Source organism: Erigeron canadensis, chromosome 1, assembly GCF_010389155.1.
Source record: "Erigeron canadensis isolate Cc75 chromosome 1, C_canadensis_v1, whole genome shotgun sequence".
Lineage (NCBI taxonomy): Eukaryota > Viridiplantae > Streptophyta > Magnoliopsida > Asterales > Asteraceae > Erigeron > Erigeron canadensis.
In genome coordinates, this window is record NC_057761.1 from 11,066,509 (window position 1) to 11,138,597 (window position 72,089).

The 72,089-nt window shown below is 33.5% G+C and overlaps 2 protein-coding genes and 1 long non-coding RNA gene across 4 annotated transcripts; 1 reads left to right on the forward strand and 2 right to left on the reverse strand.

Moving 5' to 3' along the window:
• The first annotated feature begins 26,917 nt into the window (after window positions 1–26,917).
• Window positions 26,918–29,123, forward strand: LOC122611332. Of its 2 annotated transcripts, none has more exons than XM_043784351.1 (3): window positions 26,918–27,175; window positions 28,018–28,080; window positions 28,750–29,123. In XM_043784351.1, the coding sequence occupies exons 1-3, from the start codon at window positions 27,016–27,018 to the stop codon at window positions 29,037–29,039; spliced, it is 513 nt and encodes a 170-aa protein (XP_043640286.1). In that variant the 5' UTR covers window positions 26,918–27,015; the 3' UTR covers window positions 29,040–29,123. The 2 variants fall into 2 exon arrangements, with proteins under 2 accessions (XP_043640286.1, XP_043640294.1); XM_043784359.1 differs by having other exon boundaries at window positions 26,920–27,175; window positions 28,021–28,080.
• A 3,015-nt stretch (window positions 29,124–32,138) lies between these two features.
• Window positions 32,139–32,699, reverse strand: LOC122611019 (putative F-box protein At3g16210). The gene has a single exon (XM_043783994.1). It carries the CDS (start codon window positions 32,697–32,699, stop codon window positions 32,139–32,141), a length of 561 nt encoding a protein of 186 aa, XP_043639929.1.
• Window positions 32,700–65,331: 32,632 nt separating this feature from the next.
• Window positions 65,332–66,006, reverse strand: LOC122586099. The gene is made up of 2 exons (XR_006321874.1): window positions 65,682–66,006; window positions 65,332–65,602 (listed from the first exon to the last, which is right to left on the reverse strand). It is a non-coding gene; the product is annotated as an uncharacterized LOC122586099 (long non-coding RNA).
• Window positions 66,007–72,089: the final 6,083 nt, after the last annotated feature.

The following is a 72,089-nucleotide window of genomic DNA, read 5'->3' on the forward strand; positions in this document are numbered from 1 at the left end:
AGTTGCGATATTTAAATTAGTGAATAAAATACGAGAATTAATTAAACCATTAAAGGTATAATGGTTATATGGAGATTTTTTGACATTTTGTTTTGTAGTGGTGGAAAACTTTTATATAGTAATATTGATATATATATATATATATATATATATATGAAATATAATACTGAACTAATTTCACTTAAATGAGCTGACCAGAGGTATCTTTTAAATCCATTTTGTGGGCCACAGAGGTGAGTTTGACCCAAGGTCTCAGGTTCAAATCTTGGGTTTTTCATCTTAAGGTATTTCATGAAGAGAGGGTCAGAGATCTAATAAATCGCTGGTTAAAATTATCTTCAGCATGTCTGAATCGAAACTAACTTTACAATATATATATATATATAGAGAAAAGTGAATAAAAGGTTGTCCGATACCTAAGCTTAGATGTAGAACCCCTCACATACTAATTTTTTAATATTTGTTGAATTTTAATTAAATCATACGGCCCCTTGATTTTTATAAATTAAAAAAATAATATGTAAGTATTTCACAACTAAGTTTAGGTAATTTGTACATACAAATATAATATTGATTAGTTTGCATTTTCAGAATAAAATTAGTTATTGGTAAAGTCCTACTCAGATGTATATCTATTTGTACATGCAAATAATAGTTGTGCACTACAATTTTATGTTGTAAATATGAATTGCAGATGCAGACGATGTTGTCAGTTTTTCAGTTTTAAGTTTAGTAAGCATCGATTACTAACGTAGGTAAATATCGACGAAGCTTCGCGCAAGGAGACAATGATTTTGTGACTGACGTGTCATCTTGTCACGACATCTGTATATACTTTTATCGGGGGTACCACGTGTCAACACCTTAAACAGTAAATAGTCATAAATGCATTGTCCTGCTAAACATCGAGGAATGTTTCAAAAAATGCCAATGTTAATTTTAGACGCCTGGTATCCCGACCATGATTTTGGTAACCCGACTAGATTATTAATGATAGGAGGCTCGCTTTTTATTCTATCATATATACCATTACTAGATTATTGTCCCGCGTAATATGCGAGATAACGTATTTAATTAGTGACAAATTATCGTTTCACAATATCATACATTGACAACTACAAAAAAAAAGGTTGAAAATAAATTAATTAGTATCATGATGTCAAAGATGTAAATTAATTAGTATCTTGCTGTAATGAGTTAATATGCATATAAGCAAATTTTTATTGAAAACTATCGCATTTACGATCAAAGTTAATGTATGTTTGTATAAACAATTAGTAACACTTCAAATTATTGTATCAAGTGATAGTTTGAAATTCAATATAAATAAATTTGTTTAGCGGAATATAAATAAGAGCTCTATATGGATTTGACTTCTCTTTAATTAGTGTAACTATATTAGTCATTTTTTACAATTTTCACATAGTTTAATGTTTATATAAATACACATATAAATAAAATTTAACAAAACAAAAGTAGTTAGCATTTGAACTACGTATGTTTGGGTTATAACCCAGTAATATCGAAAACCCTCTTAATTATCCACTCCTACAAATTTTGAAAGTGTGATTTATACCCTGATGGATTTCCCAAAAGTTTAAGATCTTGTCAATTACTCACCTTCTGAAAGTTTACTTTTTATGTTTATAGTTAACCTTTAGAATTTTTAAAATTAATTTTACATTAATATATTAAGAGTTTCGGATTATGTAATTATAGTTTTTTTTAGAATTTTTCAAAGTATTTTTGTAAAATCATGGTTGAATTTTGTTATTAATATTAATAATATTTGAAACAAATATTGGGTTTATGTAAGAAATTTAAAAAACTCAAATATTTAGGAAATTAAAATTTTAAACTTTTAATATTTACTTTAATTAACATCACTTATGTAAAAGCAAATTATAATACAATAATCAAGATTTGAAAGTTCATAATATAATCTTATAACAGACCCTAAATTTCAACATTTAAATTTATTAAGAAAAACATATAATAAATAACTTATTAAAAAGTGTTAAGTAATAAGTTTTCAATTTAATAGGATCAACAACATAGACAAATGTTCATTAAGTGAAATAAAATATTTCAATTGGTTAATAATTATTTAAGAAAATCGTATTTTTGTATATATAAAAGTTAAATTATATTTTCCCACATATTACGTGAGACAATATAAATACGCGAGACAAACATATAATAAGTTTTAATTGCTTTTATATATACTTGGCGTATATCATATATTCATAAAATATAATTTAATTGTTTCCATCAGTTGTAATCTGACAGTTTTTTATATTACCATAACTATGAATAATAATGTAACTATCAATTATTGTTTTCATATTTATATTCTCAATTATCTCGTACAACGTACGGGTTTAATCTAGTATCAATTATTCTTTAATTAATAAATTAATAGTTTTCTATATTGGTTAAATAATAATCAGATAATCTAAAAGACTTTAATGTATATAATACAATTGTAAACAATTTGATAACTTAATAGTACAGTTACAATAAAAATTCATACATGCATGAATATATATATATATGAGAAAAGTGAGTATGGGGTTGTCCCCCATCTAAGCTTAGATGGGGAACCCCTCACATACAAATATTAAATATTTGTATGAATTTTAAATAAATACATGGCCCTCATGATTTTTATGATTATAAAAACCAAATATGAGGGGTTATCCATCTAAGCTTAGATGGGAGACAACCTCATACTCACTTTCCCATATATATATATATTAGTTTATTATGTTTACACATTACACTGATCGATCAATGGCTTCCTACGTATATATATACTTTATTAAGTATACAATATTCAAGTATTTAAAATACAAGGACTAATATTATGTTTTCTTAATATTAGTGATTGAATATTAATGGTGGAAAGTGTAAATTAGTGATGGAAAACAAAAAAGTGTAAATTATTTAAATTAAATGGACTAATGTTGTGTTTACTTAACATTAAATTTGGTAATGGTACTATTATTTAGATCTAAGGGTTGTAATTAAAATTTGGAACTCATCTAACGGTCCTTGTTTCTCCATAAAAGAATTTAGGACCTTGTTATATATATATTGGTAGATAGACATGGGGGCCCACACTTTTTGGTGGCCCACACTTTTTGGTTGGGATACCAAAAAGTGTGGTTGGGATACAAGAGGTGTAATTTTAAATCATCTGCTCTCTTTTTATGTTTGAGAAAATTAAACAATAATAAGAAGAAACGTATCAAAGTTGAAAATCAAATTAAAAAATATATTTATTGTAATCCAAATATAGTATGGATATTCACCTTCCATATTATAGTCCTTGTAAATATCTATAATGTTCTATATATTGCCTATAAATATAAGGCATATTGTAATCCCTCATTAATAAGATGAACCTCTCTTTTCTCTCTCAATTCTTCTTCTCTTCTATCTTAATATTATAACACGTTATCAGCACGATACCGTTATTCAAACAAATTGTTCTTTTGTTATTCACTAAAGTGAATCATTCATAACGTGATACCGTTATGCATAAGAAACTTAAGGTTCCATTTATTGATATATAATATTGCTTAAAGCAATTGATTTCATAACCTTGGTTATGCAATAAAAGAACTAATTGTTCTTAATTTTTCATTCACTAAAGTGAATAATAACGTGATACCGTTATGCATAAGAAATTTAAGGTTTCCTTTTTCTTAAATTTTAAGATTGCTCGAAGCAATTCATGGTTTCATAACATGAGTTATGCATAAAAGAACCATATGTGTTCTCGATATTCACTAAGGTGAATCATAACTATGGTTATGCATTAGAAACTTAAAGGTTTCCCCACTAATTGTTTTTTTTTCCGATATTCACTTAGATGAATCATAACTACGGTTATGCATTAGAAACTTCAAGGTTTCCTCACAAATTGTACTTTCGTTATTCACTTAGGTGAATCATAACTACGGTTATGCATAAGAAACTTAAAAGTTTTATCTTTTTGGATTGAATCAAAAATAACATGATCAAAGTTATGTTAAAAGATCATGTAGTTCTTTGTTACTCTATGAATTTATTCAAAGCATAAATAATTGTAGCTCATAAAAGTAAATAACAACGGGTATTTACAATGACAATTGAATTCAATATGAGGCTAATAAACTAAGGTTTATTATGCAAGAGCTACAAGTAACTACATATTCTCGTATTTTGTAGTTACAATGAAAAATATTGTAAAGGTGGAAATAATTATTATTGATATATCGAATTCATCAATCTCCAAATAATATTGGAGACACAATTAAAGTTGGATAAAACCACTTTGCAAAAGCATGAAAAACCAATGATTTTTCTCCAACATCACCTCCATGAGGATTTTAAAAGCATATACATAACGATGAAAGACTCGTTGGAATCATGTCAACACTTGAATATTTAACGGTGAAATACCCGTTGCAATTATGAGAACTCTCAATGGTGAGTTGACAACTATTACAAATCAAAAGCTCTTAATGATTCTTTGTATAGAATCATAACTACACGTTATGTCCAATGGACTAAAATTATTTTTGATTTTGTTGGATCAAAAATCGTATGATTTGCTAATAACGCCAGTTTATTACGCAACATGGTTATCAAAACCATGCAATTATGTGAAATACTTGAAAGCAATATCATAACTAGAGTTATGTTTATTTGACATGAAGTTGTTTCAAAATTCTCCGTAGAGAATAATATGGATATGCCATTGATTACTACCACTTTTAGTTCGTATTTAATAAAGAACATGAAGTTCTTTGATGATCTTTTTGCTTATATGCAATGAAGAGTAACAATAAGTTATTGATTAAACTACATCATGTAGTTCAAAAGTTCTTAATGATTCTTCGTTGGGAATCATAACTATAAATTGTTGTACAACTTTGATTTTGTTAGATCAAAGTTTGGTTTAATTATAAATATTCATGTGATTATGTCGAAAAATTGACATAAAATACTATGATGAATTGGCATATGCAAACTTCAAGTTTTGAAACACTTCCATATTTTTGAAGAAAAGGATCACTAAATTGGTGTGATATAATCACGAAGATCCATTATAAGAGCTCGATATGAGAGCACATCAAAATTTGTGACAATGGTCGCTCTAGTTAGTTGCACATGAAGTTGCAAAATTGTAAAATATAAGAGAGCACAACATCACATGGATGCTTATATGAAAGCAATTTGATAAACTCCTAAATACATCTAGTGGTGTTGTATTCATTCACTAAAGTGAATGCAATTACATGCGATTAGAATGCTTAATATATGTCATGGTCATGGAAATTCAAATATTAAGGTGTTTCTTTTAAGAACACGAGATGACACTAGCAATGATCAACTTTTATATGATCAAATGAACATGAGAGTTCACTTATCATAGTGTTTCTATTATGAACACGAGTTGTCACAATGAGTGACCAAATTATTAGTGATTATAGAAAAACGACAATATACATTATGTCGTGATTTCACTTCAAAGACATTTATATATGTATTCAAGATTGTCGTATTATTGACATATTGTTGGTTCCTAAAAAGCTACTTCGGTAGCTAATAGAATTTGATCAAAAAGGAACAATATATAAGAGTAAATGATACAGTTTGGTATCATCGTTGTATATGTACTATACAATGCAAAATGCACTTGAATCACATATGGTCATAACTAAAAGTTTATGAACCATGATTTTGTTATTATTGTTGTGCATGATCGGTTAGATCATCCCGAGTCATTATGATGTAAAAGAGAATCCGTAGATTCTTCAAAGTAATGAGTTCATAAGCTCTCAGAAAATATCAATTATTCACCAATTGCTAGCCAAGTGGGACGAATTCCCTTATATATCTAAAGATGATACAAGAGGATGTATGTGGCCTATACATCTAGTATACCATTTAGTTAATTCAAAAGCGATGCATCGTCTAAATGGTCATATATCATGAATAACGCAACATGAAGTTTGCGTCAAAAATGGCTTAGCTAATAAGATTGCGAGTATTCGTAAATGGTGGTGAATTATATGTTTGGGCAAAGTCATTATACAATGTGTTCTTGCATCATGCCAACAAAATAAAATAGTTCATCCCCGTTATCTTGGATATGGTATATATCCTATGAAAATGCAAAAAGATGTATTTCAAAAGAAAAATATATTCAGGGGGAGAGATCAAAGAATTTATAATGATTATTGTGTGAGCTTACTAACATAGACATAAGGCTCATATAGTGATTGATTCACTTGAGTTGGCAATTGACTTACATGCTCACTAAATCAAATAAAGCCATATACATTGATTTTCAATGCTCTAATGGTGATCGTATCTCAAAATGATGACTTATATGAGTCTATGGCACTCGCATAAAAAGATATTGATTCCAAATAAAAAGCCTCGAAGAAAAAAAAACGAAAGGAGCAATAACTGTGATGGTCATATAGAGGTAAAAAGATCCAAACATGTGTCTTAAGAAGACAATAGACATGATGGTTCATGAAGAAACAATGATATTTGTATAATGAAGAGATCTCTTACAAATGTATAATGTCGAGTATGGAATCGAATCGAAATAATGGAATCAGAATAAGATTGATGTCGACAACAATTATATGTGTTACATGAAGCTCAATACTATGCGTGCGAAATTCTTAAGAGCATATATGCTATGAGGTGCAAAAACTGAGATACGATGGCTAAAATAGCAAGATAAGTAATGCTACCGAATATTTAAAGCCTCTTATCGTGCACGGAATTATGCCATGAAATCCATGCATAAGAATGTGTAGCATACTTTATATAAATCGGTCTTTGTGCTAAAGTGAAATGAGAAATTGATATATTGACATATATGGCGCAAATGATACTACGATAGATTTTCGCAAAGACCTAATGTATTTCTCCCATGGTTGATCATATTATCGGTAGATTTGAATACCATGATATACAAATAGTTATTTGTATCTCCTTGCTATCATTAGAGCCTGGAAATGGCTAAAATTTCATATAGATATAAAATGCTTGGAGCATGAATCATAATTCCGATGATCAACATATTTGCATGGCAAAATTTCCCGCATGGAATATCATCAATTACATATTGATATCGTTATGTTTTAACAAGGCATAATTTTGCAAATTGGACATACAAGGGGGAGATTCATAGATTATTAAAGAATGGATGATCCAAATTCATATAAGTGAATCTCATGAAAAGATGGATATAATACAACTTAGTGTTGTATTATCTCGAAAATCGAGCAATTATTGAATGAGGCTTTTGTCTACTTATGAAACTATATTGCCTAAAGATCAAAGAGATTCAATATTGACAAAGCTTAATTGGAAGAAACTCACGGCATATTTCAGTACATGATATCAAAAGAGTTCAATGTCAAAGATGCTTGAATATATTTGCTTGATCCACTCAAAGGATAGTCACAAACAATTTAAGTTATTTTCACAAATGGTGAAGCTACAAATCTATGGCGGTTTAGCAATCATCGACAAATACATCATCAAGCTATGAAGATGATCATGGTCAAAGATCAATGATGAAGAATGCGCAAGAAGAATGTGTTCGTGATATTGGTAAGAAATATTCAATAGTATCATTTGAAGATAATGTGGTGTATACAGATCAAGATCAAATAATGATAGATTCAATCTCAACACATGATCAACAAGACGGTGACACAATCAAAACTGATCGAACAATAATTTGGCAGATTATTGAGTCATTTGTATACAAGATCGACATTTGATATTTTTGAAGACGGATATTCAAATGAGGGGGAGTATTATACGCGCTGCACTCTTTTTCCCTTCACTGAGTTTTTATTCCACTGGTTTTTCTTGGTAAGGTTTTTAATGAGGCAGCATACATCATATTGCGTATGATATAGTGTGAATATCCAAGGGGGAGTATTGTAATACAAATATAGTATGGATATTCACCTTCCATATTATAGCCCTTGTAAATCTCTATAATGTTCTATATATTGCCTATAAATATAATGCATATTGTAATCCCTCATTAATAAGATGAACCTCTCTTTTCTCTCTCAATTCTTCTTCTCTTCTATCTTAATATTATAACAATATTTAAATATAAATGATATATCTGTTTGTATTTCAACTCCTAATAACTCCGTTTGGCATTACTCAAACACCAACTACCTATTAGCAATCCAGAGCCAAAACTCTTATCTTCGAAATCCCAAAAAGACAAGAGGTCGTTTGGTTGTAAAAAAATGTTTTTAACTTTTTCATTTTTAATTTTTTAAAAAATGAAAAGGATTTATATTTTCTAGAAAGCAAATAAAAATTTTAAATAAGCGTTCTAATTAGAATACTTGAAAATAAGTTAGAGTTGTTAGAGGAGGCGGCGTAATGAAGTAGAAAATGAAAATGAAAAATGGGAAACAAGTAAAAGTTGTTTTCAAGCTTTTTATTGAAAAGTGGAAAACATTGTTTTTTAGTTTCTTGGAAAAAATTCTTAAAAAACTATGATTAAAACGCGTTTTATGTTTTTCAGGTTTTTACAGAAAAAAAAATTTAAAAAACAAAGGTTATTTTCCGCAACCAAACACACCCAAATTCCTTACTTGAATGATTCAATCTAAATTTGAATGATTCAATCTTGTTGGAATTGTTATCTCAATAATATCTCAACATAATATCTAGCAATATTTGATATATTGTATTGTAATATCATTAACGGTGGTGCTAATGAACAGTGTCACCACCACGTGACACTGTTCTATTAGCCCACGTATACTCCGCGTTAATATTCGGATTTTGTCATATCGGATCCTATTTGATTTTTTTTCTTTTCGATATTTTTTGGATTCTTGCAAAAAAATTTTTTGCTTTTGTATTCTTTTCTATTGGTTCGTCTTATAACCCCACATCATCATTTGGATTTTGCCATATCAGATCCTGTTTGTAGTTTTTTCCTTTCGGTTTCGGATTGATATTTTTTCTTTTCAGTTTTTCTTGGTTTCTTGCCAAAATTTTTTTTTGCTTTTGTGAGCTTCTCTATTGGTTCTTATAACGCTACATTATTATTTAGATTTTGCCATATCAGACTCCATTTAGATTTTTTCTTTCGGTTCCGAACTTTGTCATATCGGATCCCGTTCGGGGTTTTTTTCCTTGTTTTTCTTGGTTTCATGCATAAATTTTTTGTCTTTTGTGTTCTCTTTTATTGAGTTATTTTATATCCTGCATCACTATTTGGATTTTGCTATATCGGATTTCATTTAGGGTTTCTTTTTCCTTTTTGTTTTTTCTTCATTTTTTTCATAGTTTTTTTTTTTGTTCTCAACCACCGCCACGTCACACTTTTCTACACACTCCGCGTTACTACTCAAATTTTGCCATATCAGATCCCGTTCATTTTTTTTCTTTCGGTTTTGCTTAATTTGTTATACAATATTTTTTGCTTTTGTGTTCTATTCTGTTGGTTTATCATATATTTCACATCACTTTGTCATATCGGATCCCATTTGGGGTTTTTTCTTTCGGTTTTTTATTGGTTTTTTCCATAATTTTCTTGCTTTTATGTTCTCAGGTTGACTATAATAATAAACTCGCATTAACACGACAATTAAAGCCCCGCAAAGCGGGGCAAACCTTACTAGTAATACCTTATGATCGCACATTTAAAAGCAATGAAACACTAGTTTAGCTTGACTCGAAAAGCTAACAAAAGATTAAACGCACCAAATGAGCCAAACCAGATCGAGCGGGTCAAAATGGAGCGGACTTAGCCGCATAATGGGTCAACCCATTCGATGATGGGTTAAGAAAGTTGACCCATGGGTCATGGTGGTGATCGACGAGCCAAGGGAAAAAGGGAGAAAAAAATTAAGGAAATTTATTTTCTCTATCCTACCGTGATCAAAATAAAAAAGCTAATGTTTTTTATTTACTATAAATAGAGGATTTTCTTGTTTTTAAGTTTCACCAAATCTCTTTTTCTCCCATTAGTTGTTCCAATCCCCCACCCTTTCGGTATGAAAAATTTGTTTCGAAAGACTTTCAAATATAATCATTTTCCGCCCTTTTAATTAATAAACTTTTATCAAAGTACTTAGTGCTAATATATACATAGATAATGTGGGTGAATTCCTCCTGTGTACGAGACTATTGAGGGATTTTGTTTTGAATTCTGATAAGTGTTTCTTTTATTTTAATTTTAGTATATTGCATGCATGCATGATTTTGGTTTGGAAATTAAATAGTTGTCTTATTTCGTTAACTTTTCCGCACTTACATTTACTATTACTTGTTAATTAGACTAATTTATTTTGCTTGTTTATTAATTAGTTAAAAAGTTAGGGAAAAGTTATTTTGAACCCAGTCTTAGTTTGAGTCTAAAGGGTCCATTGATTTTCTTCTTTTTTTTTTTCTCAAATCCAACCACCACCATAATATCCGACCACCACCATAATATCCGACCACCACCATGATCCTCCAGTAACGGCGACCACCGCAACCACCGCAACCACAACTTAAACATGTGTAATGAAAGTTGTAAAACCTAATGATCCTCATTCCTAATGTTTAATTATTAATTTTTTTTTTTTGTATTTTTTTTTGGGAAAGTTGAATTTGGCTTGAAACTTCGTGTTGCAATATGTCTAACATATGTTGTCTTTTTTTAACGATAAATTATGCTAGATTTCCTGCTGTTGAATAGTGTCACGAAGCTTAAAAAGATGTTTTAAATGCCGGGCGGTATTTCTGGTATTTTCAAAAAAGAAAATTTGAAATTTTTTAAAACTTATATTTTGTTATGAAATATTTATTTGATATTATTTTTTTAGTGGATTATAAGTACATTTTGACTATTTTGTTAAATTGTAACAAGTTCTGGAGAATCTTTATAAAATAAAAATTAAAAATAGTCGTACCGGACGGTATTTCCGGTATGACTAAAATACCGGTTTTTGGCATAAAGCAATATTTACCTTCCAATATAAAAACAAATTAATAACTAAAAATTAGGTATGAAACCAACGGTATCGTGCAAACATTAGGTACTATTTAAGTAAATAAGAAACTCGATATTACATCTTTACCCTTACGTGCAAGTCACGTGGGGGGTTTTTAACGGCTATCAAACTACGTTAGGTTCTAGTATGGTCCGAGTGGAGTTTTGGAAACGTTAGGTATGATCCGCATAATTTCGAATTGAAAGGTATTAAACTAGCAATATCGCTCAAACGTTAAGTACCATTTAAAAAATTAACTCTTAGTTAAATTAATGGGTTTATACAACTACTTGTTTTTAACTAGGAATTTCATGCCGCCCAATGGGCGGCGTAAGTTTTTGAAAACGTTTGTGTTTATGGGTGTGGTTAAAAAGATCACAAATTTATGGGAGACAAAAAAATATTGAAACGCAATTTAAAAAAATTAAAAAAGGAATATACTAAACCAAAAAATAAAAAAGAGAACCAAAAAAACAAAAATAAATATGAAAACTAAATGAATAAGTTATATAAAAAAACAAATGTTACATGTGAAAAAGCTATAAAAACGAAATATTTAAAAGAGTACAAAAGAAATACAACGTAGCAAAAATTTTAAAAACAAAGAATAAAAAAAACATAGTAAATAACAAAACATAGCATTTTAAAAAGTTATAAAAAAATATTAAATGTGATAAAGGTATAAAAAACAAAATGTTACAAAAGAGTAAAAAAACACAAAATTATATAAAGTTAGATGGTTAAAGTAATAAAAGAGAAACAGGAGGGACTAAAAAGTATAAAGCAAAAAAAAGAAGGGCTAAAATGCAAATACTTTACTATTAAAAAAAAAGGGGGGGGGGGGGGGGGGGGGGAAGGCTTGAATAAGTGACCTCCACCCCTTAAGTCATACAAACCAACCACTCTACCAAATCCACTTTTGTTATTATAATTGTTAAGTCTATTATTTATATTAAAACTGTATGTAAGGACAAAAAAATACTGTTCACATCCTACTTCTTTATTATAGTAGGTAATTATATACATTATAAGTCGACATATCTTATGATGTTTTGTAAGCTAATTTCGAGATAAACAAGTGTTTTAGTTAGCGAAAACCCAACAAATCACACTTCAAACCCCTATTTCCTCTTCAATCTTTAGGTAAGTAATGGCTCATGTTAGAACTAACTTAACTCAATCAAGTCATCATTACTTCACTTGCACTCCTAGGCTAGAGGGGGGGGGGGGGTGGCCTCTCGTCGCAACTGTATCGTCGGACACACCAACCCGTAGTGGTGATCCTTAGACTCCAAGCGACCCATACGACGCAACGGTATGTCCTTCAACCATTTCTTTTTTCAAAACAACAAGTCATTGAACGACTAGTATTTAAAAAAAAAACTTATTATTTATTTTAAACATTCACATATATATGAACTAACCTTTTTTACTAATCATTTTTAACACTTTCACCTCAAAATTTTTTTTTTACGTTGTAATCTATAATCCCTTTTCACACATAATGAATCCTAACCACAACCCAAATAATCGCCAACAACGTCCAATCGATTTTAGCGATCCCAACATACTAAACAACCCGACTTTTATCCATTTCCATGATTCAACAAGTGAATGTTAATCAACAATTTCCGTCACAACAACCATGTGATCATTCGATGCGACAAATGGGTTTTGATAGTTTGATTGCGCCACAAGAGGGGTACGTTTTTCCGATGTCAAACTCGTTCAAGAAACTCAACCCGAAGACAAAGGTGGCGGTTTAAGACAACGAATAGGAAAGCACCAACACAAAAGGAAGTCAACCGATGGACTAACCACGAACGAGAACACCGGCTATTCCGATCACCTGACAAGAAAATGATCTATGCAAAGCTTGGCTTGAGATTAGCGAAGACCCACATGTAAGTATATACATTTAGGGCCTTTCATTTTCTCTACATGTTTTTTTAAATAATATTTGGGATTTTTTCAAAAAAAAAAAACTCGGCCCTTCTATTTTTTTTACATCTTTTCACTTTTATTTGTTAACATCTCGCCCCCTTTTTTATAAACATATTCCTTTATATAGATTTCAGACCTTTTTTTAAAAAAATAAAAAATTTGGCCACTTTTAAGTATATTAACGTATTTCTTTTTTTATAGTAAATTTTTAAAAGGAAAGGACATGTTGGTTAATTACAGATTTGTTGCTCAAACCTGAAAACAAGCCCGGGTGTTATCGTGATGCCGATGAGATGGGTGCTAAATAGAGGGTGTGCGTCAATAAATTCAACACTTCAATGAAATTTGTCTCGATTCACGAATGCAAATAACCATCAAAACGGTGCGAATGATGTCGACGTAGTGAACGCCGAGCACCGTGGAACCTATCTCAAAGCATTTGGTGTTTCGGCGATTCGGGAGAATCTTAGAAAAAGTTCCAAGCCTCACTATGTTGTTAAATTCGACGCAAAGGCCACTCACGGTTAACCGAGTGCCAAAAGGTCAAAAACGTCATCAAGGTTGTTTTCATATATTTTTCGGTTTATATAATATATGTACTATATTACGGAATAATATATATATATACACACTATATTTCGGTTTATATAATATATTTTGTATACATATCTAAGTTTGGATGCTCATGACAACTTGGAACTTAAATCATTTGACGAGAGGAGTATGTGGTCCAAGAAAGGGTTGGTGTTAAAGATGCGTCTAGGAAGCCGCATAAGTGGCTTCGTCGCGTTCAGGAGGAAAGAGCAAGGGAAAGGCTAGGTATAACGAGACGTCTAACCATTTGTTGGTGAAATTGGACGGTTTTATGAACATAATTAAGCAAAGAACTTGTTGGTATGAGAAAGGAAAAGATGGAGTTAATTAGCAGCGAAAGAAAGTACGATTAAGCTTGCCAAGTTATGGGTGTTGACCATCGACTACAATCATCTTGACGAAGTCGAAAGGTCGATAATGCTAAAGGCACAAGAAGTCACGTGGGGGGTTTTTAACGGTCAGCAAACGGTGTTTGGTTCCGGTAATGTCTGAGTGGAGTTTTCGAAATATTAGGTATGATCCGCATAATTTTGAAAGGAAAGATATCAAACCATTTCAAATTGTGACTCCCATGACAGTATCACTCTCATCTTTAAGTATTAAATATGTAACTTTTTTTTTCATTTACAGTTAAATCAAATATCAATCATTTCAAGTTGTCACTCCCATGACAATATCATTGATAATAAGTATGAAAGTGGAATATTTAAAATAAAAAAACAAATTAATAATAATATAAACATAATTAAAGCTAATTTCCTAAATCATTGAAAATAGAAAATGAAACAAAAAAATTTCATAATAATAAAACATCAACCGAAATAACATTGAAACTAATAAGTATTGCAAACAAATTTTTCAAAAATGGTTATGTGTATATATTCCAAACATACACCCTACTGTTATGTGTATATATACTATGTAATAGTTCACTTGTAATAATATGAGATAATCTTAAAAATGTTATAAACTTAAAAAATAATAATATGCAATTAAACTAAGTGATCTTTTGTAAACAAATTGGAAGCAATTTAAAAGATCAAAACATAATTTGTAATTAAGAATATAAGATGTGTCCAAAAGAAAATGAAGTGACCCATTAAGAAAATGAAAACGGACCAAAAGAAATAAAATGGTCCGTTACTATTCTTTGTACGCATTTCCATACATTTGTTTTTAATACATATCTATACTATCTTATAATAATTATTACATTCTCTCTCATAAAAGTGTTATATGCAAAATTACCACTTTACCCTTGATTAATTAATTTACATCATCAATCTCTTATCTTTTAAAATATCTCCACTATATCTTCACATCAATTACTTACACCCACCACCAACAATAGTTTGTCACTACCACGACTGCCGTCACCACCACCAGTCGTTCTCATAACTAAACCGCCGCCGCATCGCGCGAGTATAATGCTGATATATATATTAATATGTAACTTTTTTTTTCCATTTACAAGTTAAATCAAAAATCAATTATTTCAAGTTGTCACTCCCATGATAATATCACCCTAAATATAACATCACCTGGTGTAAGTTGTAAGTAGCCCAATCTCTACAATACCACTCCTTATAATTCGTAGTCATCAATGAGTTTATGCTCTTTTTGGCGTAGAGAACCCAGCTACAACATTGGCTTTTCACATCTGATTCATATATAGATCAGCAGATGTAATCCTTAAGAAAAACTTTCCACCCTCTACTAACATATATATCAGTGTGTCTTAGGATTTCTTTTTAATTTATTGCAAATAGTTTTAAACGACGTTAATTAATATGTCTAAAATACATACACTATTACCACGTCATTAACCTGTACGATCGAGTCGTAGGTAATATATAATGTATGTAATGAAAGATTTTTGTTTTCGATCATAAAGCTAGATCGATTATCAAGTTAGTGATCATTTCAACCACATATCATGATAAGGCAATGGAGCCTCCACACAAAAGGTGCCAAATCCGATGTCACTATAATTTTCTTCTATTCCTACGTACGGATATATTCCGCTAGGCTGGAACTTGACGTTGAAAAGTTCATCAGTTAATTACTTCCCGCCAGGGCCGGATGTAGACTTTAAGCAGCGGGGGTGGCACATGACAAAATTGCTGGACCAAGTAGTAAAAGCTCGTGCTTTATCGCAGATATTTTTAGAATCTTGAGCTTTTTGTTTGACAACATGATAACTAACTTCATTAGATTTTTTAGCTTTTATCAGAGGTTTCATACATAATTTTATCAAAAATCATGTATCAGAATAACATATTGTTGGGGAAATTCGAGATAACAAACAGATAACCGGATATAAATCAATCTTTGAAGGCACGTGATCGCTTTCAGATTGAATTAATTTGGCGGTTCACCCAAACTATTCAATCGGATACAATCAAAGATTAAGAATTTTCTGTGTGGATGTGTTTGAGAGAGAGGAACCAGAGAGAAAGAAAAGAATGATCAGAGTATTCTGCATACGGGACACATTTTGACATATATATCTGTTGGTCCATAAAACTGCATAAACGGCAGTTAACAACATGGGTTTTTCGAGTTGCCAATTTTGGTCCCTTAAGTTCCGAAAATAAATTTTCTGAGGGATTTTTACCATAGCTCGACCCCAGCCAGGGGCTCTGCCCCTTGGACCCCGCTCCCAGGGGCGCTGCCCCCGGACCCCCATACCTTAGGGGCTTCGCCCCTAAGGTCATAATAAATTCAAATAGGCGTGCACTCCGCACCACCAATCCTATATGATGTATTATTATGACGTTATTCATCAAACAAGTTAACCCAATTACACTAAAACATCCAACACATATATGTAACAATATCTATAAGAATAATATCTAAGTACAATATATGCACAATGATGAAGCTAATAAATCACAATAAATTTATTGAAGGATAATTATATATATGTCTATCTCATATGCTTAATAATATGCCTATTCCTTCAATAACATAATACATATTTTTCACTAATTTTCTTTCATTATCTATATCTTTGCTTTTGCCACATGACATGATTTTTCTTTTAGACATATTTTTAAGCACACAAATTAAAAACATTAATCATTTTCCTTTATTAAAATATGAACGTCATATATTTATACTCTTTATATATAGTAGTTCTAACAAAGAATCACGTACAAACATTAAATATTAAATTATAACAACATTAATAATAATAATAATAATAATAATAATAATAATAATAATAATAATAATAATACAATGTGTGTATATATATATCCTTATACCGACCCATACATTTTTTAGGGTTGTAAGCTAGTTGAATGGAATCCGGTCTTGGCAGTGTTTGAGCTCGAACTAGTTTAAATGAGTTAACATTATACTTGATTAAAACTCGTGAAAAAAATGAGTGAGAATTCAATATATTGAATCACATGTTTTTAGAGTTCTTTAATTCGATGTAAAAGGAGTGAGAATTCTTATATTATGTATCGGAATACATGCTTTTAAACATCATTCGCATGTGAATGTTATAAAAATGCATGTTTTATTAGATTTTTTTTTTATCAAAACCTTATATATATAATCGTTTGTTCATATGTAAACAAAAACGTGAATAAATTTATTCATAAGTGAACGAAAGTGTAACATCTTAACAAGGTCGAAACATGTGATGCCTCGAAAATCACAACATGACATGAAAAACTACTTAGAGGAATTCTAAATGAAAAAAAAGTTACAAGCGAACCAAGAAACGAGCATATATTAAACTAACCAAAGTCATAAAAGTTACAACAATTTATACATACGCAACCAGTACAATCATTTAAACAACAATTGTTCATCCCTACATGGACACATTTGTTTCATAGACCAACGAGAATAAGTTCAAAGCAAAGAAGCGCTACCAAATGGTATATTCCTGATACAATTTAACAAAAGATGTGTCGCTCCCTTGACTCCAATCCAAGCTAGTCATCCAATCAACCTTGATTCTTAGCAATCACTTGGCTACCTAAAAAATGTATTAAATCAAGTCAATACATAGTTGGTGAGTTCATAGGTTTAAGAAAAAAAAAACATGAATCAAGAACTTATTTGTGCCGATACCGAAGGCCGTACAATCAAATTTTAGCATATAGCATCACGTACAGTAAACTCTTAGAGGATACACGTGAATCACAACCTTAGTTTCACAATGAATCACACAACATTTAAACACATCAATCGTCAAGATATCACAACAATAAATAATAATTAGGAACTCCTCCATGAATCATGGACGCATTCGGAACTCCATTCATGAATCATGAACACAACATTGGGAACATCGCCCATGAATCATTAATACAGCTTAGGAGACTCCGCCCGTGAATGAAGTACAACATTAGGAACACCACCCATGAATCATGCACACAATGGGAACTCCACCCATGGAACTAGTACAACACCGGGAACACATCCCAAAAGACCTTTACTTGAGCATTTTAATTAGTTCAATCCATATTGTTCCATGAAAAACTATTGACACTAGTTTTAGGAAGAAACAGTACACTTTCTATCCCAAAGTCTATACATGTAGGGGCTACAAAACTCATTTAAGACTAGCGATAAACCTTGAAAGATAGGTGAGCACAACCAAACGTCAACAACGATCAAACCTACTTTCCAACATCAACATGTCACAAGGTATCCCAAACGATAAGGTCTATCTAATTATATCATGCCACAATCTCCAAAAAATACTTTAGAAGTGATTTCAGAACGTTTGAACGACAAAGGAAGAGTTTTGGTTAAATACTGTTTATGACTAAGCACCAAAATTTGACATAAAAATCAAAGTGTTTAGAAATGAATTTAATAAGTTTTGTTGATCTTGGGATGATTATATTAGACCATTAGCAAGTTTTGGATCATAAAAAGTCGATTGAAGACCGAACGAAAAACGTACCAAAATTAGACAGAAGGTCGCGGTCGTTTTGACCTTGAACAATCGTCATCCATGGTCGATGATGCCAACATAGATGGTCGAGCACCTGTTTGACACAAAATTGCTGTTTTTGATTCCGACCTTTTGAGCTTAAGAACGACACTGCACACTTTACCACAACTCAAAATATGTGTATTTAAAAGTAAGTAACCTCTCAATTTCACAAAACCATTCCCGGGATCAAAGCCCTCTATTGAAAAACCTAACTTTGACGACAAAGCTCAAGAACACACATTTTGATAAAACTTTGCTACCAACTAGTAATCCAAGACTTTCAACAATACAAACAAGTAATTTAAAGATAAAAAACACTAACTGTGGTTAACACCCAAAATCGAATTTGAACCCATAGAGGTGGAGAAAACTAGCAATCAAAGGAAATCTTGAACATTCGAAGATATAAGATTATACAAGTTACCAATAAATTTGCTTACCAATTAATGAGTACGTAGAAATAAGAAGAAATTCATTATGTTTATTGATGTATTAAAGAGAAATAGTGTAAGTGTGTTTGAAAGAAAAAGACAAGGAAATGAATGGGAAGGGGCACACACATATAGGGATCCTCTAAAGTTATACCAACTTTTGATGTAAAGTTGTAAAGTTGATATAACTTTAGAGGATCTCAATCTCATACACACTCACACACATATACTCTTACCCTATGATAACTACTAGTTAGTTACCACCTTATGGATACCTTACTAAGGCGTAGATGTCCGACCAAACACTTTAGGCAAAGGCATATATAACAAAAACTCGACATTATTATCAACAAATACGAGTAATAATCACTAAGTGTTAAAATTACAATTAATTAAGAAAAAGTCAACGGGGTATAAATCACAGGTGTTACATTATTCTCCATTATAAGAATTTCGATACGAAATTCAATCTACAAGCAAACCCTCATACAATTGGGGATACTTATTTTTCATGCGATCCTTTCGCTCTCAATTAAACTCGATCGAATTCAGAGCTTAAATTAAAGATAAGGGCCTACTCTAGACATACAATTCGTTTTTAAGAAAAAAATATAATTCGATTTCAACAAAAAGAAATGATTGTTTCTACGAGGAATAATAGAATTAAACGATATAATTAATGTAAAAGTAAAGAAACCTTATATAGCAATAATAGGATATCGATTTTCATTATTCAATGAACACTACAACAAAAAGGGGATTTTAGGACCCTTTGAGAAGGGCACATTTATAATAGTGTCCTAAAAAACTATATAATAAAACGAATGAGTGTATGGGGTCCTAAGGGGCAAAGGTGTAATCGGCTTATTCTATCGACAAAAGGCATTGGCTAGCATCGGCTTTTTGGCAACCCTATAGCACATGCATCAGTTAGTTTTGGCTATATATACATCGGCTAGTTTTGGTCGATCCTTGTGAACGTTGAGAGCGTGCCTTGTGACTGTTTTTTTTTGTTCTTGTGCCAAATCTTTCGACATCACCGGAAAATTTGGAGGTTTTTCGATTTGAGGCTAGATCTATGTTTTTCGTAGCTTCTATTGCTGGAATACATACCGCTAAAACTTGTCGATTCTCGTTAACGTTATATAGCACCCTTTCCGGTGAGATCGGAAACCTCTTTTTGGGGTTTCCGATGGTTGCTGGCTAGAAACGTTCACTTTTTTTTTGGCCAAATCTTTGTTTGGCTTTGGCGAGGGTGTAGTTGGCTATTTGGCTACTTTAATCGGTTTTTCGGCGACCCCTTTTTTAGGGTTTCTGGTTTAATCGATTTAGGGTTTCCTGTTGCTTCGGTTTTCTGGCGAGCCCTTTTTTGGGTTTAACGGTTAACTGCTGCTGTTGCGTCTGCTTACGGTGGCTGTGGTTTTCCAGGGAGCTCTTTCTTAGGTTTTTACGGTGAACTGCTGCTGCTGCTTACATATATATATATATATATATATATTTACATTGCCGTTAATTGCATGTTTGTGATTAGCTTGGTAGTGTTAACTTAGCGGTAACGTTGCCGGATTTTTTCTTGGTAGTGTTGTCGTATTTTGTTCAATTAAAGCAACAGGTAGCCGGAAAAAGTAGTTTTAGCCGATGATGGTATCGTTGAACAGGTAGGTTGCCAGTGTTACGTTAAATGAGAGATGATGATACATAATGTTCGTAAAAATGGGACTAGGATGATCCATGGCGTATCTTGGCGGGGTAATCCCTTCGGGTTAGTAGCCATGGCGTCTCCGACTTCCGAAATTTTCGACCCCCAAATTCTGAGCCCAGTTTTATAAAAAAGAAAAACGATCATTTTTATGTTTTCTGGCAACTTTTTTTTAATTCCGGTTACCTTTTATATGTTTTCCAGCATTGGTAAATTTGCAAGTTTTGGCTAGTTTTGTACATTACACCATGTAATTTGACAAGTTTTGACTAGTTTTTTGTAATGACACGTATCGTAATTTCATTGGTCAAAAATTTGCCAAATTGCCAATTTTTAGCACTAAAACACTATGTAATAAAACGGATAAATATTTAGGGTTCTATTATTGTATGATATAATAGGACGCTTCAAATATGAATCCTACTAATTACTTTACGTTTAATAGGTCATGTCTTATTAGGTGATAATGTAATAGGAAAATGTTACAAGAAAAATGTGGATTCCTAATGTCGAAATTCTCTTTTTTCGCTGCTTGTTTTGTTTTTAGGTGCTATATGTATTTGACTATTTGTAGTTTCATTCCTGTTAGTCTGCTACAGTTAATTTGCTGTTTAGTTTGTTACAATTCCACTGGTGATTCATTGAAATTGGCAAGTGTACCATTGTTATAAACCTTAAAGGAAAAATCTTTTCCCTCCTATAATGTGAACTTCTAGCTATATGAGAGAAAATCAATGCAATAACAATGTTAATAATAATACCAAAATAGCCTTCAAAAAAATGTTCCAGATTGCCACGTGGCATCAGGTTACCTTTACTATTTGACCGGTCATTCGGATGGTATTTGCAATATCGAAGTTGGATGAGTCGTAAAGACATGTACAAAGAGAACCATCGATCATATTCATCCATTTAAGGATGAGGATATATTTGTCTTGTCATTAATATAAGTTATCTTAAAAATGATAAGAACGTTCATTGTAATTTTGTCCATTATGGGTAGGAAATGTTGTACTAAATGCATGCATGTTGTAGTTTCATCGATATCAAAGAGTGTAGTATCGATCTAAGTACATGGATGACTAATTTTTCTCGAAACATAATCTCGTATTGGAAAATGGTATTTCAAATAGGACTAGAAATGGTGTTCGTTTTGGTCAGGATCGGTACCGAAAAATTATTGAAAAGAAAGCAAAAAAAAAAGGTACTATAATACTTCTGTACTAGCAATGTCAAACGCGACGGTGACAATCCTATTTCCATTTTGTGGCTAGGAACGAAAAAGTAAACAGGCGATGTAAGATAAGACTAAAATAAGAAACTATGTATACTTTTTTATATCTTGGAAAGTGTGTATAAAATTTGGATGATGATTGATGATAATAGATGTGGATGATGATAACAATCAAGAGCAACACCATGCCAAAATAATTCACTTTATCTCCTAAAAATAGTTAATATTTACGTCACCACTGTCTCTTGTTTTTCTTTTTTGGTCCTATTGGACTTGTTGCCAATTATTAAATCAACGAGGAGGAAGACCTCGTGTGTTTGTTGCGGGTTTTTGCAGACATTGGCGTAAGAAAAAGCATTTTCCATAAGATAAAAAAAAAAAAAAAAAAATTACTTTGGGTAATACACGAATTAAACATATTAAATTTTCGTTATAACTTACAATAAGTTAACAATTATAAATAAGACACGTTGATATTTTATAATACTATTATTTATTGTATTAGAAATTAATAATTACGCGATTATATCTTTATAAAATAATATAAAAAAATAATATAAAGAATATGGATCTAAGCTGCCGAAAATATTTATATTTATATAATAAAAATAATTAATTACATGTTAAATTTATTATTGTAATGTAACAAAAATAAATAAAAGATGTTGAAAAAAAAGTGATGTTGTCATTTATAAAATTATTTATTTTTGTGTTATTTTAAGCACCGTATACATATAAATATCTTCTATTTACATATCATAACATACTAACGATATATAAGTAAATACTTATGACTAATTTCTATTCATTTACCCTTTATATATTTATTACGTTAGATGATAAAAGTCTTTTATAAAATCATAATATTATAACAACGTACTACATAGATTAAAAGGAAATATCATAAACAAATAAAAGTCAAAAAGGTTATTTAAAAATAATAATATAAAATTTAAGAATTAATTTTATATAAATATATAAAAGTCATTACTCTCTCTGATTATAAAAGGTAAGAGTTAGTTTTCATAATTAATGACTTAGAAATAATAATTAAAAATATAAAAATTAATAAACTACTTTTTTTTTATAACAATATGTTAGCTGGTTAGTGATTTTAATCTTAACGAAGGAATAAGTACAAACTTATACAACTTATGTGTTGTTTGTATACATATTTTTGATACGAAAAATCTAATGTGGTATTTCTATTTAGATGACAAATAAAATTTCTACTTAGTTTTTTTTTATAGATACTTACAATAATAATTTTTTGATGACATGTTGATTAATTATTAAAGAAAACTTTATATTTATTTCTTTCTAATCTTTAAATTTATGTATTTTCTGTATATTTAATATGAATCTATTAATCTCTTTATATCTGATATGAACAATTTATATACAATGTGGCTTAAGTCTTTAAGTGTCAACTAAGTTTTTCAATTATTTGTTATTTTTTACTATTTTGTGATACTATTTATAACGAATTACATTAGTGAAATCCATTATTTAAGGTTTATTTGATGAATAAGAACTTTCAAATTTTAAGCTTAGTTGCGTATTTATTTAAATTATAATTAGAGTAATAATTACATATTAAATAAATTGAATTATTTTAACATTGAATTAATTATGATATAGTTATTTTTTTATCTTTTGAATTTTAGAAGATCTTATTTTACTTTTTAATAGTTAAATAAAATTCAAATTTTTACTCAAATTCAATAAATTATTATTTTTTAAGATTATTCTTTTCAATTTTTGCTTTATGCATTTTAATTTAACTTATGTTGATGATTTATTTAAGAAATATATTTTATATGAAATATCATTGATTTCATTTGTTGTTACATGATTGTATGATTAAGACATTATTTAGAAAAACAAACTCATTAATTATTATTATTAAAATATATTTATTTATGATATAACTATATTTAATAAATAAGTTTATATTTGAAATTATCATTGCTACAATATTGCAGTCTTATAATTTTATAATTTAAAAAGTACATTATTTTTAATAATTTTTACAGCAACAATTATTTATCATCATTTGTTTAATCTAGTTTATGATGATTTAAAATCGGCTGATTAGAATATTATTTAGCCTATAAAATAAAATTTCAAATTCTACTTAACTCTATACAACCTTTTTAAAAAAATACAATGAATACATAATTTGAAATTTTCAAAACCATGTACCATTACTCAAATCTACATGATGTAACTTTACCGACGTCTCCAGAGTACAAAATAAAAAAGTCTTTATATGACAGCAAAATTCGTATATCAAAAAGTACAAGTTGTAAATATAATTATTAGATAAAAACAGAGTATTCTTTAACTTAAAATTTTTATCATATTCATTATGTTGTTCAAGGGGAAAAGTTCATCTACCAAAACTGAAACAACCACCTTTATACCAGGGGCGGATCTCTTTTGGGGTCCGTGGGGGCCTAGGCCACCACCGCTTTTTCGCTTAGCAGTATTAATATATCCATATTTCGTCCAAATTTTATTATATCTATTAAGTCAGCCCCCAAGAATTATTTTTCAAAAAACTTTTGATATGTTTAATAAATTTAATAGTCTAATAAAATCTACCTTTTTAGTTTTTGTAACCCACAATTCACTTAATCCACTCATAATTTTTTGTTTTAGCCCACAATTCACAATTCACGTAACAAGGTTTTCCTCCATTTTTTGAGTTTTAGGCTCCAGCAAAAAACAAATTACCTTTATAGTTTTTATAACCCACAATTCACTTAGTTCATTCATAATTTTATGTTTTAGCCCACAATCCATGTAAAAAGGTCTTCCTCCCACAATCCACAATTCACTCCTTTTCTCTTGATATTTTCATAAGTCTTTGTAGTTTTTTGTTGGTTAGGATCTATGTATTGGTAATTTGAATAGAAAACTTAGATTATTAGTGTTATTTTTGTTTGACCCGACCCGATTTAGTTTACTGCATGACCATAATATAATACCCGGAACATAACGATGACAAAAGTAAATAAAATTGGCCCCCACCGCTAAAACTTTCAAGATCCGCCACTGCTTTATACAACTGTTCATTTATTTGAAATATCTGTGTAATTTATAGTACCAACTATTGCTTGATCAACCTTCTATGGTGCAGCCGAAAGATATTTTTTACAAGAAGTTACATAAAGAGAATATTATTTTGTTTTTTATTTTATAACATCTTTTACATTTGAACTAAATAGTTAGTTTTTATGTATATTTTTAACTTTGAAATTATAAATTTTTATTACTTTTATGTATAAATATCTAATATTAACAATATTATAAGTTACGTGTTCAGTGTTAAACACGAGTCTAAAATCTAGTTTAGTCTATAAAACACCACAAGTTATGGCTTCAGGTTACGAAATGCCAAATTATAAATACGAGAAACTATACTGAGAAAGGAAAGAAATGGTCATAGAATGAGTAATTCGAGAGTATGGGGGTTCTATAATCGTATTTAGTACTTCGAGGCAGCAACTTCCCTATCTTTTTCGGTCGCAATTATTTTTTTTCGGCCAATACCATATTATTTTAATATAAATAGAAATTAAATGTCGATTCATTCATGATCCTTATTCTACGGATTTCTTGTTGTACGTATCCAGAAATAGATAGTCTTGAAACGAAGTTTAAACAGACGTTTACTAACTTTTTATCGCGATTCGAGCAATGATAAAAAATTAAATAAATATAGAGATATTTTCTAAGAAGTAAAAGCTTTTAAGATTTATAACTCAGCGAAAAAGAAAAACCATGATTAATGAAAAGTTAAAAACAATTTCAATCCTTTGTACGTTAAGATAGTTTTGTCCAATTCAAAACTAACATGCGTGTGTTTTACAACTTTCATTACATGGTCTAGAAAATCAACGTGGTACTTTTCGTTTGTTTTAACGATATTTTTAATTTAGTTTGAAAGATGAAGTTTTAAATGTCCTATAAAATTATATGATAGTTCGACTGATTTTATATTGTAAAAACTTATTCAAATCTTTTTTAGAATAGTGGCCTCGTTGGTTCAAAATTAAATTAATATTCTAAAAGCGAATCTGATAGCCCATGAATATTTTGTTTGGGCTGCAATATTTCTTTCTTGGGACAGGAACAAGGACTGAAATGATGAAATTGGATCTCGATTCGACAAACAACACTTGTTATATCCTTTTACAATTTAGCCCAATAATTCTCACCATTCATTTAACATTTGACGTGTGTAATACATTTATTTATTTTCATTATCTAATCTAATTAAATTTTTTTTTTTAACAGCGAGTTATTAGTTAGTAATTAGCGGTTAGCATTCGAGACACCACACCCCATATTTACTTCCCACATACGGTCTTTGTTGACCGGGGCGAACACCTCCTTTTCTTTGTCAAATTCCGTCTTACCAAACAATATATATATATATATGGGGGTGAGATATTTTGAGACCACCTCTTATTTTAGGACTAATTAGGACCATTGATTTTTGTACACTATCATCATGTACTACGATATACAAGACTTTTTTGTAAAAACACTAAGACTTTCCGGCGACGGGCCCACAGAAAAATCATGTGTAAGTTAACTTACACATGTCATGTGTAAGTTAACTTACACATGATTTTTCTGTGGGCCCGTCGCTAGAAAGTCTTAGTGTTTTTACAAAAAAGTCTTGTATATCGTAGTAGATGATGATGGTGGTGTGTAAGTTACGAAAATCAATGGTCCTTTCTTAAACATTTTTTAGTTGGTCTCAAATTATCTTTCCCATATATATATATCAACACAAGAACAATAATAAAACGTACTTTGAAGAAGATTATGGTATATTGTGGTGTAGACAACACGTACAAATCGACGGTGCAATCCTCCTAGTTAAAAGTTAAAACCATTGTTGTTAAAAATAAAAATAACCATGGAGAACAAATACATAATGCCTAAGAATCACGGTACTTGTGGCCCATATAGATTGTGTGGTGCAGCAAGTTGAGAGCTCAACCACACACACACTAATAACAAACTAGCAAAATTAAAATAAAAAATTCCATTCCATGAAAGAAAAGGAAACAAAGTAGTTACAACAAACAATGAATGCATTGACGACCAGTAACCATTATTTTTGTTCTAGGAGCCTTTATATTAACCCAAAGTATTATTTGGTTCCTACTCGTAAAGGTAAAATAAAACAAATATTCACTGCTTCTCTGTCTGAAAGACGTACAGAGGGCGAGGTGGATGACAGTCCAGGTATGTAGATTTTCTGTGTTCCAAGATGTATACAATTTCATTATTTATCTATTTGTTGTATGTATTGTTTTACAGTTATATATATCCTATCCTATATGAAGTATAAATTGATCCAAATAACTAAAATAAGAATCATAAATTTGAGGGGCCTATTACTCTACTACTATGATATGAACCAATTTATGGGATTCAAACTGTACTATTTATGATTACTTCATCCATATATGATCTATAGTAACACTGTTGTTGGCTTTAGAAACAGGCCTTTTTTGTATCAATATTGATGGCAAGTAGTAGACTGTTAACCACTTGGTCATAGATCAAGCGGCTAGCGCCACTTGCAATACCCCTGCCCCCCATGAGAATTGGTTGCGCAGATATCTCTTGAGTCCGTGGTTTGAAACAGGGTTCTAGCATGTGGGGATAGGGGCGGAAAGTGATTTGCCCGCACTAAGGTCCCTTGTGAGTGGGATACGTGGGTACCAATGGGTACTGGAAATGGGAGGAGATCCCCTCAAGTTTTGAGGGGTCAAGTTAAAGAATTCTTGATCTTTAGATTGTAATCAAAGGTCAAAAGTCGATGATATTTGAATCTCGACTATTAATTTTAATCCAAGAGTCAAAATTTCTCTAGTATGTTAGAGAACCTGAGGGAATCCCCTCACTAGAGATTTAGGGGTTCCTTACCGTTTTGCCAAAGTAGTAAACTGTTGTCTTTTAGAATCACAAATGCATTATCACAAGACACAAGGTCATGAAGCAATTAAACAATTTCATATATCTGAAATTTATATGTCATGGCTCATATATTTATTCTTTTAACCTGGGTTGTCATGTATCAGCAGCTACTCCTTCTGCTCGTACACAGCTGGATTTCCTGGAACAACTCACCACATCTTCTAGTGGTACGTAAACTCTATATCTTGTACCAAGTTATAAAGGCTTTGTTCATGGTTTATTTTATGAATAACTGAATACTACCTTCAAAATATAGGCTCAAGCCCCGTTGGGGACAAATGTAAGAATAGTGATATGGCGTGTGAATATTTGCCTCTCAATTAAATCTTATATCAACTTTGAGTTTATTTATACATTTATTACATTATTTATACTAGAAAGTAATTCAAAATTGGTCTTTAGTTAAACTGTAATCAGGTCTCATTTTTATTAGGGGTCCTTGATGTATTCACAAGAGGTCCAACTCTCAACCTTTCTAGGTAAACATCTTAGGGATGTTCCGAAAATTTGTAAGACCTCATCGATTCACCAGTTCGTAATCGAGTCTCAGATGAGATTAAACTACTTTCGGTCAATACCTACTTAAGAATAGACTGATTTAAGTTGTGTTTAGATCCAACAGGTAACTTTTATAATATAGCTAAAAAAAATAATGTTCAAACGGGTCAAACATGTGGATAGTATGCTGAAGTATTTTCACATCGTTAAAATCCCTAATTTATTTTAATATAGTTCACGACATGAATTGAACTATACTGCCACTTACATTCTCGATTTTCCTATATGTGATCTCCATATGTATGTGTAGAGCAATGATCAATTCCTATGACCATCAGGTTACGCAAGCGATGGAAACAATGAGGAACTCACAATCCGCGAGAAGCTAGCTCTGTTGGTTGGTGATCGTGATGATGATTTTACCCTCCGTTTGGGCAAAAAGTTGAAGGTACCAAAGCTTTTAACGGTGTCACAAAAGAGAAATATAAAAAGGCAAGCTTACCTAAATGAAGTATCACGACGAAATGATTCAACCTTCTTTGCCACTATTGGAGCATTTGTGCTTTTACCTCCTATATTCATACTAGTGGTTGCGATAGCAACCGGTTATGTACAACTTTTTCCTTAATACATAGTTTGATTGTGTATAGGGTGTTTGAGTCATAGTTGTTACACATGTTTATATAAAGTAGTTTGGCAGAACTTTAAGCAATATTGTGTTTACTAAATTGTATCTTATACGTCAAAATTTGAATTTGCCATTGAACTCAGCCATTTAAAAAGAACAAGTGGTATGTTTGTTTGGTTGGAGGAGTTCCTTTTTTGACTAATAACTCCAGCTCCGTTGAGATACAGGTCCATTGAGATACACAAGAAAGGACTGCTTGATTATAAGCAACAGAACTGCTTTTCTATAATATGCTTATTATAAAAAAGTTAAATGAAACTTATAAACATCATAAACGGTAACTAAGACATAAGCCATAGACAAAAAGTGTAGTTTACTCTAGATTGTAGTATATTAAAGCTGGAACATCTTCAATACTTATAAAAGAGATATTTCTGGACCAAAGGAGATCAGCATATAAAACTTACACACATAACTGTTACTAGACTCGAGGAGATTATTTGCCTGTCATCCACTGGAATAGCTCCCAAAAACTTCCTGGTGCTGCAGATGACGAACGCAACCAACTTTGCTCTGGGACTAAAATTTATTCGGGGTTTATCTTTTAAAACAGCTTTTTGTTACACAAGGAAATATGAGATTTTTAGAGACAGGGCCCAGGGGATACATGAAGAATTTAGGTTGTAATTTTCACCCATTATAGAAATCTAGATGCTACACATGAATTATTAGAGAAATTTCAGAAGAATGTACATAATATGTTTTGGTTCAACCCTACCCGAATTATTATGCCTGTACCAAAAGATTACCTGCTTTGCTTTGACCAGTTACCCAACCCACCCATCTTGCCATGCACCTCTAATTAAATTCCAAATAAAAGATTACTCAAGTTTCACGAAGTGGGACCATGGAACCACGGCTCACACCTTTTATACTCCATCATTAAATTTAGATGCTATGAGTTTGGTTGAACTTAACTTGGTTTGGCCAATCTGACCCGTCCATTATTTGTTTTGCCTTGTTTGAGATAAGATACAAGTAGAATCAGGGCCGTTCATAAGTAAATGGGTTGAAGCAGCCACCTTAATTACGAACACTAAAAACACTTACAATAATAGCACCAAGATTAAATGTTCTGTTTCCATCCCCGCAAACAGAACGTCTTCCGACATAGTAACCGCATTTACTAATAACTACTTCCCTTTGAGTTTCCAACTTCCAAGCCTACAAAAGAACGAAATTCCATGCCCATTAGTAGCAAGTAACGACATGACTCGGTACACACATCATTTAGTGAAACTGCTAGAGGTTTATATATGAATGAATTTACCTTAATCACATCTCACAGACCATCAAAAATCCATGGACATTCTTTACCAATGTCCCACACTTGTCGTTGAAGTTAATAACAGCCACACATTGCGCAGTAAACAGAACTAACATTATGTTTTCTAGTCAACACCTTTTGTTGCTTCTTCGCGACAGTATAATTATAATCACATTTTTCTTTGTTCTTTGACACTTTGAGTAGTAATGGGATTCCTCCAAGCATACTTTTGCGTTCAAATTGTCAGATTTCTGTCTGGATGCAAAAAACTTGCAAGGATATCAGCTGTATCTTCCTTACAACCAATACTTGCAAACCACAGTTTTAAGTGTATCAATTCTTGCATTATTTTATTGATGACTAGCACTTCCGAGTCGCTTAAAAACATCATTCACTTAAATTTCCTTTCCAATTCCCTTGATAACAGATGTGTGTTCTTCATTGAGAATCTTCATGCTGTGTTCAATGCCATACTAAATAAAACCGAGACTAATGATTAGTTGCGTTATCAAACTGATTCCTGCTCTTCAAAGAGCTAACAATGACAGTAACGTACCAAAGAGTTAACACCATCAATATTCATTTTGCAAAAGACCTGCGAGTCCTTTTGCACAATCTTAAGCCCAAATAACCAACAGATTTCCTAACCCCATCCTGAATCCATGGCAACCCAAGAATCAGCATATGGCAACCAAAAATCTCAAGTGAAACAGGAAAATCTAAGCCCTAAATCAATCGGGCGGCCATCTCGAAACATATATAAAGGTGATCCAATTGTTTTCGGGGTCTGAATGCAATAACATCAGACAAAATACATACATACATATAGATACAGGTATAGATAGATATATACAATAGGATACAATACATAAAGCAAAAGAAAGAAGATAAAGATGTCAATGGCAATCGAAATAAGCTACAGTATATAAAAAACACTGTTGATTGATTTTGGCCCAAGGAACTTGAGTATTCGATATATAAATTAAAAATAAAACACTCACACTATTGATAACAAAGTTGAAGAAAATCTGAATAATTCAAAGTGCATATTCAAGATTCAAACATGAGGCAACTTAGTTGAGTTAAATAAACTACAACCAATTTGAATTCTTGAAAGTTGGATGGTAAGTCTTGAATGAAAGATTTCACCATGAATTCTAATTAAATATGGTTTCTCAAAGAATATTTGTTTCTCATATAAACTGATGTGATTTCATTACATGGTTATAGTGCACATATATTGGTATATATCTTCCAAGAAGTCTTGAAACGTGACAATACCTAACATTTTTAGATTCTCAAAATCTTTGCCATCTTCTTCATTTCTCGAAGAATCTTCAGGAGAAACATCATCGTCGATGTTTGAACTTTTTCCTCTTATTTTTCACTTTGACCTGTCGTTTCGTGCCGCGTTCTTTCTTTCTTAAGCTTTCCATTTTTTGGTAAATCAACTTCACCAGCTTTTGAAGTATTCGTTGTATCCATTGAACTATCTGTTGTATCCTTTCTTTTTGGTGTTGGAACAAGACTACTTTCAACATAACTACCAAAAACCCGAAACTTGCAACACCAAACATAAGCATTTTCACTTAAATTTGTTTTCTCAAAATCATGTATCAACATTTGACCTAGGCTGGCCACCCGAATTTTGCCGTTGTCATAAAAAATCACCGGTCTCTCAATGTCCAAGAATTTATCACCAAATATACCAAGTGGAATCTTAGACCAAGATTTTTTAACGCCGTACTTATTCATCAACCAAACCGTAAATTTTACATCATTATGGCAAGCATTCCATCAAGGACAAAAAGTTTGGATTTCCGATTAGGCATGATCTCTCTATCATTACATGAACCAGGTGATGGGACTTCACTAAAACACTCGTCTGCTAAACTAAAAGCAACAATTGCCCACGAATCATGATCAGACTTCTCAGCAACCCAATAAAGAAACCCATTAACATAAACAGCAGGCGAATTATTAAAGTAATAAGGACTATCAATGTTGAGCTGCCCCCAAGTATTACTTCTAAGGCTATAAACATAACAAGTGGTTGTCCGACTATTTTCATGATCAATATCATGATGATAATGAAAATCATGATGAAAGTAAGTAAGGCTGATAACCTTATAATCATCCGTAACTGAATCATAACCAACTCCATTCCTGCTGCAAGTACTCTCGAAAGACTCCTCATTACTCGTTTCTGGATAATAATTAGGTTCCGGCAATTGCACAAATTCCCTAGTAGTCGGGTTTAAAAGCACGAGTACGTGTGTGGAAACCACACCCGTTACCGGCAGACACCAAAACAAGACCGTCACAAGAACCATTGAAAGTCATAGACGCATCCAATTCAATGGGTATTCTATTTTCTTTTGACGTAATAAAAGGGTCATCATAATGATCATGAGACAGTGGGTACGAATACAAATAACTGTGACAATCTCCGTCGAAACTATAGGTATCTGACTCATAATAATAGTAACTCTCGACATCTGAGTCGGAGAAGATGAGGTGAGTACGGTTATGGGTTTTAGAATGGGTTTTTGATGAATTTGGGGTGTGTAAGTAAAGATAGCCATTCCTTTGAAACGCACCACAGATTTGGACGGAAGACGATATAGAATTTGAGTAATGATATATGATGGAATCTCCATGAGCCGGGTACATGCAGGCGTTTACACACCATCCATCGCTATATATACGAATTGAACATAAATTGCTTGGGTTTTTATGTCGGTTAGGCTATTCTCGTAGTTTATTGGCTGATAATTGGGTTGTGATGGGCTGATACGTGGGATATAAATTTTTATATTGAAAATGATTAATCCTTATAAAAACTTTAAAACATGAGAATGGTTATCTACAAATTCACTTTTCTAATCTCACCTTCTCATTTACGACATGTCTCAATCTAATAGTTAGTGAATTTTTAAGCTATTGTTTAAAAAGATTTATCATCTCCCTTTTTATATTAATTTGTTCCATAGGCCATAGATTGTAGTTACTTCCTTCATATTTCACAACTTAAAGTAAGCTTTGAGGTATGTTGTGGCTCTAAACCACTAACCGATAGTTGTAGCTGAAAAACGGATGATTCAAGCTTTTTAAATATATTTAAGTGTTTAACAGAATAGTTGAAAGTTTTAATAAAATATATAAAATAACAGGAATAAACATAATTTAGAAGAAGAAAAAAAATTAACGCTAAACACATGTAGAAAATTATCGATATACCATTTCAAATGATTCGTTTATTAGATACCATATAGTTACCCACAATGATGACTCTGTTGTCTTCGGGTGTTCTTTGCATCTAGGTCTATACATGCTTGAATCTTCTTCCATTTGAATCTAAAGAATTTACAACTTATTTTTAAATCGGTCCATTTTGGACCCAATTAGATATGGATCAAGATCCATTGACAACCCTAGCCTATCCAACTCAAAATGCAAAACAAAAATCCCTAACTTAGCTTTCTGAGAGGAGTGTAGATGCAGATTCGTTGTGACAATCGCAACATAGATTTGATTATTGTTTATGTTTTAGGAATCATGTTTGTAATCATTTAAATAAGAACTTGTGTTGATATTTAATGATTACGTTTGAACTTCAATATTATATCTGTTCGTGTTTTGTATTGTGTTTGTGTGTTATATATTGATTTGCAGGTACAAGAACATAGAATCAAGGTTTATAAGTGTCGTAGAACACTTAAACGATGATTGGATGTTATGTACGAGCCAAACGAAGTCAAACAAGGCACCAAAGGGTCGAACCTCGTGCTGACGTCATCAGCATGAAGAACTGACCTCGTGCTGACGTCAGCACGAGGTATATCGATTGGTTGCTTAATCGAGCCTAATACGTAATTAAGGCCGAAGCCCACACGAACCCAATACCTATTAGTATAAATACAAGACCTAATCTACGGAATTAGGTAAATCGTTTCTAATCTTTTTAGATCTTAGTGATTATACACGAATCAAGGTTAATTGTTCCTTCGTGTGACCTCCTACACAAACCACAAGCCTTGTGCATCTCCTTGGGTTGGTTAATTGCTTATTAATCAGCAAAAGGCAATAGCAATCTAGTTATCTTAAGAGGATTGTGCACTCTTGACATAACGAATCACATCTTATTACGATCCATACAATAATAGGGCACCTTACAAGTGGTATCAGTGCCCTAAGGTTGATTACCAGAAGGTTTAAGATTGTTTGATTCGCTATTGATTGCAAAATCAATTCAAAATTCGTGTTTTTAGTCAAGTTCGTGCTTTTCTTCGTGTGACACTTCGTGCTTACGTCAACATGAAGTAGATTTTGCTTAGTGCTTACGTTGTTGTCACTTCGTGGACTTCGTGTCACGTGCGACTCGTGTGACTCCATTTTAGTTCGTGCCACGTCAACACGAACTACCCTTCGTGACTTAGGTCGTGACGCGTGTACTTCGTGCTTCACTTCGTGTGACGTGTACCTCGTACAGTTTCGTGCCACGTGTCCTTCGTGCCACACGAACTAAGTATTATTTTGTTTTATTTGAATTCAAAAGATTCAAAATGACGACTATACCAGCTGCCGCGAACTCACCTAATGCCCTACTTATCAGCCAGATGATCATGCACGATCATGAGGTTGGTCGGGGTAATACACCTCCAAAGCTTTTCCGTATGGAAAACTATTGGATGTGGAAGAGACGTTTTGAAGACTACATTCATCTCACCGACATGGAAATGTGGCTTGTGATAACTCAAGGTTTTGATTGGCCTTCATATGAGAAGAATGGAGTGATCGGTAGGTATACTTATGCTGATATGCCGATTGAAGAACGTAAAAGATACGCAATTGAAGGAAAGGCCTTATCCACTCTTACTATGGCCTTGCCTCAAGATAGTGTACATTTGTTCAAAAAGTACACTACTTCAAAGGATTTATGGGACGCTCTTGAAAGATATTGTGAGGGCAATGTAACCTTAAAGAAGAATCGTATCAAACTCCTGAAGCGCCAGTATGAAGCCTTTAATGGACTGAAAGGAGAATCTCTTGATGAAATTATTATTCGATTAAGTCATTTGACCACTGAGTTGTCGTACTTTGAGGTTGTTTATCCTCAAACTGAGCTAGTTGATAAGTTTTTGGACTCATTGCCTAAGACATGGACTGATTATGTTCCTCAACTTCAAGATGATCAGGAATACAGTACATGGGACTTTGAAAAGGTAGTTTCCAAACTCAAGAACAAAGACATGAAGAGAAGAATTAAAGATACTCATTCGGATTTCACACAAGATCCATCTTTATATCATGCTAAGTCTGTTCATTTAGCAAGTTCTAGCTCGGGAAACAATGCATTTCTAAGTGGTGCAGAAGCTACACCAATAGTAGATGCTGAAGGTATTGCTGGATATGTTGCTTATGACAATACACGTACGAATGTCAAGAGCAATGTATAATCTTTTCATTCTATGCCAATGAGTATGAGTTCTGCAGAAGGAAGAATGAGTGTTTACTCAGCCTTTTGTAATGCTCATGAAGCATTTATTGGAAGAAAGATTACTGATCCTGCAGTAATTGATGAGGATTACAATCAGATAGATCCTGATGATTTGGAAGAAATGGATCTACAATGGCAGCTAGCTATGCTCACTATTAAGGTTAGAAGATTCACTCAGAGAACTGGGAGACCTATAGGTAATGGCACTAAAGGCTTTGACAAATCCAAGGTGAAATGTTATAACTGCGATGGATTTGGTCACTTTGCAAGAGAGTGTCAACGACCTAAGAGGATTGATGATACCGTTGCTGGACGTCAAAATTACAATCAAGGCAGTATTACTCCAAGTAATCATAAAACGCAAGCAATGATTACATATCCTGCTACCCCACAACAGCCAGTTTCGTCACCATTTTCGCAGTCAAAGGCTGTTGTTGTTCAGAATCCAGATGGTACTTATCAATGGGATACACAATCTGATGATACCTCGAATCATGCCTACATGGTAGAATTATATGATGAGGTAGCTGCACCAATTGATTATGCTGTATACTCAAGTGAAGAAAGTGCATCTGAGATAGTTCAGAAGAATGTATGTAATGTTGCTGAGACCGTAAGATCCGAGAGTGAACAAATGAAAGCAGTGAAAGCATCTGAAGAAAAGGAAGAGTCATCGAGTCCTGTTGATGACATTTCTATGAAGAGCATTGAAGAACAAATGAAGAACTTTGTGATACCTGAAGGTATGACAACTGAAGACTTTGTTGCATACATGGCAGATTGCAAGGCTGCAGATCAGAAGGTATCTTGTTCTTTATCTTCTATAATTGACGTTTGTAAAATGGTGTCAGATTTAAAACTTGAGGTGTTTATTTTGAATAAGTCAGTTATTAACTTAACTAGTCAGAACAACATGTTTAAAAAGGAAAACGACTTTTTGTTTGCCAAAAATTCTGGATTGGTAAAACAAGAAAGTCTTTTTATCAAGATAAGATTCATGCATCTGATAAGGATATTTTTGCATTAAAAGAAAAACTAAAAGAGTCGGTTCTGATGGAAAAAAGTGGGAAATGAACAATACGCTCAACTAACTGAAGACTTTTCTAAAAAGGAGAAAGAATTGGTTGACGCAAAGTTGGAGATAGTTAAGCTTAATACAAGACTAGATCAAATTAGGGGATCTGATTTAATAAGATCAATGCAGATGCAAAAACCTGTACCACGGGATTCAAAAGATAAAAGTGGTTTGGGTATGAGTTATAACGAAGTTAGAGGTCCATTCAATGATAATTATACTGAGTCTCTAACACAGCTTACTGAAAAGGTCGAAATTGGTGAATTTAGTCTAATCGTTTCAGAAAAACAAAATGTTGATCCTATGACCCCTAAAAGCTCTAAAAGCTCAATTGATAAAATTAAAGAGCTTAACAAGAAACATAAGCTTGAAAGTTTATTTGTTAAACCAGTGGATCCTAAGAATGGAGTTTATGATGCTAGTGCTTCTAAAGGATCTAGTCAAGTGAATTCAACTTGTCCTGTCGATAAGAACATTAAATGTTTTACAATAAAAGGATGTGATACTGTTTTTACATCCAATGAAATTGATTTTGAAAAGATAGATCATGACAAGATTGATAAAGTATGGAATAAGGATGAATCTACGTCTAGTGGAGTCCCCTTAACTCCATATAAGACTCATAAGAATTCTCAAAAAAAGGTACAATTTTCGGATAAAAATGAGTCAACTGGTTTATCAAAAGAAGAGTCAGCCACAATTGAACTTAAGGAATGTTTAGGCATGACTTCAGCTGAGTTTGATGTTAAAGCTAAGAAAGCAAGAGCTAAAAAATCTTGTTTCTATTGTTATGAAGTAGGACATGTTTATAGTTGCTGTCCAAATAGGAAACGAAGATGTCCAGAAAAGGGTATGTCTTCTGGAGGATCTAGTGACTCAGATATTGTTGCTCATGACAATAGATCTAAGACTCCAAAACGACTGGGACCTTCACAGAATACTACTTCTAAGAGTGTAAGTTCGAGTCGTTCTCGTACCCCTCAAAGAAGTAATTCACCTAGGAAGATGGCTCAACAAAATTGATCTCCTCCTTCTAGAATTAATAGTTCGTCTAAATTCTATGATCGATTAGGGAGTCAACCTAGATTTGGTACTCACTCACCAAGGAATTCACCTCCTAAGACTCGTTTCACTTCACCTAAGAAACAGTCTGTGACACCATCTTCATCCAAGGCTCCAAGGCTCCATTACAGAGCGATGGATATTGGACCGAATTGATCATTCGAGATGAATTCGGAAAACCTAAACCACAAAAGGTTTGGGTTCCATTTAGAAACTAACCATCTTATTGTCTGATGTGCAGGGAGAACCAAGGAAGCCTATAAGTCTTTGGTATGTTGACAGTGGATGCTCTCGGCACATGACAGGGGACAAGAATGTTTTGTCCAATTATGAAGATGTAAATGGTTCGTATGTTAGTTTCGCAGGTCCCAAGGGCAGCAACATCTCAGGCCAAGGTGATGGTGTTAATGGGAAGATTACGCTGGAGAAAGTTAATTATGTGGAACAGTTAGCACATAATTTATTAAGTGTTTTTCAGATTTGTGACAAGGGTAACAATGTCCATTTTAATGAGAAAGAAGCACTTATATTGAAACTGGGATATGTTATGCCTGAAGACTGGATCATGCTAAAAGCTCCTAGGAAGAGAGACATCTATGGCCTTGTGTTAGGTGTTGATGATCCAAAGGAGTCTGTTTGCTTGTTATCGAAAGCAAACGAATCTGAATCTTTATTATGGCATAGAAGAATGGGACATATAAATTTCCGAAAGATGAATGACATTGTCAAACATGGTTTGGTTGAAGTCTGCACATAAACCAAAACAAGAAAATTCTATTGCCAATCCTTTCGAGTTACTTCACATGGATTTATTTGGTCCAGTAAATGTAAGAAGTATCGGTGGGATGTATTACTGTTTGGTAGTTGCTGATGATTACTCGAGATTCTCATGGGTATTCTTTCTTAAATCGAAAGATGAAACTCCGCAGATTTTGATAAATTTCTTTGTCGAAACTGAAAACATTTATGGAGTTCGTGTTAAGAGAATCAGGAGTGACAACGGAACTGAATTCAAGAATAATGTGATGGATGTCTTTTGTTTGTCAAAGGGAATCCAACATCAATATAGTTCTCCGTATGAACCACAACAGAATGGAGTTGCTGAAAGAAAGAATAGGACTCTAATTGAGACAGCCAGAACTATGCTTGCAGATTCAGGGCTTCCTACTATGTTTTGGGCGGAGGCGGTGAATACAGCTTGTCATATTTTAAATAGGGTTACTGTAGTTAAGCGTCATAATAAGACATGTTATGAGCTTCTACATAAGAAGAAACCGAATTTACAGAATGTTGAACCATTTGGTGTACCGTGTACTTTCTTGAAGTATCTACCTCAGTCAAAGTTTGATTCAAAGGTTGAAGAGGGATTTCTCATGGGTTATAAACCGGGAACATCAATTCGACGGGTTTACAACAAACAGACCGGCAAAGTTGATTTGGGAACAAATGTCAAGATTGTCAGTCATAAGCCCGCTATTCATTCTGGAAGTGGCAAAAACTTCGATTACGATAGTGTGTTTAGTTCATTACATGGTCCTGATTCTTATTCAGATCCTGAGACAGTTGATGATGTGATTATTTTAAGAGATCACATGGATAATACTCCTATATCTCCGCCTACTCGAAATGTCGATACTACTCCAACCAATGTTCAGTCTACTACTGATGTTGATGAAAGTGGTAAGGACAAGAATAAGACACCAGATTCAGATAATAGTGAACCCGAGAACACTACACCACCTACTCCATCGAAGGTTACACTGCCTGATGATGATCCTATTTTTGAAGAATCGGAAGATGATTTTAGCTCTCCTGAGTTTCAGATTAGAACAAATTTAGGAGAAAGTTTGAATGTTGATTCGGTTCCTCAATATCGAAATAATAAGGATCACCTAGCTGAAAATATTCTTAGAAATGCTACAGAACCTGTTCGAACTAGAAATCAGTTGAATAAGGATTTAACTAGTTTGTTTTGTGAAGTGAAAGACACCGGTTTGATAACTGAGTGTTTGTATTCTGGTTTCATTTTACAAGTAGAACCTAAGAATGTTAAGGCAACACTTCAAGATCCATGTTGGGTTGAAGCTATGCAAGAAGAATTAGCTCAATTTGAAAAACTTGGAGTTTGGGAGTTAGTAGATGTGCCTAGAGGTAAAGAACCGATTGGAACTCGTTGGGTATATAAATGCAAATGAGATGACAAAGGGATCGTTACCAGAAATAAAGCACGATTGGTTGTTCAGGGGTTTGCACAACGAGAATTCTACTTGCACAACAAGAGCTGTCTAGATCCAAGGATTCCGCACTCTTGACAAATCGAATCACATCTTATTACGATCCATACAACAATAGGACACCTTACAAGGAGCCAACAAAACTTTACAATTTCAGGCACAATTATAGCAAACTAAAACATATTCTCTCTCATAAGAAACAATAACCCATTCCACACAAAATGGATAACAAAGAATAGGAGGAAGCAGCCAAGGCAACTTCATAATTTCACACACAAAATATTATTATTACAAACAAAAACCCTTTCTCTCCGTATATACAATCCTTATTTTTGTCCATTATCCATCCATCATATTATTATCTTCTAACTAATCCGTCAAAATTCTTTCATCCATTTAATCAATCTTCAAAGATATCACTTGGAGATTTTGGACTTGGAGCTTTGGGGAAGATAAAAGAAGAAGATTCCAGCAAATTTCACTCCAATTTCCATAGTGTTGCAGACTGCTGGCCATAAGTGAGTTACTTCCGTCAAATTTCACTCCAATTTCGAGTATGTTTGGTAAAATAGCGTAGTTAGTACGGTAATCAAGTAGCTGGTCGCTCTAAGTTGGTAACTTTTAGTTGTAGTTGAAAGCGGATAGCTGAAATCTTTTGGATATATTTAGGTGTTTAACAGGATAGCTAAAGCTTTTAATAAAATGAGTCATATAACCGCACAATGCGCCGACGACAATGGTGGCAGCGGCAGGGTGGTGGGGGCGGCAACGATAGTGAATATTAAAGTAATTGATGTTAAAGGTAGTAGTGTAGTTATTTTAAGGGTTAGGAGTTTATGTTGTAAATTATTTCATCAAGGCTATTAGAGGTATATTAAGTAAAGATGTTTAGTGAATAAAGGAAAAGAATACTTTGGGTAGTTCAAAGTTCAACTTTGAGAAAAGGGGGAGGGGTTGATGCTTTATCTTTTATTATACTAAACCACAATTACTCAAATAACTTATCGACCAATCACATTTCTAGATTTCTTAAAGCTGAGTTTTGTTTTAAATTTGAACTTTAATTCACACTTTTTAGTTTTCAATCACAAATTTACACTTTGTACTAACAAATTTAATATAATAAATAAGGAATAATAGCTAATATATGTCCAATAGACTAATAGTTAATATATATTCAATAAAATAATAGCTAATATATTATCGTTAACTATTATGTTTTTTTTCCCAATATTCAAATACTGCTATACTGTGACATGTTTAACGATTTTTGAATATTATAAAATAAAGTTGTAAATTGTGACATACTTAACTTAAAATTTTGATAAATAAATAAATTTTTTATTATTCAAATTGTAAAATTAAATTTTAAACCATCATATAAGTAACACTTAATATTGATACCGTCATTAACCCCGTGTATTCGACACGAGCCTAATATCTAGTATAGTATTATAGATATGTCAAATGGCGAAAATAAACATCAATAAAATATAAAAATAAAGTCAATGCTAAACACATGTAGCAAATTATCAGTATACTATTTCAAATTATTCGTTTATTTGATACCATATAATTACGCAAAAAGTTGAAAACCATACATATATGTTTAATGTATTTAAAATTAAAGCTTAAAATACATTTTTGTATAATCATATTTGTAACATCCCAAAACTTTTTGACATTGACCGTTAACTTGCCGTTAGCATCCGTTAGTTACTATGTGATTTATATGTGCTTACGTGAATTAAACGATTTACGTGAGATATGTGTTAAAGTGATTTAAAGTAATGAAATTAAAGTTGATAATGATTAATAAAGTCAATTAATGTTCCCAATAAGATATAAGGGTCGATAAGTCTTCCAGTAGGCGTTAAAAGAGTCGTTAAGTGACGAAACGAGTTGTAACGAAGTGCGAGGGCCTAGATGTAAAGTTTTTAAAGTTGTCCCACTATATATAGGACCCTATGCACGACCATAAGGCTGGGAAATCATATATAAACCCTAGAAAAATCTCTCACACAAAACCCTAGGTCAATTCTTGAAGTTATAGTCGATTTCGGGGGAGTTCGGAAGGGTTTTTGCTTGCTCTTCGATCCGTTAACCTTACCTATAGGTATCACATCATCCCATGATTGTTAATTACGTTTCCAAATAGGTTTTATCCCTGGAGGTTCGACATGAGGGATGGGATTGATCAATCTTTATGTTTTCGGGTAAAATTGACGTTTTCAAGGGTAGGATTGATAATTGAGTTGGATGGCAACTTCAAATTGACCTACATGTACGAATTGCATTTGCTTGATATAGTTCTAACTATCCTGAATAAGGTAGTACAAAAGGGCTATTTTCAGTAAGTGTAGTGAAGTATATGACTGGACACGTGTAGTCAATACAAGATTTGTTCCTTCAACTTGAAAGTTGAATTGTGATACCATTGGCGCCTTCATTAGGACTAATTAAGATGTTTGCATGGCCATGCCTAAATAAATCCAGATGGTTCTCGATTATATTTGGTAATCATTAATTAGTTATGAAATGAGAAACAGAATCGTTAAATTATGAAATGACATTGATCCATATTCATATTTAACAAGGTATCTAGAACAAAGGGATAAATAAATGTCTTAAACCATTTAAATATACTTTAAGAAACTATACTTAAATTTTTTGGGGAGCATTGGCGTGTTGCTAGACGCTAACCAATGTTATTACCTTCATTTATTACGAGCTTAAGTGGGAGCTGTTATTATATGATCACGTAAAATGAACGTATGTCCGGAAAGTATTTAAGCCTACGGGGTCACACGTCCCGACACAAATGTAATTATAATTAATTAATTAATATATTCAATGTAATTTATAATTAATTAAGATCACGAATATCTAACGACCGTTTGTTAAATGTTAAATGGTTAACGGTATTTAACTGACGGACTTAACGGAGGAGATAATTGTAATTAAGAAAACAATTAGAAAACCCTCTAGAAAGTTCTTTAGAGGGGGACGACTACAAGGAGAAGGAAAAAGGGTTTTTTGAACCCTAAACTTGGTCATCAAGATACCTAATCCTATAAATAGAGGCCTAAGCTAATTGTTTTATTCATTCAATTCTAAAGGTTTTTTAAAAACCCTAAATCTCTCTCCTTTCCTCTTATTTTCGGTCATAGACCGAAAATCACAAACCCTTTTAGGGTTCTTGGTGGTTTCGACCAAAGCAAGGAAATAGGAGAAGCCAATCGTTGTCGGTTCGTGATCAAGTGCTAACACGCATACATTCGAGTGATTTGTGTGCAAACGTAGAGAGGTTTTACTTTAAACCTTTTCATAAAGTTTCTTACTTTATCATCTTCAATTAAAGGTATATTTTTTCTCTCTTGGTTAATTAATTAACTACATAGTTTAATCTTCCACTGCATGCTTTGTGATTTAATTAGATAATTTGTTATATAACCCAACTTATATGCATGTTGAAATAATTTAGGTTGATATGATGACGTTTAAAGTAGAATTATATATAGGCATATGAAGTATGATTCTTATAATTACGTGCCATGATATGTTTAAGATATGTGTTATTGATTCATTTCGTTGATATGGCTGAATGTTGATATGTGATGCTTATATGTGGCTTTTAAGCATGAAATGTGTAGTTCACTAGATACACGTAAGAAATGTTATGAGTTGTGCACGTTAGTGAGATTAAATGTCGAAATAGTTGTGGAACTAATTAGGAAATGAATATACCTAAAGTTAAAAGTAAAGTAAAGATGTTGATAAGTGATTAGTTTAGGTAAAAGTGTAGCCTAAGCTAATATAAAGTAAAGTAAAGATGATTGATAAGTAATTGGTTTAGGTGAAAGTGTAGCCTAAGCTAATAAAGATAAGAAGTCTCGAGCATAAGTTGTGTTAAGCTTAACTCGTGCTAGTTGAAAAGCTAGTGTGTACGTGGTCGCTTGGGTGGCTCCTTGCCGCATAGTTATGTTGATCTAGTGTTTCCGGGTGGAGTGACTAACCATCAAGACGGGATACTAAAAGTGGTCACTTGAGTAATTTCTTGCGGCATAGTTACGTTGATCTAGTATTTCCGGGTGGAGTGACTACCCACCAATGTTAAAAGTATAACGGAATGCTTAAAGTTGATTAAAGTTGATAAGTTGATTAAAGTTGATAACGTTGATTAAGTTGATAAAGTTGATTAAGTTGATAAAGTTCATAAGTTGATCAAGATAATAAGAGGATATGTTGACAAGTATGATGTATCATTGATAGGCACAATTAGGAGTAAATACTCTAAGTGTGCTAATATAATATGTGTGAAAATTTATGTGTGATATCGATCCCAAGATATAATATGAAGTTACGTGTAAGTGGTAAGTCTATGTTGATATGATATAAGATATTGATTAAGATGTGAGTATATGATGATGTGAAGTATATGTTGATATGAATTGAAATGTGATGCTATGTGGGAAAAGGGAAGTATGGGTTGATCTATGATTGTTGTGGATGCTATGTAATGTGATTATGTTTTGATAAGTAAAATATGACGAAATTTTATGAAAATAAAATGAAGAACGTTTTATCAAAATATGTGTATCTTACTTAGCTAATTTATTAGCTAACACATGCTTTTATGAAAATGTTGTGTCCTTTAGGATAAACAGGTTTGAGCTAGGAAATGATTAGCTTGGTGAGACGGGGTAGATGCAATAAAGAAGACTAGCATAAATGTTGAATGCTTAGACTCCCCTTAGCCTTTGTTTCGGCTACTTTATTTACATTTATGATACTTGTAATGACGAATGACATTTTTGTTGGGGCCATGACTTGGATTTCATTGATATCATTTTAATGATGAACTTGGTAACACCATTTATTGAAAGTACCAACCGTTTCGGTTGGGGCAGTTTTTAAGTGATCCTATTTCCGCTGTTTGGCAAAAGTTTTTGAAATCCAGGTTTTTCCTAAAAATGACGGGTGTTACAAGTTGGTATCAGAGAAATGGTTTAAGTGAACCAAAGACCGACCAAAAGCCATAGGTTTTGGACTTAAACCGATAAGGACTCGATAGGTTTAAGTAGTGAATGCTTTAGCCTTATGATAAAATGCCTTTAGAACGGGTTAGGATGAGTGTGAGAGTAGGATTAAGGCTTACTATGATTTTGTTGTTGTTCTGTAAGATTATGTCGGTTTGCCTTATTCCTTTACTTCTCTCGCTTCCTCCGTCGATAAATGTACTTGTTCCTACGATAGACGATCTCCTAAGGTAATGTGTGAATTCTCCGGTAAGAATTTGACAAGTATGTACAATTGATTTATGCGCAATGTGTGGTCAAAGAATTTTTCCATTACGCCTTAGTATGTTATGTATGATAAGAGTTGGACTTAAAGCTGAAGTGGTCATGTGAGATTGAATTCGCTAAATTGACTCCAACCCACCGGTTAAAGACAAGGACCATAAAGGACAAGAAGTATGAGATTTCATGTATGTAAAGGAAGTTGTAGAGGTTTGCTATGAGAAAGTGGATGCAAAAGTTGATTAAAAGAAGTTTGTGCTAAAAAGGATGAATGTGGAAGTCTCGGTTTCGGGTAATTAAAAGTTGAATGGCTAGAGTTCTGGTTGCTAGTCGGCTTATGTTGTTCTATGTGTGGACAAAAAAATTGGAGATGTAATAAGTGTGTGTGATGATTTGATTACTAAGTTTGTTGGGCACTTGATTCCTAATAAAGAATATAAGGTTCATGCATAGGTGGATGGTATTTAGGCTAGCTATTGAGGTATCTATAGACAACATGCTACTCTTGCATGTGCGATTAAGGAATCAAAGAAGTTAGATGATGACTTTAAGTCCGAGAAGACCAATGTTAAGACTGTGAATGACAACAAGGTTGGATTCATGAGAAGGTCCAATGAGTCGTCAGATTCTGGATAGAAGTTGAAGAATGGTTCGAAATATGAGGTCAAGGATCATGGAAAGCTAGACAATGGTGTTCAGTTTGTAGAGCTCATCATAGTAGACCATGCTCAGAGAAAACTAAAAGATGTGATAGATGTGGTAAGAAGGGACATGTTGTTTCTAGTTGCAAAGATAAGGCTCGATGTTACAAATGTGGTGAGACTAGACATTTGATTGTTGGTTGTCCTCGATGGAAAGATGATGCAAAGAAGGTTGGCACTCAAAAAGTCAAGGTTCGTACATATCAAATGACTACTATGGAAGATGAGTGTGATTATGAGGTATCTAACGAAGAAATTCCTTAGTAGATTAATCAATGATACTTACGTTTATATGTTTATGTTTATTGTGTGTTTATTGTGTGTTTGTAGTTAGTATAATGTTGCCATGATGGGTTGTAAAAGATATGTTGGACATTATGATGTGTGAGTATAGTTAAAGGTACACGTGTGAGGAATGATATATTTATAATTATGGTCCAGAACATAATTATAAATGTATCATGATTCGGGCGTGTTCATTTGACGGTATTCATATTGACTAATGAAAGACATGAAACGAAGGGTGATGAAGGAATGAATTGGTGGAAAGTGTGGTGAAATGATGACATATACATGTGTGAGAAGAAGTGATAAGAGAAATGTGGTGTTGATATTGTGAAATGATTCTGAGGACAAAATCCTTTTAAGGAGGGGAGAATTGTAACATCCCAAAACTTTTTGACGTTGACCGTTAACTTGCCGTTAGCATCCGTTAGTTACTATGTGATTTATATGTGCTTACGTGAATTAAACGATTTACGTGAGATATGTGTTAAAGTGATTTAAAGTAATGAAATTAAAGTTGATAATGATTAATAAAGTCAATTAATGTTCCCGATAAGATATAAGGGTCGATAAGTGTTCCCGTAGGCGTTAAAAGAGTCGTTAAGTGACGAAACGAGTTGTAACGAAGTGTGAGGGCCTAGATGTAAAGTTTTGAAAGTTGTACCGCTATATATAGGACTCTATGCACGACCATAAGGCTGAGAAATCAGATATAAATCCTAGAAAAATCTCTCACACAAAACCCTAGGTCAATTCTTGAAGTTATAGTCGATTTCGGGGGATTTCGGAAGGGTTTTTGCTTGCTCTTCGATCTGTTAACCTTTCCTACAGGTATCACATCATCCCATGATTTTTAATAACGTTTTCAAATAGGTTTTATCCCTGGAGGTTCGGCCTTGAGGGATGGGATTGATCAATCTTTATGTTTTCGGGTAAAATCGACGTTTTCAAGGGTAGGATTGATAATTGAGTTGGATAGCAACGTCAAGTTGCAAACTTTAATAATGAAATATGTTGTTTAGATGATTAAGAGTGAATCCCAGGTGCTTAGTTAGATCCATAAGTGTTCAATTAGGTTTATGTTTTAAACGATGCGGTTTCGAGTCGTTTTGATGATCAAAAAGGGGATTCATGTATGCAATTGATTCAAGGATCAATTGATGCTTTCAAATGCTTAATTTCAACCTAATTAATGTTAATTTATTGGATAAAAGTCATGGTTGGGTGTTGGGATTCGTTTGGAAGGAGTTTCAATTAAACCGGAATAGTCGTTGGCTGATCGCCCAGTTAGTGAGGCCCACTGGAATACTGGTGCGCCCCACTGATGGCTACTTTGTGGACAGAATGGTTTTAGTGCTGCCCACTGACTTTTTGGTGAGGCTCACTACCTGCACTTCTCTAGCATCAATCCGTTTAACCCATGAAATGTATGATTGAATGCACGCTAACGCTAATTATCGATTGGTGAATGCGCTAACGAGGTAAGATACATGACTTTTTTCACGCTGGAGGCACAACAAAACGTGGTTTTCTATAATTAACCTCTTAATTGGATTATCTTATGTGTGTTGGGTTTTCCGGGTTATGCGGAAGGTTATGTGGGAATATATGCATGTTGAAATAATTTGTGTTGATATGATGACGTTTAAAGTAGAAGTATATATGGGCATATGAAGTATGATGCTTATAATTACGTTGCCTTGATATGTTTAGGATATGTGTTATTGATTCATTTCATTGATATGGCTGAATGTTGATATGTGATGACTAATATGTTACTTTTAAGCATGAAATGTTTAGTTCACTAGATACACGTAAAAAATGTTATGAGTTGTGCACGTTAGTGAGATTAAATGTCGAAATAGATGTGGAACTAATTAGGTGATGAATATACCTAAAGTTAAAAGTAAATTAAAGATGTTGATAAGTGATTAATTTAGGTGAAAGTTTAGCCTAAGCTAATATAAAGTAAAGTAAAGATGATTGATAAGTGATTAGTTTAGGTGAAAGTGTAGCCTAAGCTAATAAAGATAAGAAGTCTCGAGCATAAGTTGTGTTAAGTTTAACCCGTTCTAGTTGAAAAGCTAGTGCGTACATGGTTGCTTGGGTGGCTCCTTGCGGCATAGTTATGTTGATCTAGTATTTCCGGGTGGAGTAACTAACCATCAAGACGGGATACTAAAAGTGGTCGCTTGAGTAATTTCTAACGGCATAGTTACGTTGATCTAGTATTTCCAGGTGGAGTGACTACCCACCAATGTTAAAAGCATAACGGAATGCTTAAAGTTGATTAAAGTTGATAAGTTGATTAAAGTTGATAACGTTGATTAAGTTGATAAAGTTGATTAAGTTGATAAAGTTCATAAGTTGATCAAGATAATAAGAGGATATGTTGATAAGTATTAAGTGATAAGTCTATGTTGATATGATATAAGATATTGATAAAGATGTGAGTATATGATGATGTGAAGTATATGTTGATATGAAATGAAATGTGATTCCATGTGAGAAAAGGGAAGTATGGGTTGATCTATGATTGTTGTGGATACTATGTAATGTGATTATGTTTTAATAAGTAAAATATGACGAAGTTTTATGAAAGTAAAATGAAGAACGTTTTATCAAAATGTGTGTATCTTACTTAGTTAATTTTATTAGGTAACACTTGCTTTTATGAAAATGTTGTGTCCTTCAGGATAAACATGTTTGAGCTAGGAAAGGAATAGCTTGGTGAGACGGGGTAAATGCAATAAAGAAGACTAGCATAGATTGTTGAATGCTTAGACTTCCCTAAGCCTTTGTTTCGGCTACTATATTTACATTTATGATACTTGTAATGACGAATGACATTTATGTTGGCGCCATGACTTGGATTTAATTCATTGATATCATTTTAATGATGCACTCGGTAATACCATTTATTGAAAGTACCAACCGTTTCGGTTGGAGCAGTTTTTAAATGATCCTATTTCCGCTACTGTGAAAACTGTCACCTGAGCGTTCGTCTGACTATACTTTTCCGTTTGTAGAAGGTCATTAACTATCAATTTAAGTCTTTAGACGTGTGGCTATATGGATTAGAGTATGAATAAGACAAGACATGTTTATTGAGTACTAGTGCCTTTAACTTTTTAAGACTTGGAGCAAATGATTGAGGAAGACTAGTTAAATGCCAAATAAAGTTAAAATGAACTTTCAAAACATTAAGCGAATCAACGGATATCATTTACGTTTGCCGTATATGGCGTCGTTTTAATTAATTAAACGAGTCAACAACAAAAAAACGTATTGATTTTGTTTTGGTCATAACTTTCAAACCGTAACTCCGTTTTTGACGATTCAAACGGCCATGTTTTCGTAAAAGAGTCTATTATCCAGATTGGTCAAGTTTGACCTGGTTGAGATCGACTTGGTCGAGGTCGACCTGGTTGAGTTCGACTATGGTTGAATTCAACCATATACATGCCTATATAAACTTGATCTTTCATTCCATCAAAAGGGTTTACACACATAAGATTTCTCTCTAAGGTTTTCTTTGAAAAACACCATTTTTCATCACAAAAATCCAGATTTCATAGACAAGAAGAGAAAAGAGTTTGTCTTTCAAATCCTCTCTTAAATCATTCTCTCGATTTCGGTTCTAAACGCTTTCAATCAATCAAGGCTTCAATCTTTGATCAAGAAACAAGTGAATATTATCATTCTCTTCATCAAAAACTTGTGTAAGTTCTGTTCTTAATCTCTCCAATTCGTTTTTATATGTATACAGATGTTTACTCTTTCTGTTCTTATCAGAAGCTAAGCGAATAATGTCTTTGATTGTTGATTGTGCAATTTCGGTTACAATTGTGTGTAAGAAACGAATTGAACCTTGATTAAGGCTTTGATTTGATACATTATGCACTCATGTAATTTGGATTTTGTGCAACTACAAGAATTGAAGATATCATTTACTTGGCTAAAAGACTCTAAAACTAGCCGATTCCGTATCCAAGATTAAGGTTGTGCAATTTTCGATCACATGTTGTATGAAATCGGTCGAACTTCACCCTTTTTGTACTGATTTGTGACACTTTTGTGCAATCAAGACTCATGGGTATGAATTGGCTAGCCTTAGATCTCGTTATTTTAACAAAATCGCGTCAAAATCGTTCGTTTTGCTCAAATCGCGTATGAATCCGAACCCGGCCAGTTCTAGATCTACCTAGGCTGGTCTAGCTCGACCTAGGCAGGTCTATCTCGACCTCTACCTGGTCTAGCTCGACCTCTGGTGGTCTAGGTTGACTCTCTGTTGACTTTTGTCGCTTAAACGGCTCGTAAGGTTCCTAGTTTGACCCGAAATGACTTGTTTTAACTCTCGGACCTTTAAGACTTGGAAAACAATCATTTTGACCTCTGTCCAGATCGAACTAGACCTGCCATGGTCGAGTTCAACCACTTCCCTACTCATATAGTCGATTTCATTAGCCTATCGTGTCCATACGCACTTATTCGGTTCTTAAACTTGACTAGTTTTCTCAAAAGGTGTAGTTTTGGTCCAATTGGCTAACATATGAATAAAAGATTTTAAAATAACATATTTGGGCTTTAGTTGGAATGGTTGAGCTCAAGCTCTACTCGATCAGTTTCGTAAGCTTTTCGGTTAAAATCTCCGGTTTCGTCTAGTTTTGATTAAAATTCGAGTGAAAGTTATTTTGAACTATAAAATGATTTCAAATGAGGTTGTATTGATATAATAATGTGTTTGAACTTAATAGAGGACTTTGTTGTCAAAAACTTAAGACCAAAGACTTTCATTGTGACTTGTCATGTATTATTGGTAGGTGTTGATTGTCGTGGACTTTGATTGTGCTTGTCATGCTCGTCCGTTATACTTTCAGGTGAGTTTCGTAGCCCCTCTTTTTACAATTTTTCGGGTGGAAAGTATACTTATTTTTCAAACAGTTTTGTCGATTCTTGTTTATGTTCAATACGGAGCCTGTGCGTATAGAGTTACTTGTGCCATTTGACGTGCTTGTTTTTGTTTATATGTGTGTGATTTATGTTTTTATTGTTGTGATTTATGGTTTAGACGTGCTTATTGTATGAGTTTGAGACTTGGACTAAGGCAGGTACCGTAAGGCCGGACTTTGATACATTAGGACTTTGAGACATTAAGACTTTGAGACATTGAGTCTTCGAGACATTGAGTCTTCGAGACATTGAGTCTTCGAGACATCGAGACTTTGAGACATGAGGTATGAGACTTGAGACTTTGGACATATTATGGCGTAACTCTGCTCATTATGTATTGAACTAATACTTGTTTAGACTTTAAAGAATTGACAAAAGACTTATTTCTTTGACTAGACTTTTTGACTAATACCTACGAACTCACCAACCTTTGTGTTGACACGTTTTAGTATGCTTTTCAGGTACTCAGGCTATTCAGGGATAAGGACTTTCCTGCTAGGACTGGACTTTGGAGACTAGAGCTCCTTACTTTTGTCAGAGTTTAAGGCTGCATGCCTTGGTTTATTCCTTTTATGGATGTACTTGTAATAAGCTTTCCTAACATTGTCATGACTTTGAACTCATGTTTTGGGAATATATTCATTATATTCTATTTCATATAGCAGTATCTATGTAATCCCATGTCGTGTTGTACTTTTCATGACACCTCATATTTTCGCCAACGGTGGGGTGTTACAGAATGGTATCAGAGCCTTGGTTGTAGAGAATTAGGTGGAAAAGCCTAGACTATAACCTAAAAACCCCGTATAGCATTTACGATAGGAATCATAGATGCATTCTAGACGTGCTAACGTCACTTATATTTTGAGTTCAAGTTCTATTGAGACTTATTATCCCTGTGCTTATTTTAACTATGGCTGTCATTTGGTGACTGTGTACTTGTGGTGATTGTGTGCTTTCAGTGTTATTGTGATTATTTATGTGTATTAGGGCAAGATGAAGTGATGGCGCTAACTAGTATCGCATAGCGATAATCATAGAAAAGCCTGATCAACTGTTCTATGATTACCGCCATGCTTTGCGACAGTTATTGACATCACGGATTGCACTTGTAGTGAGAGTGTGGTAGCAACCCTGGTCTGCTTAATGGGTGTTGGTTAGGTGGAGGGTTAGCCACTAGTACACCCTGTATATATACCGAGCCAATAATTAGAGAGCATACCAGTACCGCGATCCGACCTTGCATTAGATGTACTAGGGGTGTGGAGGGTTAGCCGCTGGTACACCCTGTATACATACACCGCTAGTGCAACGGATGTCGGTGTTAGATTCGGACCACATTTTAACTGCGATATAGGATTATATATTAGTAGTATATATATATGTATATATGTATTGCATTGACAAGGACTGCATGAGTAGTTTAAGTTTTAGATAGCATCCCTTAGACCATAAGAAGAGAGAGCTTGCTGAGTGTAACATGTGACATAGGCATTGACATTTTCGAGTGTTTCTTCGTGAATAACGTTCCAAAGGTATACTAACGTGTGTGGAATAACGTTGAGATGAGAGCTAATGCAAACGGAGACGATTGCCGCAATTACTCAAGTCATCAATGCTGTCCTGACACGAAATGCGACGAATGAATGGACGACTTATAAGGAAGCTGAGGATGCACAGTTTGAGGAAGCAGTGAATGAAGAGACTAGTGAATACTATGAAGATGCTGATGAGAGAATTCGTATAGGAAATGTACTAAGAGAGACTAGAAGTGGTGTCAGATGTTTTACATACAAAATCGTCAAGGAATGTGGCATGCAAGATTATGTAGCAGAGGTGGAGCAGGCATTCAATGATTAGATAGACGGAAGCTATGATTGACATTAGTGAGTGTACACCTGGTCAAAGGTTAAGTTATATGGCAATTTCTTTACCTTGGATGCGTTGTCTTGGTGGAATGGTCAATGTTGAGCCAGAGGCAGAGTAGTGGCTGAGGTGATGTCTTGGTAAAATTTTAAGGAGTTGTTGACGAGAAAGTTCTATACGACAAGTGAACTGATAAGCTTTATCAAGAACTTTTTGAGTATAAGATGATTGGTTCTGATCATGTTCGTTACGCTACATGTTTGAATGAGTTGTCAAGGATGGTTTCACGATTTGGTTAATCCGAGAGCAAAGGCATCGAGAAGTATCTTTGTTGATCCCTTGGGTTAGGTCGATTATGGTTATTGTTCATCCGCTTACTCTAGAAGAGGCTATATTGAGATACTAGGCTATGACTGATGAGTTGATTTAGTGTGGGACTCTTACTGTTGTTAGGACAAAGACAAAGGAAAGTAGTGGGGCAAGTAGTAGTAAGAAAGTTTGGTGATCTGATAGGAAGAGACTAAAATAGGGGCAAGGTATTCGCAGTGACTGACGTTGGCAAAAAGGAATATGTGGGTCCTCACCCTTAGTGTACAAAGTGTAATCTTCATACATGCGGAGAATCAAATTGCATGACATCTTTCAAATGCCATAAGACTAGGCATTTTGCAAGTTGCGGTAGGGAATCAAGAATTTAGAAGGCACCGTTCAATGGGTTATCATTGAATCAGATGAGACTACCCTCAACACATGTCCTCAGAGGCAATCAAGTTCTAGCTGCTAGAGGTCGTGCGTATGTACTAAATGCAACAAAGACTCGTAATGATTCGATGGTGCTACTGGGACTTTATTTTAAATGATCTTTATGCTACTGTTCTTTGACTCGAGAGCTGACTATAGTTTTGCCGCGACCAGTTTCGTTTCCTTATTGAATACTAGACCGAGTCTTATGTATATATATATTTTGACGTACAAATGGATACCTGAGAGCTAGACAGACGAGACCGGGTCATTCATTCGTGCACATTAGTTCTTAATGACTATGCTTTCTTTATTGACTTAGTACCTTTTCAAAAGGGGAGTTTTGACGTTATTGTTGATATGGACTGGATGTCATTGGTCGATGCAACGATACTATGTAATGCAAAAATTAATATAATTCCCTTTTTAACTTTTGATTCAGAAGATTAAGTTCCAAAAGGTCGTAACTTTTACCATTTCCTTATCTTTATCATGCTCTATGAGATATCGACGCTAAGATTTTTCTTTATAACCTACTTTCTTATTCCGACCTAATGGCGAGATACTAGAAGTTCAGTGTGAGTGGTTTGAGCCTTTTGAGGGGCATGTCATGAGTATGTCTGCTAAAGAAGTTAGCTTGACTGATGTCCCCGTCGTTCGTGACTATCAGGATGTTTTCCCTGATGATCTACCCGGCTTACCTCCATCTCGACAATTTGATTCTTGTATTAGCCTTGTTCCTAACACAGTTCCTGTAGCACGTGTTTTATTCGTCAAAGAGAAGGATGGTTCATTTTGTATGTGTATCGATTGTCGTGAGCTGAATATATTAACAGTGAAGAATCGTTATCCCCTTCCTAGGATTGATGATTTATTCGACCAACTCCAAAGTGCAAAGTGTTTCTCAAAGATTGACTTACGTTCAGGGTATCACCAATTACGTGTACATGAGGACGACATACCAAAAACCGCTTTTAGGACAAGATACGGACAATTTGAATTTACAGTGATGCCCTTTGGATTAACTATCGCTTCGGCAGTGTGCATATACTTGAAGAATAAAGTGTGCTGACTGTATTTGGACAAGTTCGTTATCGTGTTTATTGACGACATTTTGAGCTACTCAAAGACAAAAGAGAAACATACTGAACACTTGAGAAATGTACAGGAATTGTTGAGGAAAAAAAAACTGTATGGAAAGTTCTCTAAATGTGAATTCTGGCTGAATGAGGTACGCTTTTTGAGACATGTTGTGAGCAAGGAGGGAATACATATAGATCCTAGCAAGGTTCATTCAGTTTAGAATTGGAGAACGCCTGAGACGCCGACTGAGGTTTGACAGTTCCTTGGTCTGGCGGGCTATTATAGAAGTTCATTGAAAAATTTTCTAAGATTACGCTACCGCTAACGCAATTGACACAGAAAGACAGACGGTATGTTTGGGGCGAGAAACAAGAAAACGCCTTCAGATTTTGAAAGATAGGTTGTGTAATGCATAGATTTTGAGTCTGTCTAAAGTATCAGATGATTTTGTAGTGTACTGCGATGCATCGTGTGAAGGATTAGGTTGTGCACTCATGTAAAGAGGCAAGGTAATTGCATACGTCTCATGACGACTAAAGGTCCATGAGAAAAACTACACAACTCCAGAATTAGAGTTAGGAGTAGTGATTGTTGCATTAAAGTGCTAGAGACATTAATTGTATGGAACCAAGTGTGTAATTTATAATGAACACAAAAGTCTACAACATGGCTTCACGCAACAAGATTTGAATATAAGACGACGTAGATGGCTTGAGTTACTCAGTGATTACGATTGTAACATTTGTTACCATTTGGGGAAAGCTAATGTTGTGGCCGACGCTCTAAGACGTAAGGAAAGAGTTAAGCCTAGACGAGTACGTGTTACGAGTATGCAGAGGAGTGCTAGAGATCAAATCATAGAAGCACAGTCAGTGGTTGTTAATGATGAAGAACTTCTTAAAAAGGAATTACGAGGTATGGGTTGGAAAAAAAAAGAGACGATGGCGGCTTTTGTTTTGTGGACAAACTATGGGTTCCTTTCACTGGCGAAATGCGGTCATTAATTATGAATGAAGCATATAATTCAATGTGTTCGGTACATTCGGATACTTACAAGATGTACCATGACATACGTGAGTTGTATTGTTGGACTGGCATGAGAAAGGATGTTGTGTTTGTAAGGGAATGCTTGACTTATTTACGAGTGAAAACGGAACACCGGAAGCCTGTTGGGTTACTCGGACAACCAAAGATTCCTGAATGGAAGTGGAAGTGTGTGACTATGAATTTTATTACCAAATTTCCCAGGACGAAGGAAGGTCAGGATATGATTTGGGTGATTGTCGATAGACTGACAAAGTCTGCTCATTTCTTGGTCATTCGTGAAAAAGTCTCCACAGAGGAATTGGTGAAGAAGTATGTAAAGGGAATCATGTTGAAGCATGGTATACCAGTTCCGATCATTTCAAACATGATACTCGTTTCAATTCTCATTTTAGGTGAAGATTTTAGAGGTCTTTCGGAATTAGGATAGATATGAGTACGGCGTACCATCCTCAGACCGATGGTTAAAGCAAGTGTACGATTAAGACTTTAGAAGACATGTCGAGAGCGTGTATCTTATGCTTTGGTGGTAACTGGGATGATCATCTACATTTGATAGAATTCTCTTACAACAATAGTTATCACACGAGTATTAATATGGCTCCTTTTAATGCATTGTATGGACGGAAATGTAGATCACTTGTTGCGTGGTCTGACTATGGCAATAGCCAGTTGGTTGGGCCTGAACTTATTAAGGAGACTGCTGAGAAAATAATCCAGATTAAAGAGAAAATCAGAGTAGCACGAGAACGACAAAAGAAGTATGCTGACGTCAGGCGTAGACCTTTAGAATTCAGTGTCGGAGACCGTGTACTTCTTAAGGTTGCCCGCTAGATTTGTTGTGAGCGGAAAGCTCGGATCAAGGTACACTGGACCATTTGAGGTACTGAAAAGAGTTAGTAAGGTGGCTTATTGATTGAGACATTCGGGAGAGCTTGAGGGAGTTTACTATGTATTTCAAGTGTCGCATCTTCGAAAATGTCTAGCCGAAGAGGAACGTCATGTGCCTATGGACGAAATCCAAATTGACGATAAGTTGAATTTCGTTGAAGAGCCTTTGGAGATTGCAGATCGTAAGGTGCGGAAATTTAAGAAAACCAAGTATACCCTTGTTAAGGTTCGTTGGAATTTAAAGCGTGGGACTGAATATACTTGGAAACGATAAGACTATTTTAAGATCATTTCATGGCAAAATACCCCCAGTCTTTAGATGTTTGTAGACGTTTGTAAAATGAACTTTCAAAACATTAAGCGAATCAACGGATATCATTTACGTTTGCCGTATATGGCGTCGTTTTAATTAATTAAACGAGTCAACAACAAAAAAACGTATTGATTTTGTTTTGGTCATAACTTTCAAACCGTAACTCCGTTTTTGATGATTCAAGCGGCCATGTTTTCGTAAAAGAGTCTATTTTCCAGATTTTGGTCAAGTTTGACCTGGTTGAGGTCGACTTGGTCGAGGTCGACCTGGTTGAGTTCGACCATGGTTGAATTCAACCATATACATGCATATATAAACTTGATCTTTCATTCCATCAAAAGGGTTTACACACATAAGATTTCTCTCTAAGGTTTTCTTTGAAAAACACCATTTTTTATCACAAAAATCCAGAATTCATAGACAAGAAGAGAAAAGAGTTTGTCTTTCAAATCCTCTCTTAAATCATTCTCTCGATTTCGGTTCTAAACGCTTTCAATCAATCAAGGCTTCAATCTTTGATCAAGAAACAAGTGAATATTATCATTCTATTCATCAAAAACTTGTGTAAGTTCTCTTCTTAATCTCTCCAACTCGTTTTTATATGTATATATATGTTTACTCTTTCGGTTCTTATCAAAAACTAAGCGAATAATGTCTTTGATTGTTGATTGTGCAATTTCGGTTACAATTGTGTGTAAGAAACAAATTGAACCTTGATTAAGGCTTTGATTTGATACATTATGCACTCATGTAATTTGGATTTTGTGCAACTACAAGAATTGAAGATATCATTTACTTGGCTAAAAGACTCTAAAACTAGTCAATTCCGTATCCAAGATTAAGGTTGTGCAATTGTCGATCACATGTTGTATGAAATCGGTCGAACTTCACTCTTTTTGTATTGATTTGTGACACTTTTGTGCAATCAAGACTCATGGGTATGAATTGGCTAGCCTTAGATCTCGTTATTTTAACAAAATCGCGTCAAAATCGTTCGTTTTGCTCAAATCGCGTATGAATCCGAACCCGGCCAGTTCTAGATCGACCTAGGCTGGTCTAGCTCGACCTCTACCTGGTCTAGCTCGACCTCTGGTGGTCTTGGTTGACCCTTTGTTGACTTTTGTCGCTTAAACGGCTCGTAAGGTTCCTAGTTTGACCCGAAATGACTTGTTTTAACTCTCGGACCTTTAAGACTTGGAAAAGAATCATTTTGACCTCTGTCCAGATCGAACTAGACCTGCCATGGTCGAGTTCAACCACTTCCCTACTCATATAGTCGATTTCATTAGCCTATCGTGTCCATACGCACTTATTCGGTTCTTAAACTTGACTAGTTTTCTCAAAAGGTGTAGTTTTGGTCCAATTGGCTAACATATGAATAAAAGATTTTAAAATAACATATTTGGGCTTTAGTTGGAATGGTTGAGCTCAAGCTCTACTCGTTTCAGTTTCGTAAGCTTTTCGGTTAAAATCTCCGGTTTCGTCTAGTTTTGATTAAAATTCGAGTGAAAGTTATTTTGAACTATAAAATGATTTCAAATGAGGTTGTATTGATATAATAATGTGTTTGAACTTAATAGAGGACTTTGTTGTCAAATCCGGACTCTTGTTCGGTTTATTCGAATTTTGTCAAACGTCGTTTTAGAAGTTAAATAAAGACATGTGCACTTAAAGGCATTTCTAATAGGCTAAGACTTAAGACCAAAGAGTTTCATTGTGACTTGTCATGTATTATTGGTAGGTGTTGATTGTCGTGGACTTTGATTGTGCTTGTCATGCTCGTCCGTTATACTTTCAGGTGAGTTTCGTAGCCCCTCTTTTTACAAGTTTTGGGGTGGAAAGTATACTTATTTTTCAAACAGTTTTTTCGATTCTTGTTTATGTTCAATACGGAGCCTGTACGTATAGATTTACTTGTGCCATTTGACGTGCTTGATTTTGTTTATATGTGTGTGATTTATGTGTTTATTGTATGAGTTTGAGACTTGGACTAAGACAGGTACCGTAAGGCCGGACTTTGATACATTGTGACTTTGAGACATTGAGACTTTGAGACATTGAGTTTTCGAGACATTGAGTCTTCGAGACATTGAGTCTTTGAGACATCGAGACTTTGAGATATGAGACATGAGGCATGAGACTTGAGACTTTGGACATATTATGGCGTAACTCTGCTCATTGTGTATTGAACTAATACTTGTTTAGACTTTAAAGAATCGACAAAAGACTTATTTCTTTGACTAGACTTTTTGACTAAAACCTACGAACTCACCAACCTTTGTGTTGACACGTTTTAGTATGCTTTTCAGGTACTCAGGCTATTCGGGATAAGGACTTTCATGCTAGGACTGGACTTTGGAGACTAGAGCTCCTTACTTTTGTCAAACTTTAAGGCTGCAAGCTTTGGTTTATTCCTTTTATGGATGTACTTGTAATAAGCTTTCCTAACATTGTCATGACTTTGAACTCATGTTTTGGGAATATATTCATTATATTCTATTTCATATAGCAGTATCTATGTAATCCCATGTCGTGCTGTACTTTTCATGACACCTCATGTTTCCGCCAACGGTGGGGTGTTACAGCTACATTTTAAACGCCATTTGGCAAAAGTTTTTGAAATCCAGGTTCTTTTTAAAAATGAAGGGTGTTACAATATTTCATTATTAATATATAAAAATTATACGTGAAATAAATATTCTCAAACACCTATATATATATATAAGTTATTTTTCAGTTAAATACCATAAAAAACAATTTGTTTCCTATTCATATATATAAAATAAGTAAGAGAAAAATCAACTTTACCTATACATAATACATATATAAAATACTATAAAGAAAAAGATGCCTTTCATCATTTTATGTTTAAAAGAATCGCTCAAAATGTGATGTATGACTGATAGTAACATATGTTATACTCATTCTTGTAGTTTTGAAAACGTTAATTGTTATATATAGTTTTATCGGGATAACTGCAGAAAATGGAAAGCACCTTTCGACCAATTCACGAAAATAGCAGTGACCTTTAAAAGTTTTACTTTTTAGAAATGAACTTTCATTTATTCATGAAAATAGTAACATTTGACACGCATACGTGATGACATGGACACTTTTTGGTTACGTGGCATTTTTAATGACATGACATTCTTTATAACTACAGAAAATAGAAAGGACCTTTCGACTAATTTATGAAAATAGCAGTCTACTTTAAAAGTTACTTTCTAGCAATAAACTCTAATAATTTATTTTCGGATTATTCCAACACCGACTTAGCCGATGTTGGAGGTGGAGGTTGTTCTTCAGTTCTTCAACTAATTTAGAAACCGCGGGTGGTTTGTTCGAGTTCGAGCTAAACTTTGGACCTCCGCTATCTGGATCTATGTTATCTGTCGACGAAATATTCTTAAACGGCCCAGATCCTGTCTATGAAACTCTCGTCTCAACTTGAACATCCTAAGGATCTCCCTCTGGCCAAAACGACAATGTTTTGGCATCTAAATTTAGAGATTTTTAATCTCGAGATAGACGAAAAACAACTAGATTTATGTCTCCTTTAAGATTTTTATACACAGCTTTTCAGCTTTTCAATGCTTGAAATAGGAAGGGACTCAACACAAAAATGAAATCAAGTTGAAATTAGCTTAAGAAGAAAATGACGAGAAGAAATAACTTGCCGGAACCGAAACTGAAACGGAGTAATGTCATTTTTTGGGGGGAAATGACACGGCTGATTAAAATTACATATTAAATAAATAAAGAATAATGTCATGCCATTAAAAAACGCCACGTAATTAAAAAATGTCCACATCATCATCATGTACACGTGTCAAATGTAACTAATTTCGGGAATAAATGAAAGTTCATTTCTAAAATGCAAAACTTTTAAAGGACACTGTTCGTGAATTGGTCAAAAGGTGCTTTCTGTTTTCTGCAATTATCCCTAGTTTTATCCTATGAAAACTTGTAGGTAAAAATTGTATTAAGTAATTATTACTTTAAATATTTGTTATATAGATACTCTCACACCTTAATATTTTAAAGCATAAACGACATAACTTAATTATTCATTCATTATACAATAAATAATTAAAAATTAGCATGTTATAAATTTTATGCCTAAATTTAAATACAACAACATATTCATATAATTATATTTATATCTTTCAGCCAAATTTTGGTTACAGGTTTGAAACCTTTGAAAGACATATTTTAGAAGTTCTTGCCAATGAGGTGGGTCATTCGGGTTTTCTGTAGCATTTAGCTGGTTTCCTCTAGTAGTGGGATGTCCACCGCCAGTCATGCCCTCGGATTGACTGTGCTGGTGACATTGTCTATCTCTATCGGACGATGAAGAAGCATGTCGCTGAGTCCAATCACCGCTGCTGTTCAAAAAAAATATATATTAAATCCAAGATTCACTGCTTTTGCATCTCTTTGAAGTGCAACTAATGATCTTAATGTGATTAGCATCATGTCTTTCTGTATCAAACATATATGTAAAATTGTAAATAGAGTAAAAGGAGTTTAGAAACACAACTATCTTTGTGATTAAAAGAGCCGTCATTAAAAGTAGAGTGCTTGTCCAAAGTAGCCATTAATACAAAGTATTTGAAATAAGAAAAGATAATTGAAGATAAGAAAAACAATGAAGAAAATGATTTATAAAATGGGGAATGAGGAAAATAAAATCTTCAACAAAAGAGATCATTGGGAGAAGCTTCACCAAGAACATAACCAGTTGTTGGGTGTTGACAAAAACATCGAACTCAAGTGCGGGTATATTGAGAAACTTGAAAAAAAACTATGCACATCACCTTTGTCTTCACATTTTCCCAATCAGTTGGGGCAGAGCTTAGTTCGGGGCTGGAGAGAGCATTTAACTGTAGTTTCATATCAGGAAGTCCTTGCCAATGAGGTGGGGCATGTGGGTTTTCTCTAGCATTTATAGAGAAGGATATTAGTATTATAAGTATGCCTATAAAAATAAGTTAGATACACAAAACTTTTGCATATGAACCCATCCTGACCCAACCCGCCCATCTTGCTAAATCCCAAGTATGTATACTGATATCCTTCTCTATAAAAAATGCTGAAAGTAGACTCCGGTAAGTGGAACAAACTATACTCTAGAGGCTAGACAATTCAGCAACATAAAGAAAAGAAAAAAAACGTCATAACTTGTACAACAAACTCAATTTTGCGTAGTGTAATGTCGGTTTTTTTTTTTCATTTTTCAAATGAGATATAATTCCCAGAGAATATATGATACAAAAGATGATTTTGTACGAAATAATCACTTGACGATGTGTCGGTCTTTTGTACAGTTTAGCAATACTATTTCTATATCCAGCCCAGATATGTACCTCAAAATACACCATGCCCTCAAAATACTTGCCAATATTACAAGACTCGCCCGAAACCGACTTAAGTTTAAATACAGCGGTTGCGGGTGGGAGTACACAGAGCTCAACTATTGATACCCTAACACAAAAGTGCTTCCGCATTTTATTATTATTTTTGGAACAACCTGACTCAGATTTTTAGAAGATAAGAAGTATGAACACCTAAAGCAAAGTTCCAGCCTTGTCACCAAAGTTCATTACAGCCCGACACTGCGCAGTAAAAAATGGCAATAATAGCATACGATATGTTAAATGAGCACTAAAAAATACTTCAAGTAAAATAACCGAACCTGTCAACTTTTACAATATGAAACTCATAATGATTTATCTTTCCTAGCACAAAAGAGCTTGTTGGATCCAAATGGATAAACAATCCTAGTAATAATAATGACCTGTGTGCAAAACTTCGTTTAGTAAATATATTCATAATGTTAAAGGGAACAAAGGTCAGCCTTAAAACTTGGCTGAATTATTATGGCCACCACTGAGAGCCCAAAACCACAAACTGCAAATTCTCGCAATTTTGGGCTTCTGTGCAATTTTCAGTCTTCTCTGTACTTCGCTCTTTTCTCCTTCTACGCAATTCCCAGCCTTCTCAATAGTCATAGTTTCCACACCATGCAGCGTAACTCAATATATCCAAATAGTCATATATAAAGTATGCAACAATGTATATTAAGGTCAGTTGAACCAGAGAAGAGCCTTTTAGCTTTCTATAATGGGTGAAAGTATAGCTTCAATATGGTCTATCAAAAAAATTGCTTCTTCAGAGAAACCGGTTTGGGAATTACTTTACTTTCTAGGACATATGGTACCATCGTGCACCAAAAAATAACCTTTAATACCTACTTTAACACCAAATGACCAATGAATTTTGCTCCCACCCATCATTATGAATTTTCAGATTTTTAGTTAATTTATAGTTCTCCTAATGCTAAGAACACTCAACGATACTTGGTAATCACATCAAGATGTGCACCAGAAGCAGCTAATGCGTGGAGCAAATAATTTCAAATGTCTATGGAAATCTCTTATGGTCCAATTACTTTGTGGGTTGTGCTGAATCTCTTATGGTCCAAACTTTGAATATAAATTTAATACGTGGTGTTTAATACAAGTAATAATGATTAACAGTTTTTGAATACATGACTTGGGAGGTTTTATGCAAGTAAGGGAAACTATGAGGAACTTACAATCCACAAGAACAATCCACGAGAAGTTAGCTCTGTTGGTTAGTGATTGTGATGATGATTTTACCCTCTGTTTGGGCAAAAAGTTGAAGGTACCAAAGCTAATAACGGTGTCACAAAAGAGAAATATAAAAAGGCAAGCTTACCTAAATGAAGTATCACGAAATGATTCAACCTTCTTTGCCACCATTGGAGCATTTGTGCTTTTACCTCCTATATTGATACTAGTGGTTGCGATAGCAACCGGTTATGTACAACTTTTTCCTTGATACATAGTTTGATTGTGTATAGGGCGTTTGGAGTCATAGTTGTCACACATGTTTATATAAAGTTGTTTGGCAGAACTTGAAGCAATATTGTGATTACTAAACTGTATCTTATACGTTAAAGTTTGAACTTGCCTTTGAACTCGTCCATTTAAAAAGAACTGAGTGGTATGTTTGTTTGGTTGGAGGAGTTACTTTTTCGACTAATAACTTCAGCTCCATTGAGATGCAGGTCCATTGAGATGCACGGCAAAGGACTGCTTGATTATAAGCAATAGAACTGCTTTTCTATCATAAGCTTATTATTAGAAAGTTAAATAAATGAAACTTATAAACATCATGAACTGTAACTAACACATAAGCCATAGACAAAAAGTGTAGTTTACTCTGGATTATAATATATTAAATGTAGAACATCTTCAACACTTATAAAAGAGAGATTATTGGACTAAAGGAGATCAGCATATAAAGCTTACACACATAACTATTACTGGACTCAAGGAGATTATTTGCCTGTGATCCACTGCAATAGCTCCCAAAAACTTCATGACGAACACAGCCAACTTTGGCTCCGGGACTATAAGTTATTCCGTGTAAATCTATTAAAACAGATTGTTGCTACACAAGGAAATATGATACTTTTAGCGACAGGGGTTACATGAATAATTTAGGTTGTAATTTTCACCCATTATAGAAATTTAGGTGCTACACATGAATTGTTAGAGAAGTTGCTGAAAAATGTACATAATATGTTTTGGTTCAACCCTACCTAAATCATTATGCCTATACCAAAAGATTACCTGCTTTGCTTGGACCAGTTACCCAAACCACCCATCTTGCCATGCACCACTGATTAAATTCCAAATATAAGATTACTCAAGTTTCATTAAGTGGGACCATGGAACCACGACTCACACCTTTTATACTCCATCATTATAATTAGATGCTATGAGTTTGGTTGAACTTAAGTTGGTCTGGCCAATCTGAGCCGTCCATTTTTTGTTTTGCCAAGTTTGAGATAAGATATAACTAGAATCAGGCCCGTTCATAAGTAAATGGGTTGAAACTGCCACCTTCATTAAGAACAATAAAAACACTTACAATAAAAGCACCAAGATTTTATGTTAACCGCATTTACTAATAACTAATAACTACTTCGCTTTGAGTTTCCAACTTCCAATGCTACAAAAGAATGTCTTCATACTTACAATAAAAACCCATCCGTGCAAACAGAATGTCTTCAAACATGGTAACCGCATTTACTAATAACTACTTCGTTTTGAGTTTCCAACTTTCAATGCTACAAAAGAACGAAATTCCACGCCCACTGGTAGCAAGTAACAACATGAGTCGGCACACACATCATTTAATGAAACACCAAGAGGTTTATATAAAAATGAATTTACCTTAATCATATCCCGCAAACCATCAAAAATCCATGGACATTCTTTAGCCAATGTCCCACACTTGTCGTCCAAGTTTATAACAGCCCCACATTGCGCAATACACAGAACTAACATTATTTTCATTAGTCAACACCTTTTGTTGCTTCTTCGGGACTGTATAATTATAATCACGGTTTTCTTTGTTCTTTGAAACTTATAGTAGTAATGGGATTCCTCCAAGCATACTTCTGAGTTCAAATTCTCAGATTTTGCTCTGTCTGGATGCAAAAAACTTGCATGGATTTCGGTTGTATCTTCCTTACAATGAATACATGCAAACCACAGATTTAAGTGTATCATTTGTTGCATTATTTTCTTGACTAGCAGTTCCGAGTCGCTTAAAAACGTCATTCACATAAATTTCCCTTCCAATTCTCTTGATAACAAATGTGTGTTCTTCATTGAGAATCTTCAAGCCATTTTCAATGCCATACTAAATAAAACCCAGACTAATGATTAGTTGCGTTATCAAACAGATTCTTGCTCTTCAAAGAGTGAACAATGACAGTAACCAAAGAGTTGACACCATCAACATTCATTTTGTAAAAGGCTTGCGAGTCCTTTTGCACAATCTTAAGCCCAAATAACCAACAGATTTCCTAACGAACCCATGGCAACCCAAGAATCAGAGCATATGGCAACCAAAATTCTCAAGTGAAACTGGAAAATCTAAGCCCTAAATCAATCGGGCGTCCATCTCGAAACATATATAGAGGAGATCCAATGGTTTTCGGGGTACCAATGCAACAAGAGCAGACATAATACATACAAACATATAGATACAGGTATAGATAGATATATACACTAGGATACGATACATAAAGCAAAAGAAAGAAAATAAAGATGTCAATGGCAATCTTAATAAACTACAGTATATAAAAAAACACTGTTGATTGATTTTGGCCCAAGGAATTTGAGTATTCGATATATGGATCAAGATCCATTGACAACCCTAGCCCATCCAACGCAAAATGCACAACAAAAATCCCTAACTTAGCTTCCTTTTAATTAAGAGATCACAAAACTTTAAAATCTCAGACACAATTATAATAAACTAAAACATTTTCTTTCTTGTAAGAAACCCTAACCCATCCCACACAAAATGGATAACAAAGAATAGGAGGAAGCACAACACAACCTCATAATTTTACACACAAAATATTCTTATTACAAACAAAAACCCTTTTCTCTCCATATATAAAATTCCTATTTTCATCCATTATCCATCCATCATATAATTATCTTCAACTAATCCATCAAAATTCTTTCATACATTTTATCAAACTTCAAAGATCTCACTTGGAGATTTTGGACTTGGAGCTTTGGGCAAAAAGAAGATTCCACCACTATTCCATTTTATTGCTAGAGATTTAACTGATAAAATCAATTCATATTGGGCTTGGTTGGGCTGGGTGATACGTGGGATCTAAATTTTATACTTGTTCCATAGGCCATAGTGTTGCAGACTGTTGGCCACTAGTGAGTTACTTTTGTCATATTTCACTCCAATTTAGCGTATATTTGGTAAAAGCATAGCTAGTAATGTATTCGGATAGCCGGTGGCTCTAAATTGGTAATTTGAAGTTGTAGTTGAAAGCGGATAACTTAATTTTTTTTTGATATATTTAGGTGTTCAACAAAATAGACGAAACTTTTAATAAAATGAGTAAATAACCACGCAATGCAGCGGCGACGATGGTGGGGAACGGGATGGTGGTGGCGGGGCGGCAATGATAGTGAATATTAAAATCACATTTCGAGCAATTACTTAGACATAAAATGATGAACGACATCCTTTTTCTTTATAGTAATTTATATATGTATTATGTATATGATAAGTTGATTTTTCTCTTACTTATTTTATAGGAAACAAATTGTTTTTTAGTATCTTTAACTAAAAAATAACTTATATATATAATATAGGTGTTGAGAATACTTATTTCATGTTTAATTTTATATATAAATGAAATATGATTATAAAAAAAATGTGTTTAATACTTTAATTTAAAATGCATTTAACATATATGTATGGTTATCAATTTTTTGCATAATTATATGGTATCAAATAAGGCTGACAATTTTGACACGAAACCTGTTAACATGACACGACACGACCTATTCTTAACAGGTTTTGTGTTTAACCTTAACAGGTTTCGTGTCTTAACAGATCCGGACCTGTTAAGAAACGAAAATTACCGTGTCTTAACAGGTTCGAACCTGTTAGACCTGTTAAAAGACATGTTAACATACACTTATATCATACATTATTATTATTATTAATTACTAATATTAAAATAGTAAGACATAATATATGCGGAGTTGTAAAAATGCATCTGACCCTTATCCCACCCATTCTTAATTTCTCTTTCTTTTCTTACTTATCTTTTCTTTGACCAAATCTTATTCCTTACACAACAACAGATCTCATCTTCCAGCCTCAAAAAAATCTATGCATTCTAATTTATATCAAAGATAAGATAAGAAGATATTCTTTGAGTAAGTATCTCCACTATTGAAATCAGATTCCGGTGGATCCGCTAGTGGATGGAGATATTGCCACCTTATCAAGTTCCGATTGGAAACGACAACGACAATCAAGAAAAACCAGATCGCTTTTCTTTCTTCTTCTTTTTTTTCGTTATAGATCTAGTGCTTATTTCTTGTTCATCTTCATATTTAATCTTCATCTTTATATTTCTACATATCTAGGGTTTATTGCTTTAAACTTGTATGGAATCTGTTCAGGTATGTGTTTGTATATGGATCGGTTTTGGATTAATGTGTTTATGTATACATTTCTAGACATAGCAATTTTCGTGTATACGAATATGAATATGAGTTTACATTCCCAGAAAGAGAGAAAAAAATTTAACAGGTTTTTTAACATGTCTTTAGCAGGTGCACCTGTTAATTTTCGTGTCGTGTTCGTGTTTAAAAAAAATGACACGATTAGTTAACAGGTCGTGTTCGTGTTTGACCTTAACATGTTCGTGTCTTAACAGGTCGTGTCGAACCTGTTATGCCAGCCTTAGTATCAAATAAACGAATAATTTGAAATAGTATAGTGATTATTTGCTACATGTGTTTTGCATTAACTATTTTTCTATATTTTATTGATGTTTATTTTCTTCATTTTACATATCTATAATATTATATTAGATATTATGCTCGTGTCTAATACATGGAGTTTATAGCGGTATCAATATTAAGTGTTAGTTTTATGAAGGTTTAAAATTTAATCTACTAATTTGACTAATAAAAAGATTGATTCATTTATCAAAATTTTAATTTAAGTATACTTTGAATGACATATTATGACTTTATAATATTCAAAAATCGCTAAGCATGTCACAGTATAGCAGTATTTGAATATTAAAAAAAACATAATAGTTTACGATATATATTACCTATTAATTTATTGAATATATATTAGCTATTAGTCTATTGGATGTATATTAACTATTATTCTTTATTTATTATATTTTAATTTTTAGTAAAAAGTGTAAATTTGTGATTGAAAACAAAAAAGTGTAAATTAAAGTGTAAATTAAAGGTAAAATTTAAAAGAATACTTGAAGTGCAACTAATGATCTTAATGTGATCTTAATGCTATTAGTCTATTGGACGATAAAAAGGTATGCCCCTATTAAAAAAAAAGTTAAATCCTGGATTCACTACTTTTGCATCTCTTGAAGTGCAACTAATGATCTTAATGTGATTAGCATCATGTCTTTCTTTAACAAACATACATGTAAATAGAGTAAAAAGAGTTTAAAAACACGGTTGTCGTTGGAATTAGAAGAGTCGTCATTTAAAGTAGAGTGCTTGTTCAAAGTAGCCATTAATACAAAGTACTTGAAATAAGAAAAGATAATTGAAGATAAAAAAACAATGAAGAAAATGGTTTATTGTGTGGGCAATGAGGAAAATAAAATCTTCCACAAAAAAAGATCACTGGGAGAAGCTTCACCAAGAACACAACTAGCTGTTGGGTGTTGACAAAAACATCGAACTCAAATGCTGGTAAATTGAGAAACTTGCAAAAAAACTTTGTACATCACCTTTGTCTTCACATTTTCCCAATCAGCTGGGGCAGAGCTTAATTGGGGGCTGGAGAGGGTGTTTAACTGTAGTATCACTCAGTATTGTAGTTTTAAGTAGTTTTAACCAAGGTTGTAAAACTCGGGGATGGAGATCAGATCGGCGAGGTAGGGAGACGGAAGATTTTGAAAAATCTGGGAGATGTCGGGGAGATATCGGATTGGATGAATAGTGAATAATAATACTCCCACCATCCCACTAGAATGGTCCTACTTTGAATAGTCAAAGTCTTTATTTTTAAACTTTGACCACAAATATATTTTATTGTGTTATATAAAACTTGATAAATGTTATACCATAAAAAAACACCTCTAAAACACAATCGATTCATATCACTTTTATTAAATATTATCTAACTCAAATAAAAATATTTAAGGTCAAAGTTTAAGAATAAAGACTTTGAATTTTCAAAATAAGACACTTCTAGTGGTACGGAGAGAGTAATAATTTATGGAAAATATGTAACAAAAGTTTAAAAATATATTAAAAACTCATAAATCTTGAACTTTTTGATAACTTTTTTTAAAAATTGATAAATATAGATAGATACAAATATAAAAATATGATATATTATGAGAATGTAGATATTAAAAAAAAAAAAAAACTTTTGTTGACTTTGACCCGATCCAACCCCGATATTTGACCAATATTCCGAGATTTGACCCAATCCAACGATTTTTCCAACGTTACCAGCGTTGACCCGAGATATGACCCGATCCTAGCATCACGTCTCCTTGACTGGCCGATTCCGATCCGAGATCCGATATCTCGGCCGATACAGCCGAGATTTACAACACTGGTTTTAACTGTAATGCGTTTGAAAGTACCAACTTTTGTTTTATATTTGATAGCGCAATTGGTTTTGGCCTACCTGATTACTTTCTCAAGCTCTGCCATTGCCAATCAAATCTTACCTATATATGTAGGATTTGTTCTATAAACATATCCTACATAACCTCGGAATCTGGTGATTAACTCATCAAACTGTCTTGACTATTACGTTACACTAAGATACTATGTCAAGCTCATTTGCATATGAAGGAGTCAAACTGGGCTGTTATAAGTATGCCTATAAAAATAAGTTAGATGCGCAATTTTTTTGCGTATGAACCCATCTTGACCCAAACTGGGCTATTATAGGTATGTATACTGATATACTTCTCTATAAAAAATGCTGAAAGTAGACTTCGGTTAGTGGAACAAACTATACTCTAGATAATTGAGCAACATAAAGAAAAGAAAAAAGACGCCATAACGTGTACAACAAACTCATTTTTGCGTCGTGTAATGTCGGTTTTTTTGCAGGTTTCAATGAGAAAGAACTCCTAGAGAATATATGATACAACAGATGATTTTGTATGAAATAATCACTTGGCAATGTGTCGGTCTTTTGTACAGTTTAGAAATACTATTTCTATATCCAGCCCAGATATGTACCTCAAAATACACCATGCCCTCAAAATACTTGCCAATATTACAAGACTCACCAGAAACCAACTTAAGTTTAAATACAGTGGATGCTGGTGTGAGTACACAGAGCTCAACTATTGATACCTTAACACATAAATGCTTCTACATTTTAGCATTTTTGTGGAACAACCTGACTCAGATTTATAGAAGATAAGAAGTATGAACACCTATAAAGCAAAGTCTCAGACTCGTCATCAAAGTTGATTACAGCCCAACACTGCTCAGTAAAAAAAAATGGCATTAATAACACACGATAAGTTGAAGGAACAGAAAAAAAATACTTCAAGTAAAATAAACGAACCTGTTCACTTTTACAATATGAAACTCACAATGATATATCATTTACATAAAAAAGCTTGTTGGATCCAAATGGATAAACAATTTTATTAAAATAATGATCTTTGTACAAAACTTCGTTTAGTAAATAGATTCATAACATTAAAGGGAGCAAAGGTCAGCCTTGAAACTTGGCTGAATTATTGATTATGGCTACCACTGACATCCCAAAACCACAACTTCAAATTCTCACAATTTTTGGCTTCTGTGTAATTTTCAGTCTTCTTTGTACTTCGCTCTTTTCTCCTTCTACGCATTTTTCAGCCTTCTCAATAGTCAGACTTTCGACACCATGCAGTGTAAATCAATATATCCAATAGTCGTAAATAAAGTTTGCAATAATGTACTTGTATAGTGTGGTCAGCCGAACCGGAGAAGAGCCATTTGGCTCCTATAATGAGTGAAAGTATAGTTCCAGTGTGGTCTATCAAAGATGTTGCTTCTTCAGAGAAACTGGTTTGG

Excerpts from the sequence above, each read along its gene's own strand:
- LOC122611332 (XM_043784351.1), top strand. The coding sequence starts at position 27,016 with ATGAATGCATTGACGACCAGTAACCATTATTTTTGTTCTAGGAGCCTT. Across the intron at positions 27,176-28,017 it reads CGAGGTGGATGACAGTCCAG|CAGCTACTCCTTCTGCTCGT; the intron begins GTATGTAGATTT and ends GTCATGTATCAG. Across the intron at positions 28,081-28,749 it reads ACTCACCACATCTTCTAGTG|GTTACGCAAGCGATGGAAAC; the intron begins GTACGTAAACTC and ends TATGACCATCAG.
- LOC122611019 (XM_043783994.1), bottom strand. The coding sequence starts at position 32,699 with ATGGTTCTTGTGACGGTCTTGTTTTGGTGTCTGCCGGTAACGGGTGTG.